Here is a 72,089-nt window from a genome sequence, read left to right as displayed (position 1 = left end):
ATTGATGAACCATGTTTGAATCCCGTACAATAATGATATGAGTGCGTGCGCTGTGTCAAATATGCTGTAGTTGGCTTTCTACGGTCAGTGATAGCCGCGCGACAGTATTTTGAACCAGGGGGCTATGTGTTATGTACCGGCCTTATAGCGCTCATTTCGGTCGTAAAGATAGGCTCTTCTTTTGGTGAGAGACAGGTTGCAAACGTACGAAGACCCAACGTAGTAGTTACGTAGGTCACAGAGTGCAGAGGAAGTTAATAATTATGTGGACAATTAGTCGATATTTTTTTCATATTCACGCCTTTACAGGAATACTTTCTCCAAACACAAAGCGACTGAAGTGTAAAACACGTAAGTAAAAGTATGAAGAAGTTTCTGATTAAGGCGCTCGAATCACTACTCTAATTTATCTTATAAACACTGAATGTTGTCTTCGGAACGGAAAGAATGTCACAATAAACTGTAACTTACGAACACCTGAGTCTTGAATATTGAGTCTCGTGTTTTAAAGGGGAAAGCCAGTCCAAATACACGTTAGTCTGATAAGAAAGAGTAAAGCGTTACGAGTTCATCGGTTAAATTTTGATCAAAATCGGATGAAAAATGAGGAAGTTGTGACATTTTTAAGTTTCACTAATTTTTCAGGAAACAGTTCTTGAACGATCAACATGAATATGCAAGTGGAATGTGAGCATGTCATAACCTCACAACTTGCCATAATGTGTACATACAATATTGAAATTTCATTTCTTTTTTTTTTATTCAAACGCAATTATGCTCGAGACTCAAATCCTGGTATATCCAACTGATCACTATTCTGAAGTTATTCAATCAGGAATAACATCATGTTTCAAACTTCAATGACAGAAGCATTGAATTTTCGTCATTTTTTTTTTCAGGATCAACGGAAAATTGTGTGAGGTTATGACATGTTAGGTCATTCATTTGCATATTCATTTCCACTGTACAAGAACTGTTTTGCAGAAATTAGCAAAACTTCAAAATGTCATAATTTCCTTATATTTCATCCTATATTTCAGTCAAATTTTTACTATTAAACTCGTTAGATTTTACTCTTTTTTATTGATTACCTTATATTTGGACTGAATTTCCCCTTTAACTGTTTAACTTTGGTTTAAAAACAAACACTTGGCAGCCATTCGAACTATCGCACTGCATGCTATCTTCGAGCATTCATGGCAAAGATTTGTTTTCAAATTTTGGTGATTGAGTCTTGAATCTTGAGTCTTGAGTTTTAAATAATAAAATTATTGAAAATGACATGAAATGCTGTTAGGCTTTAAATGAGGCTATGAATTAGGAGCAAAATGGGCAACTACTAGATTCTAAATCTGTTGAATGCAATAAAAATATAATGTTGACCTATCGAACATGTGATATTTCCGAAAAACTCAACGTTTCCTGTTATTTCCCTTTTCCCAGGTAATGAACATTCTCTCCTCTTTTTTATTTTGCCACCTTCTTATGAGAGGTACGAAATAAGTATGAAGACGACTTTGGCTGCGTTTTGTCTCCAAATAAGTTTTCTATAAGATGTGAAATGACAAGAAAAAATCAAACAAAAGGAAACTCACCGGAAACTTATATCCTGCATAATAAAATGAGCAAGGGAAGAAAATGAAAATCCCATTTTCTTTGCTCCCTTCGTGCATGTTCATGAAGAATGACGGAACGTCTGGAGGGGGGGGGGGGGGGAGTGAATAGTGTGACAGCCAAAAATGAGAAACTCTAGGGGCAGCTGGCCTCCTTTAGCCTCCTGAAACCCCGGAGTTTTATGTTTTGGGAATCTTCTATGAAATAAACAATTAGGCCCTATAAACAGAAACTGAAAGATAGCAAGAGAGAGAATCCATATATGAAATGAAATTACAATGTTATGATAATGATAATAACTCAGTATTTATATAGCGCTTATCAATAAAATCCTCTAAGCGCTTTACATGATATATACCTAAACATAAACTACTGCATGTACACTATACGTACCAAATGTTTTAATTATATTGCATTCGGCCTACAATGTATGTTGGAAATTCAAAGGCAAATTTGATACGAAACTGTAAGGAAGAACTGTAATTCAGACTGTCGCTAGTGGGCGCCCCTCTCTACATAGCTTACAACAAACTTTGTTCATACTGACGATCACGTTGCTGTCATGGTTTCGTCCGTGTTTCTTAGCCTACCGCTGATTTCCAAGCATAACACAAAGAGCTTCCGTCATTTTGGGACCTTTAGAGCGAAGAATATTTCCCCAAGGAAAGCATAAGACCAGATAATATATTGATTTCAACAATTCAATTGTCATTCCGTACAAACACATGAAAGAGGGGTAATATGATATTCATTGTCGTGTAGTTTCGAAAAGATCTTGTGTCTAGACTCGAATATTTAATAGATCTCACCATGGCCCTACCACATATTATGGACATACATCGCTCATTGATTAATTCAAACATTCTTTTTTCTATCAAAAGCGTCACAACGACATTTTAAACATGTTTTCCTGCTTTTATCTCATCACGACCGCCGACTGTCAGCCTGGAAAAAAAAAACCGCCACTTTGAGAAATCTAAAAACTACATGCGTATACAATAAAAGATAATAAATCTCTCATTGTGAAATCATCGCTCATCCAATTTCATTTGCGAAATGCACGTACTTTACGAGGGAAAGTAAATATTTTGGTAGGTTGATTGTGATTTGCAATCTAATTCTTCCCGTCTTTCACACATTTTTTCAAAGAAAACTTGGACAGTATATACGGTAGATTACGTGTATGTCTTACCATTAAGCAACGTTAAATGCGTGCATGTCCACAAGTGTCCACTTTCGTATTACTCATTTTGTGATACAAAATTTGACATATTTTGATTTTTGTCACTCCCCGTCATTGGTGTTCATATTATTCAAAGGCAGTTGAGTCTGAAAAGGCACCACAGTCAAAGGTCGAAATGAGGGAATCGGTTCTTTTGTCAGTGACGAAGCACGGTTACACAATCGCCATTGTTTGAACATCTAAATATTATACTCATCAAGATGCACATAATCACGTGGCAGTGGTGATGACGGTATCAAAAAGACCAAGGAGGTTCGAGGAATGGAGTCACAACAGTCTTAAGCCAGGCTGACACTTGCACGATTTTGTGGCACGCATTGGCACGACTCGAATCGTGCCAGCGTGCAAACTAGTCGTAAACTGGCGTGAAGTGTGCGTAAGCCCGTCACGACGGGTTTACGCACACTTCACGCCAGTTTACGACTAGTTTGCGCACTGGCACGGCTCGAGTCGTGCCAATGCGTGCCACAAAATCGTGCAAGTGTCAGCCTGGCTTTATTCCCTTTGATCCCATGCACGAAGCCGTCACTCAAAAATATCTGAAGTATGTGTCAAACTGGATCTGCCGCTCAGATGCGAAGACCATTAACTCGTGTCTCATTGCATAATCACCAGCCACTTTCTAAGGAATTATGTCTTTGTGATGGTAATTACTTTTCGCTATCCCTACTTACAAACGATGGGCGGTAGACAATGGTAAAGGCACGGGGGTGCGCGAATAGAAATTGCTCAAATATTGCTGAAATAGATATCAAAATTAAAAAAAATAATAAATTAGACAATGGTAAAGGCACGGGGGTGCGCGAATAGAAATTGCTCAAATATTGCTGAAATAGATATCAAAATTTTAAAAAAATAAATTAGACAATGGTAAAGGCACGGGGGTGCGCGAATAGAAATTGCTCAAATATTGCTGAAATAGATATCAAAATTACTCGACTGTATGGTGGTATGGTAATTTATTTCCGTAAATATAAAAATCAACATTACAAATCATGTGATACAAAAACTCATAAGTAATACGGCTGGATAGCCTCGCTCAGCGAAGAGGACCATTATGGTCCCGCTGTTTTACAGGAGGGTCCAGTATAGATTAAAGTAATACAGTTTCTTCAATTAAACAGCAAATCAAATTATATGCAATGAGAAGAAAGAAAAAAAAGAAAAAAAAACAAGAAAAAAAAAAGAAAAGGAAAAAGAAAGAAATTGAAAAATATTCATTTCCCATCAATTTATGTATTAGTAATCTGTCATGTACTGAGTTATATCAAACATAAGAAGAGATGTGCTCTTGCAGTGATCGCTTGAAAATATCTATACTGGTTGCCTTTTTTATCGACAAAGGGAGTGAATTGAACTCCCTACTACCTCTGTATGAAACCATTCTCTTACAATAATTTGTTCTTGGAATATTAAGGTGTAAATTGAAATTAGACCGCTAGTCTCGTTTTTATATGCCTATACTTCTGAATCGAAACCAACCGCTATACAAATACGAGCACTGCCTTCTGTATGTCCACAGGTGTTCTGTTGTAAACGCGGTGCGAAGGGAATATCCAAAGGGTTATGATGTCCACAGCTGTCACGCGGTGCGCTTAGTCTTTATCTAGAACAATGTACCGTTATCATATCTAAAGTTCCTATAATAAAAGGGATTATCTATACTGTTTTTATACCACCTTCTCAACAAATACATCAGTTTTAAACAAAAATCACTCTGTTCATTTATAACATTATTAATTATAATGTATTGTAGTGTACCGGTACATTGTTTTTGCATAATCTTTCATTGTTGGATGGAAATAAAGCGACATTGGCGTGGTATTAGCGTTTTCGACGTAGCGTTTTCACCGGAAAATGATAAATAATTGAAAAAGACGCTAAAATTCACGAGAAATTGCTTTTTTGTTGTTGTTGTTTTTAGATAAAGGGATATACACTGTATCATAAGCTTTGGATATTCCCTTCGCCGTCTTGAATATTAGACTAAGCGCTGTGGACATCATAACCCTTGGATATTCCCTTCGCTGCCTTGAATAAAGACTAAGCGCACCGCGTTTACAACAGAACACCTGTGAACATACAGAAGACAGTGCTCTTCTTTGTATAGCGGTTGGTCTCGATTCAGAAGTACAGGGATATAACAGCGAAACCAAATTGGTTTAAAATTCATTTACTATGACTAAGCTACTCATTTGGAAATGCTGTCATAGCTTGATAAGCATATCTATGCCCGACAAACAAAATGACACCAAAAAGGTATTGCCACCTCAGATGGTACCAATATCTGGCCTGGCCCATGGACTATAAGGCCCCGTCACACTACAGCGACTGCCCAACGAATGCCCAACGAATGTCCAATAAATTTGAAAATTTGAAGATATATTCACATCCGTTGGTAATACTAGAATAGTTCGTAACATGCTTGGCGTTCTGTGTATCCATTTGCTATTCGTCGGGATTCGCAGAGATACGCTGGAGCCGATTTTTTTTTTAAAAACATATTGTCCAAAATCTCCAGCGTATCTCTGCGAATCCCTACGAATAGCTAATGAATACAAAGAACGTCAGACATGCAAACTGTCTTCACATTTTCGAATTCGTTGGGCTTTCGCTTGGCATTCGTTGGGCATTCGCTGTATAGTGTGACGGGGCCTTCAGCTTGTGTCTGCAAGAAAGATGGTGGTATTTAAATCTGCGTTAAGTATATTTGTGAGTGACTTCTATGTGAACACCATTGGTATAGGCATTCCTCTCACATCATGCCGTTCAAATTTGTACAGAAGGATTTCATGGTTAACACAGTCGAAAGCTTTACTTTACAGCTCAAACACCCAGTCCTAGTTTCTTTTCATCATGGAATGAATTGAGTAATTCGGTTCCATAGAACAACGCCAATTCAGTTGAATGGTTAGCACGGATGGTTAGCTCGAAAACCGAATTGTTTTTTTTTTTTTTTCGTTGCCACCTTGTTGGTAGTTACGTAGGTGGTCGTATATAGTCTGTCATTGACAATGCGCTTAAGAATTTTCGAAAACGATGGAAGGAGGGAAATACGTCGGTAGTTACTTAACATTGACATCACCATTTTTTCTTAAACGCAGCTATTATTTCTTTACCGACTTTCATCGGCTCTGGAAAAACAGTTGACATAGGCAGATTGCATAATGTTATATGTGTGATACGGCTCGAGATAAATGATATAACGTCTTTCATGACACTTTAGTTACTGCCATCAGTACCTGGCTGGACATCGATCGTTTCATTTTAAGGTGACGTTAAACAATTTCATGTTCATCAGTTGGATACATAATACTGTATATATGATATAAAATCTGAGATTAACATGATGGGGCAAAGTCCTTTAATCTTAAGAATGGAACCCTCCGCCCACACACAGTCATATACCTGTGGAGTCACAAGCGTAGCAATTACTTAGGCGAGTATAGAGTGGTGGACGGATGCGTTGAATGAGACAGCGTATGGCGTCGGCGACAAGTGAAGCTGATGTACTCCAATAAGGTTCTATACGCATGTCTACGGCATCACCTCACTACAACAAGTGTGCAGCATCTACATCCCCATTAAGACGGCGGGAGAACATCGATACCATATGTTACGAGTAACGGATACCTTCAGCAACTGGATTTCTTATGAATAACGGCTGTTCTGGTTTGTTATAGGCACGATGCCCTCAGTGGGGATATGGCGAGGTTGGGTGGCTGTTGTTGGCAGCATTCTGGTGCATTTAACCCTAGGGACGATGTACTCATATGGTGAGTAGACCATCTAATGATCGCATCTCGTTGATGTAGAGAATTGTATGCCCTCCTTTACTGCCACTGACTGCTGCAGACTGCCGATCATAATTATGTTCGCCCAGCTTTGCCATATGCCAAGAATTATGACTTCGCTGTGTAAGCGACCAATATCTATTTAGAGGTCTGTTGATATTAGCAATAAAATGACGCTTTATGGCGAAACATTATATTTTTGAGATTGTACTCTGAATCTCTCCTGTGTATCATGGCTTACCAAATGAAGCACATGTAGATGAACTTTTGTGAGATGATTTTACAGTGTGTAGGAGGTAGATGTACAAATACAAGGTACAAAAATATTTTGGTAAAGAGATTCAAGATGAGATTGGTGAAAGCTGTAAAAAGGAAATTCATGGTCCTCTGTAGGAAATGATGGACTGTACATGTTTTTGTTATCATTGTCACAGTACTGTATATAGTGTACGTTTTATGTATGATACCATAAAAGGATCATGCAAACATGCACTCTCAGGTTTAAGGTTTGCAAAAGATCATAAAATCATTGAACTTCACTCCAGGCAGTATGCTTTACAGTTCACTCTGAGCTGTAGAATTTGTGTTGTGGATATTTACTACAACTTTATAATGTAGAATGAGAGTTTACCCCACAATAAATCAAATAGATAAATAAATCCATAGACAATAAACCCAGAAACATCATGATTATGAGGCTCTGTGTGACATCAATTCGTTTGAGCAGTATAATATAATTGGGATTTATTCGTCATTCTCTATTTAGGACAGTGAAATGGTAATGGAAAATTTATGACATTTGCAGATATATGCCAACATGTATTCCACACTGATAACCCATCTCAGAAGATACACCATACACCTCTAGTGTATACTGTTTCTGAGAACCTTTCTCCGTATAATTCAAATAAAAATTGATTTGTCAAAGTTGTGTGGTCTGACTAACACTCTAATTCTGCTGTACAGGCAAATCAAAGGAAAATGCTATTGCAAATTGGTAGTGTCTAAGACATTCAGCACACATTGTTCGGAATACTCCATGATATGTTTGCAATTAGCCCATTTTCCAGCTCTTGATATTTTACAAAATGTGGGCGTTGAAAAATGTGTCAGTCATTGATACTTGTGCGTATAAGAAGCTCAAGTGACCCTAATCTTTAAGCGTATATATTATCCCCTTTTCTATGAAACTGCTACTCCTTAATCTCTCGTATACCAATCACTTTTAAATCAGTTAGGATGGTCCAATGATAATAGGTTATATATCTTTAAGTTTAAAGCTTACTATTCCAAACTATGCAGAAAAGTAGACATTCATTTAAACTGACTTTTTTTTTTATTTGGATGATCACATATTGTGTGTGCATATATCTTTCAGAATATCTGAACTGTATTTCTATTTTCTGATGTGATGCAAACGTGACTTTCATTTGATCAATTCAAATCACTGAGGTCAAGGCTGATCATTTGATTTGACACCTTATCTGAACACGATTTCATATTCCACAGAAGTAGCAAAATCTTTCTTCGTTTTCTTATTTGATAATCATTCCACTACTCTGTAGGGAATATGGCTCCATATGTTACATCGTTCATCCGTAAATACAGCAAACCAGTCACATTATCATACCAGGTGAGTCAGGAGTGTGCTTTAACGTGCTGGAAAGAACACAGTGTCTCACAGTGTGTTTATACTGTGTCCACATAGACGACTATGTGAAAATGATGGAATTTCACACTGTGGTGGGGTTCTTCACAGGGCATTCACATATTAATGTTCTGTTTCACACTGTGAATTAATGATTCACACTGTGAACTGATGATTCACAATGTATTCACACTGTTAAAATGCTCGAAGTTGAACAGTGTGAAGAGATTTCACACTGTTTAACATTATGTTTCACACTGTGTTTCACAATGTGGGACACTGTGTTCTTTGCAGCAGGGTAGTGACATACATGTATTTTGTAATGAGAATAGCATTAAATCATATTCACATGTTTTACATGTAAGAATTCTTATTAGATTATTGGTTATTATTGATTATTGGTGGTAAATCATTTGTTTTAGATGAATATATTGCAATAAAAAAAATCAAATACTGGAAAATCTTAGCACAAAGGGATGCTGTGCTATAAGTCAAGGAGATATATTCATATATAAAATGTAGATGTATTGCTATTTAAAGGCACTGTGCAGTACTGGTTGAGGTTGGGATTCATGTTTTGAACATTCCTAAGTGAGATAATGAGAAACCTCTTAGGAAATATGAAAGAGCGTGTTATTTTAAGAAGGATTCCACGTTTATTTGATGAAAAATTGGTTTTGAAATGGCTGAGATATCCACAAAAAAGTGATAATAATAAAGGTGACAGGCCACGCCTTTTATTAGGATCTCTTTGTTTCACCTTGTTTTTTGATATCTCAGCCATTTCAAAACCGATTTTCATCAAATAAACTTTTGATACCCCTTAGAATTGCATGCTCTTTGACATCCCATATAGTGGTTTCTGAATTTCTCACAAAACATTACATGCTAAATCCTCACCTCGACCAGAACTGTACACACCCTTTAATTGATGTTCACTTTAATTGTTTTCTGTGCCAGATTGTTACAGAGCTTTAGAGCTATTTTTGCCTTATGTTTTCTGCACCTGTGATTAAATATAGATAGGTCACAACAATTACCTTGTTTACTGCAGCAAGCAGATGTTTTCTATACATGACTAACACTTGAAATTATAGAACCTAAGGACTTTCCCCTCTTTTGTCACCTGTGATTTATCTTCCACATTAAAGAAAATATTGTGATGTGCATTCTGCAGTTTGAGACTAGCCCAGTGTCAAGCTGATAAATCATGGGAATGTGTTTTGTAATATATGACAGATAGGTCATGAGGTTTTCACTGAGATAGATATTCTATACACATTATGCCTGACTAGTATGCAAAATCCTGGTAACTAATCATAGATGATATTTTAATAATTGCATATAGCAGAAAATAGTATCAGGATTTGTAACAAACTCTCTGAATTTCTTAGAGTGAGATGAGGGACAAATCCAAAATTAGATTGTAAATCTCAATCTGACAGATACAAAAGTCAATCTAATTTTCAAGTCTAATTTTGGATTTGTCCCTAATCACAATCTAATAGATTGATTTCCAATCTAAGGGATTCAGAGAGAAGAGTATTATCTTAATATCTGAATAATCATTTTGTCTTCAATTGAAGCTAAATTTTATTTTGGCAATTATGTGAAGAGATGACTACAATCATATTGATTGGAGCTATAAAGGTATAGACTGTTCCTTGCCATAAATTAGACAGCTACATTTCTTGGAGCTGCCCCTCGGCTAACCTCATTGATATCATATTCTCTGCTCATTTTTGTATGATGTGTACTAAAATGTGATTCATCATGTTGAACTGTTCTCATTACCTTTTCACGAGATTTGGATTTCTGTTGCTGTCATACTTAATGATCAATCGACATCACAGTGTCATAAATGAAGACAGGGCTTTTTGTGAATATAGTGTACAGTGCCTAATACCCATTCAGGTTATGTAATAGTCTCTTTAGAAGAAGCACTTATTATACTCTCCCCTATAGGTGCCTTGAGCTATAACATGCACACGCAGCCTTGTAAAATATTTCACCAATATAGCTACACTGACCTCGTCAAAATGAAGCACACTTCTTCTTAATATGACAGTGTAATTAATAAATCCACTATATCTCCTGTAAGGCAAGTATTACATTGTGTTCAGCAAATTTCTATAACAATAAATTCAACCGTTACCGTGCTCCATTGTGATATCATGCACTCTGATGTGCAGGGTGTCTGTCATATTGAGTATGTGAATTGTTTATTCAGCAATGTGAAGCCAATTGTATACCATTCCAGTCATGCAATGTAAACAAGTCTGCTGCTTATAGTGCTTGCTTAAAGGGGCTATACAATGCAATGATATGCATGTTGACTTGTGTTGATCTATGAAACCCTCAATGGTCACTTATGTGGCCGAAAGAAGATCTAAATATGTGTCATATATTTCAAAATGATAATTCTACTATCTTTCTTCAAATAGCTAATGGGATACACCCACCAAAGAAAAAAAGCCTTCCAACCCAAGATTCTGCTCCTGACATCATCATTCAATCATTGTTATTGAGTCTGTGATACCTTTGTAGCATATAATAGGTTGTTCCAGGTTAAAAAAGAGAGAGAGAAAAAAAAATAAAGCATGTCTCAGTTGTTGCCTGATGCATATAGCAACTATAGTGTATAATGTCTGCAAACCAGATTCGAGAATATTGCCAAGTATTTCCGAAAGAAAATAATATGATTCATGTATTAAAACAATTCAAATTTATAGATATTTCTTCTTCGATGGCCAGGAAAAAAGGGATAATCATTTCACCTGTTCTTATAGCCTATAAGAATATTTGAAGTGGATAACCCTTATTCCTGGCCACCAAAGAATTATGTCCATAAATTTGAATGGTTTACATGCATTATATTATTTTCTGTGGACTTCTTTTTACGACCTACTGCAGATAGGTGGATTTTAAGTAGATAAAAATATGTTTGTTAATTGTTAAGTTTTTCCATTTTTACAAAAAAAGTCGGAAAGAAAATAATTTGTGAAGTGCACAATGTTGTATAGTTGTGAAGTGATTCATTGGCAAACTATTCAACCATTCATCAAATACATTCATGGCACACACATGACATATGTCATGTTTTGTGTATGTTAGTGGTGTTGAAACGAAAGTGTATTTCTGTCTGCTTATTTCTAACTTGATTTCCTAAACATGGGGAATTTAAAGGAAAATAAAGCCAAAATATAAGTGTGGATTGAATGAAAGCAGCAATATTAGTAGAATATATTAGTGAAAGTATGAGGAAAATCAGACAATCAATATCATATTGAGATCAAGCGTCACAAAACCAACAAAAGTCGCACGCCTTGATTTTGTACGAGAGGACTAAAATAGGTGAAACGGGTCAACCCAGTCAATCTTGGAAGTTTTTCATATTTTCTTAAAGAGCTATTCTTCTGTTACATAATTCTAAAGTCTTAGATTATAGAGCAAGTAGTGGGAAATTGTGTTTTTAGCAGTTTATCTACAATACTTTCTGGCAGAATAGTGTGGTTGATAGTTATCTCTTAGAGGCCTCTTTTCATTTCTTAAAAAAAAACTCTTACACACTCTTCACTTTCAAATCTAATAACTTTTGACAAAATAGCGCTACTGCTTTGAAAGTTGGGAGTAGTCATGGATATTATGTGTTTATAATGCTTAATTGCAGCCTAATCTGATAATCCCTTTATAGTTGTTGCTCTAGAGTTTTGCCATCCTTTTTTTTTTGGGGGGGGGGGGTAGGGTCCCATTTATTGCACAGAGCACGGCTTGGTAAGATTAAGAGCTTGAATAGACCCTTTATTCTGGAGCCTCTTTTCTCAATGTGCCAGTGCACCTTTTTTTTTCAGTGTCTGCTTTCTTACCATTATTTAGATAGGTTACGAAAATCCGTTTGTGTTGAGATTAACAGCTATACATCATTTTAAAGCTGAGAGTCTACTCACCCAGAATCTGCCCTCAACTAAAATCCATGTCTGGAGATTTTTCTGTTTGTTTGTGTTTTTGTTTTGTGAGGCAGGGTCACAATTGAAAAGTTATGAATTTTTAAAGACTCGGTACCGTCATCGCTGGATAGGGAGAGTACTATACATTTCATGACTGCATTATGGAGAACAGTATATAAGAAAATAATAAAGAAATTCAATATATTTCACTTTCCTAGCATAATGAGAGAGAACTTGCCTTATCTCTTTCAAAGGGAGTAATATTTTCTTTGATTGATTTGATTTGATTTGAATTGATTTGATTTGATTTGATTTGATTTACTTCTGCATTTTCACAAAGTATGTACAACATAACAAACAATTTTCCGATGCTATGCACATTATCCAACACAAAATGAATATAAATATAATCATAATGTACCAATAATAAATATCGTACAGGTGAATTATAGTCATACAAAAATTGAAAAATCATTGATTATTCAATGGAATTGATACATACAAAGTGCAGGAGACTGTCATCTTAAGCTGAAGCTTGAGTTTGATGGCTGCCTCAGGAAAAGCATATGGCTTATTCTTCTTTACAAATCATTTAATACATATCAAATTGTGTAACCGAATAGGGTAGCTACAAAATGCATCGGTGCAACGGTGAGTTAGGGTGCAAGTACATATTATGTGCTGTTTTGTTATCTTCTTTTATGATTGTTGATGCTACATGCATTTGAAATAAAACTATGTCAATAATAAGTCGATGGAATGTGTACTTTTAATGAAAAATTATTTTCTTTTTGATTCTCCTCACATTATCTTTATATTGTTGTCCATGACGTCTTCATGGAGTGTAGTAGTCTTCTTATCCAGAGATGACAGCACTGAAACTTTTAAATTTCATAACTTTTCAGTCGATTGTCCGATTTTTGTGAAACTTTCACTGATGTGTTCTACTTATATAGCTGCGTTCACTAAATCTACATTTACATATGGCTGGCAGCGTGATTTGTGTGGTACATTCCCCCCTCCCCTTCCCTAGGAAACATCATTCATCTTTGGCGTGATGGTTTTTGGCCAAGGTATATCCATGTCTGTTGGTGGCTTCATCGAGTCAAGACTTGGTCCTAGATTCACCACCATGATCGGATGCTTCTTGGTCAGGTGACGTCATGAAAACTTCTTTAATTATTTATGGCATAAACACTTTCATCATCAAAATTAATGACACATACCTTGCTATCAAAAGTTCCTTGAGTGTATTGGTAATGCAAGTATGAACAGAGGCACTGCCATATCTGGTATTGGCTATCATTTTTAATTGAAGGTAATTCGAGATGAAAGCAAGCTTTGATCGACCCCATGAAGTCACGAAATCCACAGAATCCCACTGGAAATTTCCAAGTGATTCGTATGTTTGGCCGTTTATTGTGAATGAGAATATTCGTTCATATACATAAAAGGGGACTGCTTGTTATGACATGAGTGGAAAAATGTTGGATCTTTACACAGATTGTTCTGATCGACCTAGCATTCAAGATATATTTATGGCATGATGTCTTGGAAGAAACTGTAGCTCAATAAATTCAAAAAACCTCTTGACTTGCTTTCACAATTGCAAGGATAGAGCTACTTGCACCTAAATGGTAAGCCATCTTACATGTGTGTAATAATGATGGGATTGAGATGAGTTAAAGGCATTATTCACTATATGCATATGAATAAAAATCCAGCATTAGTTTTCTTCAAAATAGTTCTAAAATGTGAGTTAGGGATAGAAACAATCAATGTAAAAATGTTAATCAGTATAATCAATGTTAAGTATTGCTAAATATGAAGAATAATGGTTTGTTAGATTTTTTTATAGAATAAACCATCCACAGTTATGGCTTATTGAGAAAAATAATCATGATATCTCCTTATAGTTTAGGCCGTATTGTAAAAAAGAAACTCATATGGATGTTTTGTGATACAACTTACACATATGCATCAAATGTGATAACTCTGACATTTTGAAATCACTGCTCCCAATAGTAAACATTGGCTTTATCTATTAATGCATGATTTGCTCACAGCGCTGGTATGATGCTGTCTGCAGTCGCCATCAGGGTTTCTTTCTTCCTTCTTCTGCTGACCTATGGCCTCATCTTTGGGCTGGGCATTGGCATTGCCTATGTGCCTCCCATTGTCTGCTGCATAAGAGTGAGTATCTCTGAACCTCACTTCTTCTCCCTTCATTCATTCATTCATTCATTCATTCATTCATTCATTCTGGCATTCTGGCATTTTTCCATTTCTAACAGAAACGTAGATATTGTACAGAAATTAAGTACATAAATTCCATCACAGTACATGATAAAGGATAGGTTTACAGAATATTTCAAGTATATGGAAATGCTGGAAATGGGGAGGAATGCCAAAAAGCAGTGCTTGTAGGGTGCATTCCCCCCACACGTAATCCTTGATATGATAATTATTGAACAGGTTTAGGGTGACATTGGAAGCAGTACTTAAAAGTTTAATTAATTAATATCACGGTAATCACATGCAGGTAAAGGGACTGTGGAACCATGGAGGGGGGTGCTGCAGCCCCTCCCCCTAATTTGGTCACACACACACACACACACACACACACAAGCAATGATAAAACCAAATCAAGGTTCCATTCTTAAATTCTTCCTGTTTAAGGGGGAGGGAGGGTACTCTTGACCCACTCCATCCAGCCCTCAGCCTCCCACCCACCCCCAAACATGCACTCTGTGTGTGTGTGTGTGGGGGGGGGGGGGTGCTTATATATTCAAGACTGGCATGACTGGGTGCTCCTGACTGCAATTCATTTCAAAGTAGATTGTTTCCATAGCAACTGCCTCATAAATTCAGGATTGCTTGCATATCTTGAGTGGAATCAACACAACAGTAAACAGGAAAAAAAAAACCTTATAGGGTTACAAAAAAAAACCAACTACTTAGTATACAGCAAAACATACCCTATGGGTAGGTTTGCAGTACAATATGTGGGAAGTCCTAAAAAGGACTGTAGAGAGAAGAGAGAATGAAAAGAAAAGTGTCATATTGTACTCTGTTGAGCTGTTTCATATTTTAGATATAATAATGTAGTACTATAATATGCAAATAAACAAGGTTTAATACAGTGGGAAAATTCCACATAAAATGTGTGAGAGCCAGTGCTTTCCACCAGCAAAGTTCAAAATGACAAGGGGGTGATAGAACACTTTGTCATGATTGAGTGAATATATGAGAATGTGTGGGACGATAACACACAATGTGACAATGGCTGCACCTTGCTTGTCACAATTTTCAATAGAACAGGATAATTTGCAGAATAGGCTCCCATTGTACTCCAGTCTTGGTATGTCAATTCACAACTTCTATACACCCATTCTTTCTGTATCTTTATGGCAATTAAACAATGTATTCGGGTATGAAAATGTGTTTTGCCAGTATAACCTTCTTTAAAGAACCATGTTGATAGGATCACAAAAAAGAGTCTTCTTTTTCAACAACCAGCAAAACATTTTTGTAGACAAGAACACTTGACTAGCTGTATGGAGACTAGGGTAATAGTTGTGTACAGGGTTATGATGTGAATAACATGATTAAAGATGAATAAAATTGTTATATATCTTTTATTTTGTTAGACTGCAGCATAACTCAAAATTCATAAATGATTGTTTTCCTTTGCTTTAGTGCAGTAAAATGTAGACTTATGGAAGGGATGGTCTACAATTATATGGAGATCGGTGTTTTGCCCAAGCATCTGAAGTGACTCTTACAGCTGTATGATTGAGGTGTTCCACTCCCCCTCCTTAAATCCTTTGGTACACTTAAAGGGCTAGTAGGCCTGTAGTCTTGGTTGAGATGGGGATTCAGATTTGTGAGATAATTAGAAGTCACTTTAATATGAAATGATAAAGAGCATACAATTCTGAGAGAACTTGAATGATTATTTGCTGAAATTGGGTTTTTAAATGGCTGAGATATACAAAAACAAAGCAGAGCAAAGTTTTTCTAATAAAAGGTAGGTCCCCTCCTTTATTAGGACTTATTTCTTTTTGGATATCACTGCCATTTTTAAAACGATTTTCATGAAAAACAAAATTAGTTCCTCGTAGAATTGTATGTTCTTTAATACAAATGTATTTTATATATAAGTGGTTTCTAATCATTTCACAAGAATTCAAATTCTGAATCCAATCTCAACAAAAACTATACCATCCCTTTAAACTTGACTCTCAGTTTGAACTATTTCCATTACAGAGGCATCATGGTTATAGAAATGTGATTAGAATGAATATTGCAATTATATTAGTAGAATTATTTTAATGAAAATTTATGTAGAGTTATGTAATGTCTTGAACTGATATGAAAATTCTTTGTACACCTCACTGATATAGGAGGAGATAATGGTGTGGTGGTACTTTGCCAATAGTACAACCAGGTATTTCTGCAAGGACTATTGATGGATAGCAGACTCCTAATACTGGCAGAAAATTTACAAAGTGTATACATTTGAATATTTGATATCTGTGTCATAACATTTTTTTCTCACTTACTTTTCTATCTAAAAATGACCCAAACACACCACAGTGATAATAACATGATGATTGGTTGATTATCATCATATCCATGTTTTGTTCCAGTGGCTGCCACACAGAAAAGGTCTTGTCAGCGGACTGGTGGTGGCAGGCTTTGGGGGCGGGGCCTTCATTTTTAACATCGTCCAAACTGCATTCCTCAATCCACACAACCTGAAGGCAAATATTACCGATCCCACAGAACCTACTGATAGGTGAGTTGCATATAATATACTGGTTGAGGTCTCATCAGCTAGTACAAATACATCTTGCACCGCATTAACTTACCACTCACAGGGGTCAAATGCCTGTGAATAGTTGTATAGGGTAACAATACATAACAGCAATAGTAAATTCGCAGATCTGTATACTGTATATAGGTTATCTACATACCAGTGGTAAACTCTAACATCTCTTATTATTTAGAGTTCTTCTGTAAAAGCAAATAGTTGAAGAAGAATGACTCCACAACAATATATGAATTCAGTCCATTAGAAATTGAATATGCACCAGTGAAGTTTGAGAAATACTATGAGACAGTTCATCAAAAGTTACAAATCTATACAGAAGAGGACAGCTTTGGTTCAATTAGTGTGCTGTCAAGTGTCAACACAGCAGAAAGCTACATGTCCTTGTAGACTGAATGAAACAGATCTTGACTTACTTTCTTCAGATAAGGCAGGGAAGTATTAATTAACCCATACCATATGTCTGCAACAATTTAAGTCAAGGGGAATGATTTCTGTCAATGAGCTCTGTATAGGTCATATTACAGATGATGCTGGACTACTTTAAAACCAGAAAGATTCGCAAAATTAAACTGCACGCAAAAGTTCTTATCTACACTATGATGTATTGGATGCCAGTGGCACTCCGCAAAAATTTAACAGCATGACGAAAAAAAAGGTCGGCTCCAAATTTCGTGCCGCAAACATTTCTTGTTTTGAGGTAGCCTGTGTAATGTATTAGATTCATTGAATACATTTATTTTCTCATTTTTTGTTGTTGTTACCTGTGATAGATACTATGGCCAGGCTTCTATTCTGGACAAGGTTCCATTGTCCTTCATACTGCAAGGAGGAATATTTCTAGCCATTCAACTCATCGGATCTCTTCTCATCACTAATCCCCCTCAAGGATGGGTTAGTGTACCTCTTACTTTGTCTAATCTTTTGTCTAATCTCTTGGAATGTTCTGATCGAGGCTGCCAAAAAATCATATTATCTCTTATTTTGCAGTACATGTGTGTATGATGAAATATTTTCTGAGAAAATAGGTAAAATGAAACACACACACACACACACAACACACACACACACACACACACACACACACACACATAGAAGTGGAAAAGCATAATATCTGGTTAAAGGTTGATTCCTGTTCTTTTTTCCCCAGATTTTGCATGAATAGAAAACAAACGAAAAGTTTTGAAATGAAACTGAAATTGAGGGTACAAGGGAGAAACAGGCCCTGGGGTGAAATGATTCAAATTAAAGTTTACACTTACAATATTCATACTCTATGGGTTAGATGGGCATTTCCACGGTTAAAAAGTATGTTCCTGGATGTCAGGATATCTCTGTTCCAATATCCATTAACATTACACCCCCCCCCCCATACAATATGGTCTTTGAGAACACTTGAACAAAAGATAACTTAGCCCCCAGAATGCTTCAAACAAGCCATGTATTAAAATTTATGCAAACAAAAATTTTGTATGCGAACATAGGCCTGAACTGACATCTGTGTACTAACATTATGTAAATAATAACATATGATATAGTAATATGAATAATATATTATTTGACCATCATATTATAATGGTCAAATGATAAATGATCACTGGAAATTTGAAACTTACATCTTCACCAACAGATAGATATTTTATGTCAAGAGTGCAGTGTATGATGATTATTCCACTGGTCTCTACCCTGCTTCCTTTGCATCTTAATTCTCCCTTTCACTACCAGGCTAATGGATCCTTCACTGATGAGAGCAGCTTGTTGGAGTCTGAGGCCACGCCCAAACCCTCTTCCGGAGCAGTGGAGAGTACAGGAGAGGGAACAAGTGACAAAGGCAGTCAGGGGAAACTCTCCCCCAGTAAGACCCTTGCCTTTGGGACTCCAAAACCAGTATCTATGTTGTGACATTTCTTAAAGCCAAATTTAAGTCAGTTTGCCATGGCAACACTGGCACAGCAGGATTGTAACATATGTCTCAATTATGCATTGCAATGGGCTAAAATGCCCTTTACTGTCAATGGTGATGGCAGAATCCTCAAACATTCTGGAGGGAAAAAAGTGATGTATTCTTCCAATAAAGACAGAACTTATGAGGAATGCATCAATTCCCTTCATCATTTCAATAAAATACTGCTTACTTCCCATGCTGAAACAAAATGGCTGTAGCCTAATATGGCCTAATATGTGAACTCTTTGGATCTGTCTCTCTCATAGGCCTATGGTCAGACATTCATTAATGATGACCACTTCCTTGCCATCGTTGGGTCTTTTTCCGCCGTCTTCAACGGTCTTGGTCGTGTGTTCTGGGGATCTCTTGCTGACAAGTTTTCTTACAGGGTGAGTTGATGCTGTATCACCCCTACATGTAATATCAACGCTAAATGTAATATCGACCCTAAATGTAATACACCTTTAATAACCCTAAATGTAATACTTTTTAACCCTAAATGTAACATCGACCCTAAATGTAATACCACTTAACCCTAAATGTAATACACCTTGAATAACCCTAAATGTAATACACCTTAACCCTAAATGTAATAACAACCCTAAATGTAATATCGACCCTAAATGTAATACATCTTAACGCTAAATGTAATATCAACCCTAAATGTAATAAACCTTAACCCTGAATGTAATAACAACCCTAAATGTAATACATTTCAACCCTAAATGTAGTACATCTTAACGCTAAATGTAATAACAACCCTAAATGTAATACATTTTAACGCTAAATGTTATAAAAATCCTAAGTGTAATTCATGTCAACCCTATCAAATGTAACACATTTTAATGCTCAATGTAATTACGACCTTAAATTTAATACACCTCTTTATAGAGAGTGTAACCAACGCAAAATATCGGGCAAAAGGTCAGGGGGTAGGGGATATGACGCAACTTTCTATAGCAGTCACGAGCAGCAATAATTGCTTAAATCTGTTTTTGTCGTTTACCCAGGTAAAAATCACACAGTCTTATTGATTCCTTTCAATCCTGCAAAGTTAATCAGGTCCATGTGACATAGTCTTTAAAAATCTATTACTTTTATTATACGATCACACAAACATTTTGTATTCCAATCTTCATTCAGTGTTCATGATTGTTTACAGTTTTGTTGGAAAAAAAATGGGCCAAAATTCTTTGCAAGAAAATTCTGAATAAGAATAATATTGCAAGAAAAAACAAACAAAAAAATATTTCGTGTACCCTCCCCACGACAAATTGCCCCAGTTTTGTGTCACTAAGTTGTAGTGATTGCCAGGAGTAGTGAACAATGTCATTAGGCTAATATTTCGGACACTGATTTGCTGGCATGTCAATGTGTGACAGATATTTCGTCATTGAAGCACTATATAGATAATGATGGTTCATAAAAATTTAGCGAAATCTTTCTAAATCTTTCTAATTTCTAATTCTCTTATTCTTGTTTCATATAGGCGTATGTGTTTTTTTTTCTTGCAATATTATTCATATTCAGAATTTCCTTGCAAAGAATTTTTGCCCATTTTTATAAACTGTAAACAATCATGAAAACTGAATGAACATTGGAATACAAAATGTTTGTGTGATTGTATGAAAACGGTAATAGATTTAAAGACTATGTCACATGGACGTAATTAACTTTGCAGCAAACAAAGGAATTAATAAGACTGTGTGATTTTTACCTGGGTAAATAACAAAAACAAATCCAAGCAATTATTGCTGCTCTTGACTGCTATACAAAGTTTCGTCATGGCCCCTACCCCCTGACCTTTTGCCCGATATTCTGCATTGTTTACACTCTCTATAATGAGGTGTATTAAATTTAGGGTCGTAATTACATAAAGCGTTAAAATGTATTACAGTTAATAGGGTTGACATGAATTACATTTAGGATTGTTATTACATTTAGCGTTAAGATGTATTACATTTAGAGTCGATATTACATTTAGGGTTGAAATGTATTACATTTAGGGTTGTTATTACATTTAGGGTTAAGGTGTATTACATTTAGGGTTAAGATTTATTACATTTAGGGTCGATATTACATTTAGGGTTAAAAAGTATTACATTTAGGGTTGACATGTATTACATTTAGGGCTGTTATTACATTTAGGGTTGACACGTATTACATTTAGGGTTGTCTCTGTTTATTACATTTAGGGTTAAAATGTATTACATTCAGGGTTGACTCGATTATTACATTTAGCGTTAAAATGTATTACATTTAGGATTGTTATTACATATAGGATTAAGGTGTATTACATTTACGATTAAGATGTATTACATTTAGGGTCGATATTACATTTAGTGTTAATATTACATTTAGGGGTGATACAGATGCTACCTAGACCTGACTTCCTTTCTTGTTTGAATGTATTTTATTCCCTGCAGTCAGAATGGGATTCAGGTACTGATACCTCAAATCAATTTTTCCACATAAAAACTCTGAAATGTTGAATGTTATTTTTAGTTACATTGTGCCAAGGGGACAGCATCTTTGCCTGATTTGTGTAGAATACTTAGAATGCCTACAGTGAAATTATCAGAACTTGTTCAGGAGAATGAGAATCACTTTGCCACCAACTGGTGGCTTGATGCAAGGTGTATACCAGCATTAAATCATATCATCGCTATGGTGATAAAACCTTGTATCTCAAACTGTGATGAAAATCACTTTTTTAAGCCAGTTGTCAGAGTCTGAATCCTAGCTGTCTTACCCCCAAAAATAATGCTACCGTAGCATGTTAAAGATATTGTTTACATTTGGGAGCAGAGATTTAAAAAGTGTCTGAGTTATCACATTTGATGCATATGTTAGGTCAGTTGCATCACAAAGCATCCTACCATATAACGATTTTGCCATAAAGCCTAAAATATACATGGAGATATCACTATTTTTCTGACTAAGCCATAACTGGTAGACAGTTTTGTCTATAAAGAAACAATTTTATCGTTACTGTTGTTCACATTTTGTATATTTTACAATACTTAACATTGATTATACTGAGTAACTTTTTGGTACTGATTGTTTCTATCCCTAACTCACATTTCAAAAATGTTTTGAAGTACTAGAGCTTGGAGTTTGTTTCACCTGCAAATGGTAAACAATGCCTTAAAGGAAAGGTGATTCTAATTGTTATAGTGCTCTAAAACTGGCTGCCATGTTTTTTCCCTCATCTCAATATGACATTTTTGAGATATGAGGTTGTTTCATCCAAACAGCAATATGTTTTCAGCAGTATACCAACTGGTGATGTTATGTATAGGCATCACTTGATAGAGTAAAAAGAAATTTAAAGTATAATAGATCCCCACCTGACAAACCCTGTAGCTATAGGTGATGTCTTGACCAACCCATTGTACAGAAATGATCACTTCACACAGAAATGATCATTGTGCATTAAAACCATGGAGAAACTGACCATGAAGTGATTTTATTTTGCCCTGTGCAGGTGATAATGATGGTGCTATCTGGAACTACTGCTGCACTCTTCACCACATTAATTGCCACCCAGTATGTAGGTCGGGTCATGTTCTTCATCTGGGTCTGTGCCATTTTCTTCGTATTCAGTGGAAATTTCGCTCTCTTCCCAACAGTAACCGCCAGGTTAGCAATCATCAATGTTTAATAACAGTGACAGTGAGCTGGCGCTGAAACCATAAGTGTAACTATGATAGAATGCTAAATGTATGTTCTTTAATTGCCAGACTTTTGATATGTCAGGTATGTGAACTTTACACTATATGCAGTGCTAGTTAACACATTTGTCTAATAACCCTTGTTACAAACCCTATTCGGTTGACCTTTCTTTCAACATGTTCTTTTGTTTTGAAATACCCATGTAATAAACTTTATACTGTTTAGGGCAAGTGCTTCATATTCCTATAGGCTTTCACCCATCTCTATTCATGTCTTTCTACTTAGCATAGACTTTACAGGCTGAACAGGGTCCCTAACATAAAGGGTTAAAATGATGACATCTTTCAGTTTGGAGATACATATATAGTACACATACATACACACTTGCACACATAATTATACACATATATCTACACACATACATAGATGTGTTTAGCCTGTTAGTATTACAGTAAACTCCAGTGTTTCATCAGTTGGACAGATCAGACAAGATCACAAAAAGGACTCTTTTGTGGTATAAAGCGTGTATTTTTTCCCTTTTGTTTGTACATCTTTCTACGTGTAGTATTAGATTTATGATGTTGGCTACCATGTCTGCATGTTCTTGTATTTGTTCACAGGGCCTTTGGAGTCACAAGCTTTGGGCTGAACTACGGACTTGTCTTCACTGCCATGGCACTATCCACCCTCATAGGGGCTTCTCTTGCCTCTGTTCTTCATGATCACATCAGCTGGTTGGGCATGTTTCTCATTGTGGCTGCATTTTCTTTCATTAGTAAGAATTTCCTGTTCTTCTTTACGTCGCTTGAATCTATCAAGATTAAGTCTCTTAAATGTCTTATTTCTTTTATTTCATTCTCTGTTGTGATTGCTTTGAGCTGTGAGCACAGGGCCATTAGCTTTTGTAAGTCAATTCCTTGATCCTGCGTGTATTGAATAAAAAGAGAAGTATTCTAAAAAAAAGTTGCAAACATTTGAATTCTGGCTTTAGTATTTTCAAGTGCCCATTTTTTTTTTATTTCACTGAATACAGCAATACCTGTCAGCGAAAGTAATTGAAGTGCATATCTTTACCTGTAGGTGACCTGAAGAAAGAATGTATCTGAAAAAGAGGGGACAAATTACAAAATTTTCTGAGATTGAAATTTTGGGAGTTCAGCAATATTATGATAATAATAATGATAATGAATAACATTTATATAGCGCTTAATACTGATGTTTCTAAGCGCAATATATCACTTTAGTTAACAATTCTAGTCACATTTATTTGTATCTGTGTGTTCTACTTTTGTTTGGTGTGTTGTTGTTTTATCCAGGTGTTATCTTGACCATCTTCTTTCGAATGACCAACAGAGAGGGAAATGCCATCTAGACGGTCAGATTTCTTCAGCCTATCACACTGGAAGAAAGACATAAACAGGATGTTACTCAAGTCGTGTGCAGGATTGTCTCCCTCTACATGATGTTGAGGATAAAGATTGATTTGGTTGAAATGCAAAATGTTTGTCAATAGCACCTGGTTCATCTCTCTAAATTATCCAAAATTATTGGACTTACAATCTGTGAGCACATCAAAAGAATCGAACATCAAATTTAACAATAGTTAAACATGGAGTCAAGCATGAAAAAGGTCTATTTATGTCCATTCTACACTATTATTTTTTTTTAACCTTAAATATATGTATGCACAATAGTTAAATTCACAAGCACAACAAATTGGCGAGATATAAATCTTGAGATTTGCATCACGATTGAAATATTGCTATATTTTTTCCCTTGTTGACACAAAAATCCCACCAATCATCATGATCAGCATCACAATGCAAATCACAAGAAATCTCTTGCTTATCTATGAATAATCTTAAAGGACAAGTTCACCTTCATAGACATGTGGGTTGAGTGAATGCAGCAATATTAGTAGAACACATCAGTGAGAAAAAATCGGACAATCCGTTCAAAAGTTATGAATTTTTGAAGTTTCTGCTCAGTCACGGCAGGATGAAAAAACTACTATAGCTTGTGATGTCACATGAGTAAAACGATATAAAGAAAGAATAAAGAAAATTCAACATATTTTTCATTTTTCTCCCATATCAAAAGAACACTCGACTTCTCTCTTTCAGAAGGCAGGGGGAATAATATTACCCTTAACATATGTCAGTAGCAAGTCGAAGAAACGTGCACTTTATTCAAAAAGTACAGTTTTGTGAAATTCTCTTTTTATTTTCCTTATATAGTTGTACGCATGTGACATCATACACTGTAGTAGTCTTCTCTTCCAGCAGTGACTGCGCAGACACTTCAAATATTTGTAACTTTTGAAGGGATTGTCCAATTTTCCTCAAACTTTCACTGATGTGTTCTACTGATATTGCTGCATTCTCTCAATCCTTATGTACATGTATATGAAGGTGGACTTGTCCTTCAATAATTCGCTGTGCAGTAACTGTGTGAACGCTGAGCCAAATAATCTCGAAATATTACATCCCATCATTCCAAGTGCATATCACAAGAGCCTGTGCACTACACCACTGTGACACACAAGAATAACGCGCGAAGAGAAGCGCATGCAATGAAGCTCACTGTGTGTGCCAATTAGTGCAATATTTTGGTCTGTATGAACGCTTGCAAAAAATTTCGAGATATAGATCACGATCATTATCCCACTATTTTTGTATGTTTGTTTTGTATGTTTGAATATATATATATATATATATATATATATATATATATATATATATAAATATATTTATATATAAAAGATAAAAAACAAAAACTGGAAAGAAAGTTCATGCTGTATTCACCAATGGTTTATTTCTGCACACAAAATTTTCGAGCAACTCGCTCTTTCTCAAGTGTTGATACTGAGAGAACAATAACAAAAATTAAGCCATAGCAATATTGCAACCATGTTACCAAGGATGCAAGCTTTAATGCATCAATGCTAGGCATCCTAGCACCCAGTGCGCATCCTGGCAACAGTGCAATATTACATCATAATACAATGACAATGAGTATAAAGCATAGTATAAAAAAACTGGGTACGATTGATAAAGAAGTAATTCCTCTGAGGACGCAGCTGCGGTGGTGATGTAAAAGCAGTACATTATTCCTTTCAAAATTCGTTGGTGAATACAGCATGATCTTAGTTCCAGTTTTGTTTTTTATCTTATTATCTTGCCAACATGTGGACAACCTATTCAATATATATATATATATATACATATATATGTATTTGTATATTCAATAGGGGGATTCACACATACATAAATTAGCGAGTTACCAAACTCGAGTTTTGTAACCCGCGATAGCAATTGAGCTTGCGTTTTTTGCACGTGTGGACACATAAACCCACAAATTAGCATTGCAGTGATGTGTGAACAGTCAACCAAATAAACTTGAGTTTTTATATCCCATCATTCAAAGCGAACGTGACAACTGCATTCCTACCATTCTTCCCTGTCATGTAGTTATTGCAAGGGCTACAAGCAAATGTCATTTTTTTATATATATATAATTGCAGGCAATATCAGCATTACTTTACATGTGACACATCAGTAGATACCATAATCAACCATCACTGTACTGGTATCAAATATCAACCCCTCATTAAACCCATTGAGGACAAGTCCCGAGTATACTCAGGCAAGTGTATAGGGGAAATGTGGAAATATTGTAGCAAAACCAGTCTGTCCTCAAACTACTTGTACCAGTGCATGGTTAGCAGTTTAAGGTTTACTCAGTGGTACACCATAAAGCTCAGGTATATATTCACAATAGTACGGTATAATTATATGATGTGTCAAGCCAATTAATGCCTTCTGGCTTGTATAATGTTATCACACCTATGTTTTGTCATATGGCCCATGTGTGCTCACAATCATGCATTGTAGGCTATAGTCTTACATCCTGCATGGTGTGCCTGTAGTGCTCAATAGGTTCAGCATGTAATGTATAGAAACCATGTGTAGGTAGGTATAGTTTGATGTGAGGACTAGGATTAGGGTTAGGGTTATGTTTGTGGGTAGAATTTATGTTTGGCTTAGTGTCCAGATATTTCATGGGCTGTAGCAATTGTCACAGAAGATACCACGGAAACTACAATGTAACTATTTTCCCTCTGGACATGTCAAAAGTTTGGGAAGTGGAATGAACTGATCCTATTAAGTGTTGAATGTCATGACTGTGTTGCAATGGCTGCTTTATGTTTATGTTTTGTTGTAATGCGCTTCAAAGCCTTGAAAACTTGCACATATAGAAATTTATCAATGTTGTGGAAGTCACCATCAAAGGTTAAGCTCAATGTCCCTGTGTGCTTATTGTATGCTGAAGATTAGGAGAATGTGACTTGATCATGTGGTTCAGTGTCTTGTAACAATAGTCTTTCAGAGTGTATTCAATTTATTATTAATGTTACAATGCTTTCTAGGGATTCTGAAGTACAGGTATTCTGTATCTATGTATGATAAGTGTATTCTTCTAATGGGCAGTGTATATCTTAATCTGTAATGATTGATGTAGTCAGCGTGAAGCCACACATGGTTCACATAAAATTTGAGTACGGAGTAGATGGTCAGTACTTATTGTCAGTGACCAGTCCTTTTAGTAACAGGTTGAGACAGCAGTGAAACATTGAGACATCTAGTGAATTTACCATATCTCAGTAAAATACCACATCCAATGGCTGACCGTAATTTGCTTTGTCAGTCAAAACATGTTTATGCTTTAATTTCACAATTTTTATGCAACAAATACAGTATAAATGAGTCTTAGCATCACCATATTTGGACATTCCCCTTACAGAAAAAAACAACATATCTCATGTATACAACTCTTGTATGGTATTTCTACCTTCTAACATGTAGCCCTACTACAAATTCATAATGAAACATCATAAATGCAGGGAATAATCACATGTTTAAAGTTGTAACATTTAATGTCTTGTTATGATGTAACATGCTGACAAATGTCATTTTTACACACAAAATGGTGTGAATAACTTTCCCTTATTTTTTTTTTTTCGGGATTTCCTATGTCCATTAAATCATGAAACAAGAGCTGATTTTTTTTTTCCAATATGGAAGTCGTACCAATTTCTTGACAGTATGGAAAAAAATTCTTTTGTAGTTTCCTGTCAATCACATGACCTTAATTGCTTTTTCCTGGTGCTAAAATGTAAGACGGAACTTTGACCGATTTTCAAGTAACTTGAGGTTCATAATTCATGTCTGATTTTTTGTGCATTATAATGCTGCTGATCAAGTAGTCTACTGCCTGGACTGTCTTCATCCTGCTTTCCACACAGTAGTCAATGAGAGCATACCAATATTTCGTTGTTGATGGCGTTGTAAGAATTCGAGCCTTTTTGTCGGAAGGCAGCAGTTGAAGAAGAAAAAGAAAAAGAGTCCCGAATCGGGACTACCGATCAAGTTGCTTTTGACCCATCCAAATGTGATGAAGGCCAATGATTTTGTATGTCGCCTCCTTATGGGAACTGACTTCATCATACAAATTTATATGGAAGATTCAAACACTTCAGAGGCATCATCACATCTCAATGTGTAGCTCACTACAAGTAATATAAGATAAATGATTACAGTAGTGCTGTTCACTACTGAACCTCAGGTTTAGAGCAGATTAAAAGTGTCAGAATACACTAAGTACAGATATACACCCAACATTCTTCAGTACCTAAGATTGCTGTAAACTTTTACTGTACACTTCAGTAGCATTGTGTCACAGTTTAACCATGCAAACATTCTTTCACTCAGAATATAAAGGCAAGTACACATCATGCTTGCCATTTAGCTTCATAGCAGTTGTGGCTTGCCTGATGTGGCTTTACGTGATGTATATATGATTGTACAAAGAATGAAATCAGGCACAGAACACTCTATTTTCAATGCAGTAGAAAGTAATACATATCTGTATATGTACATGGGTAGTAATTTACATGTATATGTCTGTACATGTACATGTAGAGTAATCTTATGTCTGTACATGTAGTAAGTTAGTATATCTGTAATACAGCAAGAAATATATTGAGTGAGTGGGGGATTATGCCTACATCTCAATCAATCAATTTTCCTAGAAGTGCTATTTTCTATGAAGTACTGAAGTGAATTTTGTGAAGTGGCTTAATGTTGGACCTTGTCAATGTATATCTTGCAAAATGGGCTTTATTTGAGAAGAAATATATTTGAGCAGCATACAATGCTCACAACAGTAACAGTTTTTTAATCTCTTTCTGCTTTGACATGCATTACTTCCAATATGTACTATTACATGTAATGCCATTCTATTCATTTGCAAACAAACTCCCAAGTATATAATAGAGCATCTGTTTTCAGAAATAGGGTGTCTGAAACACACTGTTTCAGACATATTACCATCTTGAGTATTGTGCCATTACCAATGGGCTTCGAAATTCATAATACATTCCTTCAACTTTTCTTTTCATTCAACTTTTTTTTTTCCTCAAGAAAACCCATCATGGACAGAAAAAACAAAGACAGAGAAGCACATATTATGTTTTGGAAGATTTAATAAATTTATTCCTTGTTGCATATCATGATAAAAGTAACATCTGAGTGCATGAGGCTATGTAATATTAGAAGAATCATATACAACCAGTAGAAATGGGAATAAACTTTAATATCAAACATACCATAGATCAGAAGTGTAAAGCCAATAATGTACATTACTAAGTAGTGAGGAAATAGATTTTCATACACAAACAGCATAACATGTCACTTGCAGCCCTTTGTTACCATCTGACTTGGAGTCAACATGATAAATTCTTTTACAAACTCACTATTATCCCTTTTTTAAACCAAACCATGCGTCATCCCACTTATACAGATTCCCTAGCACAACTCACTTTCATCCTAGCATTAACTCATTGTCTACCTTTACTCTCAACAGAGGTATACTTTAATAGTCTCTCATTATAATCCATGACAGAGAGTTGTGAATCTGTATCGCCAATGTAAAATTTCATTAACAAATAACTGGTTAATGTCCCTCCTGCAAGTCATAAGAACTGAAGTTGATGCAATTTAATAGCCACCCGACACTCAGTTACCATGGGCATGCATAACCTCACACTCTCACTTTCACAACGTAACAAATCTCTTCAGATTTTCAGAAATCGTTGCCTGGATGAAAACAAAATGTAGAAAGACAAGCATCCAGACATACAGGGAACCAGCAGAGAAAATGAGAAGTTAAAGTGCCCAACTCTGACTCAGCCCATCATCTTTTTTCAATTCTTTTTTCCCCACACACATAAAAAGAAAAAAGAAAAAGAATCCAGCAAAAAACAGCCAAAGTATCCCACTGACCTGGAAACAAAGCTTTGAATATAACTTCTTTTTCTCTCTCTCTTTCCTTTTGGAGATGAAAATTACAAATAATATCATTCACATCAAAATCATCCCAGCATTTTAACTGAAGTGACGATGACTTTTAAGGGGAAGACAATTTTAGTGGCTGAATTGAGGAAAGAAAACATCATTTCTTCCATATTTCACATCAATTGAAACTAACAAGATATCTGTAACTTTCTTATCTTCTACCCAGCCAGTTCAGTGACACTAACTTGATTCTGTTTGTTAGATTTTCCCTCTATCACCAAAATTTGAAATAACCATAGAGTGGAGCGCCACTTTAAAATTCATATCCTTGATTCATTTCCACTGACTGGGAAGGAGTAGTGTAAACCAGTTCCCGCTGTCTCCCTCACACTGATTGGACACTTTGTGCACCTCATCTCTCCTAGGCAACCATCTTAAACTGTTAGGCATTGTGGGTAGTCTAGAAGGGAAAGAGGGATCTACCGATTGCAGGTATTGATGTAACAGAGACTAAAACTATAAAGGTACTACAGTATGTAAATGGGAAGAGAACAATTTCCAAGGGGCTATCATATATATAAATACATGTACTTCTTCTCTTTCCTTCATCGCAACACAGTGAATGGGACACATTGGGAGCAGTCAAGTTGTGTTAACTTTTCCAGAACCATATATAACATTGGAAGAAAGAAAAAGACAAAAGTAACATTTCACAAGGCAAATTACTCATGATGTATCTGTGATTAGACATAACAGATGATTTTTAGAATGAGCAAAGAAAATAAAAAATAAAAAAATAGGCTGTAATTTCTGAAGTGTTTAACATTGCCCCTGAGATTAGAACTTCAACCTCAATCATTTCATCCTTTGGCAAAAAGTGACAAATCATGACAGATGACCAAAATTATTCTCATTCACAGCAATATATCCCTTGACTCCATGATACTTTGAGCTAATACTATGGCAAGATCGTGCAGAAGTATTGGTACCAGGGCAATCTGTAAACCTCACTGAACATAAAAGTCCATACAGCCCCCAAACAGGAAGATTTACACCTTAAACAATTCCACAGCTGACTCTGGAAATGACTGATACCATTTGTGCGTATCAACTTTATCTTTAGTAACTTGACACACAATTGTGGCAGCCACAATACTCAAAACAACTGGATCACTCAATACTAAACTGTATTTTTTGGAAAACTCAAATCATGAGGTCTCTCTCTCTCCCAAATGAAATTCATAGTAAGATTGATCAGAGCAAAATTCATATTTACGTAGATTTCTACTTTCTTATCAACTAAAGACAAAATCCTGGCTGTCCATAAACCTGACTATTTCTTTCCAATACTCTTCATCATCTTTCTGCTATACCACTTACTACGCTGGAATGTATTCTTCTTTTCTCTGATTGAAATCATATTGATAATGGAGGAAAGAACAGTTCACTGTCAAAGAACTAGACAACATACACAGTAGCATCTTTCATATCACATCTTCCATTCTCCCTCCTCATTGGTCAACTGGGGACTGCTGTATGCTACTATTGTATCACCAGCACTGGACCGCTGTAAGGAACAAAGCATATATACATGTATCATTTCACCCACTGTCATTATTTGGATAGACAGAAGTAAATTTCCAAACGTGAAAGTATCTTTATACGTAGATGCTGACCTTGAAAGACAAATGTCTGTAAAGCCGTTCATACACATCCGAAATCTAAAGGGGAATTCCAGATGATTTTCATAATTTCATGTTATGTAGCACATAAATCGATAGTGCCACATATAGATTTGTGGAATTTATTGTGGTCCTTGAGCAGAGAAATCATTATCTGAAAAGACCAAAAACATACAGATATTACAGTGGACAAGGATGATGACATATTAAATTATGTATAGGCTCACATATTCCAGTAATGTAGCATTGTAATTCCACTATGAATACCGCTTGCTTAACAACTTCACCTGTGTAGAAATAATGCGTGCTTTCTTCTTTTGTTCTGCTTCCATGAGCACCAAATCATGCATTCTTTTGTGAAGCTGCTACATCGTCATCCTTGTTCACTGTGATTTGTTATGAATTTGAAATTATTCTTATCCCTTATTCCAATCACTATAAATTCTGTAACTCTGTACCCAGTATAACCAATTTACAGATGTCAAAATGCAAAAGTTTGGAAATCACCCGGAGTTCTCCTTTAATGGTTTTTGAAATGAGAAATACAACACAAAAAGCTGTTAATTCTTGCGTCCTTTTCCAGATAACTGCATTCACACTAAATGTGTAATTATGTTATCAAAACCATGAAAGCTTACTTTTGTTATTGTGGAGCAATATTTAAATAACTACATAATCCTTACCATAATAAAAATACATTGCTCAAACATACACTGCTCATTTCAGGGCCCTTTCTAGGGAATGTATGTCACTTATTGCCATGTGTTAGATGTTTGTCAAAGGGTCCATTTCAATTTTTTTTTTTCTGTTGAAAAGACCCAACACACATAAATAATATGAAAGTTCACTAAAGGTAGCATGCAAGTCACAGATTTTTATCTTGTTTTGTTTGTTCGTTTTTAAATACAGGAACCCAGTAACAGCAGCAGAATGTTTACAGTTAATTCTTGGAAAATCACAGCATTGATTTCATCAAGGTACCATCTTTCTTGGAAAACATATACATCAATTTCCAGAATCACTGAACATGTCATCTCTTTGGCATATTTCTCGATCTCAGACAAACAAAACCCAAGGATGTTGGTCTCTCACACACAATCACATTCCATCATCAAGATATGGGACACTGCCTCTTGCAATACTTCATTTCAATAAATGAAAATGTAACACATTCTTGTAAAGCATATAACGAGGGTAACACATCATTGCCAATCAGACACTCGTGGCTAAACGTGATGTACTCCTCCATATCCATACCAGTGTTTTATCTCTAGCACTATTTGGAAGTTTAGGATCTAAAAATCACAATATCAGGGCTAACACAAATATATTCAAACCCAAGCAACAAATGACAGGATACACAAGTATTTCTTTCCTTAACCTCATTGAATTCGCACAGTCTCTTGAAAGTGAGCCATACCAACATCTGAACAGAAGACTGCACCTTGTATGTGGCATTACGTACATGCTACATGGGAGAATGTCTCTAGTATGCATTCTAGCTTCCAATCCAGGAAGTTGGTGACAAGTTGAAGTTCTTCGTTGATGAAGACTTTGCTGCAGGAGGAATGAAGCATTTTGAGAAACTTCCTTACAGGATGACATCTCAATCCCCTGTTAAACCATTTTAACCCAATGAAGACTAGACCCGAGTTTACTTGAGCAGGTGTCCATGCAAAATGTGTGTTATAGCAAAATCAGCTTGTCCTCCACGGGTTAATGGGCAATGACCATCAGTGAAGTACAATATATGTCATACATACCAGTGATCTGATGGTTTCATCAATAGTCTTACTTCTCTTATGGGCATGATTCACACTTCGCTGAACAAGGGACTTAAAACCTGTGCCACTTTTATAGTACCAATCAATGTCATCTAATTCAACTTATGTGATAAGAGAAATAAAGCTTACACAGAAGCCATTTTTTGTTTCTTTTTCCTGCATGTTTACCCCTAGTGGTCATCATACCAGGCAACCAATGTGTGACACATGGTATCAGGCACACACAACATGCATCACATCCAGTGCATCGTAAGTTTGATGACGGCTGGTAGCTCACTGAATATCGAATGATGATATTCAGTGTTGTGAGTTGTCATTCTCACTATACTTACACCTTCTTTCTATGTCACAAGCTGGCAGAGTGATGATCATAGCTCTTTCCTTACAATAGCTGTAAAGTGAAAACAACTATGACAATTGAGCTGTTTAAAAACCTAGAGAGATCTACGTTATACATTTATTTCCCTCTCCAAATCTATCATTTAAAAAAAACTATAAAATTTAATGCTATGACAACTGTCCACTTTTTAAATTTTGTAATACATTGTGCACTACTTTAATTCATGAAAATGAGTACTAATTTAGAATCTCAGAGTCTCTTGTTAAGACCTTGCCTCAATCAACTTTTTTTTTTTTCTATCAGATGACCTACACTTTAAAAAGTCCCAAATGGTTTTGTGCAGCTGTGTTGCTCATTCTATCACACCTCATGAAGAAAACCAAATACTGAGTTCAGGTCTAATGTGTGATATTCAGAGTATCTTGTGGTCTAATGTGCAGTGAATGACCGATATACAACGAGATCCGAGTGCCAAAGTGAACATTTTGCAACATAATAAACGAAAGCGATAATACTTCATTCATCGCAAGCTTTATAGTGATTGTGGTAGGAAATTCCCAATAAGAGGCAAATATCTATTTTTCATTTATCCATCACTACTCCTTCATACATCAAGATGATCTACAAATCGTATAAATAAGGCTTTCATTTCCCTTTCTATAATCATTTCTGAACTAGTCTAAACATGCTAATCCTTTCATCGATCTTTCCTTTTTTCTTGTATTTTGTCCATATTTTTTTTGTCTTTTTCTTTAAGCACCAGTCCTGCCGGTTTATTTGCAAATATACATATCATAGTAACTTTAACAAAAATAGATCTACAATTGGAACTAAACCTCTGGTTACATGTATGTACAAACCATGTGACATTGACTATAACTACAACTACCACAGAAAATATCATTTCAGAGCTCAGCTCTTCATATTTGTTCAGTTTTTCTCTAACACTTGCCATGTACTAGCTTCTTCAGTGACTACCACCAATTCTTCATGTGTGCAAATTATGACAGCACAAACTTTGTCAAAACACATAGTGACATAATCAATTTTTGAGTAGCAAATTTTGACAAATATGTGAGAATTTGTGTACAAACTGACAGATGCTAGATCTAGCTTTTACCTGTCACAAGAGCTCAAAATATCTGACTGTCTGCCACAAATACACCAAAAGGTATTGAAAAGTGATAATTAACATATTTTGTTGGTTTTATGTTCTGGAGGGTGTCCTTGGTGTGAGCCTTCTTGGATAATTTTTCCTTCTCTTTCCTCCAGACACATTGACACTCTGGCATATGGCATTTACAGAACATTTGCTGCTTTAGTCTGAACGGCTCTCACTGCCTTTACCTGGCAAAGAGTAAACTTGTGTGCAAACTTCTGGATAGACAAATAAATACTTCTGTTGTACTTTGGAGCTAATGGCAATAAAGACATTGCATTGGTTACTACAGACGTTCCCCCCTCTCTCTGTAATGCACTTGTCAATTGGAGTCACAACTCCTAAGTACCAGGGGATGACCGGGATTTGTATCCACGGTGTCTGGGGATTTTGCCATTTGTTTTTTGGCCTGGGTTGGTCAGGAATATACCAGGGTTTGTTAAAGGATATTGACTTATTTTGCCTGGGTGAATCGGTCATATACTGGGGCTTGTTGGGGGAAATTTATTTACCGTAAAAGTGGAAATTTTCGTGGTGTTGACATCTTTCTGCTCTGTTTAAACTCGGAAAATCATGACACAGAAAAACACTATCAAATTTCTTCCCTTTCCTTTAAATACATCATTTACCTTCTAAATTTCGGCAGATGATAGATGAAACATAAGACTACAAAATTATGTCAAAAACAGAAAGTCAGTGGTTTTGACCGATTTTGATGATCGGACTTAAACTTGATTTTCTTGGCTCAACCATCAGTGACTTTTGCAAACTTTTGACGTGGTGGGTCACACATAGTACTTCCCTTCAACCTTCCACTTGAGTGACAGAAATCTTGCACTCTCAAATGCTTTTCAACAAAAATGAACTGCATTCTTTGCCACAACACTTTTGGATGAAATGCTAAGCTGGCTAAAAGCTCAGTGTGCAAAGTGATTTAAATCAAAATTAGATATGAGCATCTTCACGCAGATGGAAGAAAATCATTCTGATGTAGTTTTTAGTAGGTTTGCTGCTCGCAGCCACATACAGAAATACAAATATTGACAACAGAATTTTGGCAAAGTCAAGATACGCAGTTTTTGTTTATTTAGCGTTTCTAAATCCAAAAGTAATGCTACAGATACAAAGAGAAATCTCACTGACAATATAGTACAATCTTGCCATACACTTTGATCACAGATACCATCATGGCATTAAGTCCTTTGCAATAAATGATGATGCATGATAATATACCATAAAATATAGTCTATACACCAATGTGTGGGTTATTTTTTTTTTTTTATGGCGAACCGAAGCCTTACCAGGAAAAAAGAGAAAGCACCCAAGGCAAAACAAAAGATGATGATCAATGATATTTATGAAATATGTCAGCATTTCTACACTCCACAGAAAAAATAGAATAAATAATGTTTACTGTCATTTCCTGTGTACTCGATGGTCAAGTGATTTCACAAGTTGGCAAACTGGTGTTGGTGACAATCTGGATCTAGTGTCTTGGGGAGAAGGACAGGACAATTGATTCTGATTTGACATCTTCATCAGAAGTAGGTCACAGGGACCTGAAGCAACACACTATCTTAACATTGTCTTGTATGTTTCATTGGTCTAAAGTAACAAGTTTACATTTTCACATGGAATGAATGACTTCTTCATGGAAGCTAGCAATGCTAAGTGAGAATCCCAGGAAAACAGGAAATATTAGAACAACTTTCCTCACTGAAGGAAAGTGTGCCGTGTCATCTTTCTGACATTTGATCCTGATGCTGGGGGGTCAGTTTTGTAGTGTTTGACAGTGCTTTCATTGTACAGCCTTGTGAAGATACTACACTATTCTCTTACTTCTATTAAAGCATATTAAGGTGTCTGTGGTATGAGAGTTATTCTAGCAGATTATAACAATTCACCTCTTCAAACCATCAACTCAGAGTGTGTGTGGAAATGACAAACATATGTACCGTTACTTCATAGTCACTGGATGAAGGCCTAAGCATGTTAAGAACAAGGCTAGATTCGAAAGCTGAAAGGGACAAGGAGCTCTCTATCCAGATTTAGCTAAGTCCTACAGGGCTCCAACCACCTACAGGAGGGGTGGGCTGGCTACTTGATACGGGTTACAACTGGTAAGGCAAGGAGGCTTTCATGAGTGGAGAAGAGGTGTGGGTCCACTACCTGCGGCTGGGGGGATGCCTTACACCTTTGTGGTAGAACACCTGGTACTCGGGGTCTTCGCTAAACATCTCGTTCAGCTGGGAGAAGGTGGGGCGGTTGACCGGCTTGTATGACCAGCACTTCTGCATGATTTCATAGACGTTCCCTGGGCAGCCCTCTGGCCGTAGCAGACGATGACCATTCTCTATCTGTTTGATGACCTGGTGTAGGATCAGACATGACAAACACTATCAGCGTTACAATCATCATCACTACGTACATGCACGAATATGGGTCTAGGGCAATTACCTCCCTGGGCAATTAACCCCGGACCCTTCCCCTGACCCTAACCCTAATCCTGAACCTAATCCTAACCCTAACTCAAACTCTCACCCTAAACTTAACCCTAACCCTAACCCTAATCTTTACTTTAACCTTATCACTAATCGGCATTTAGCCGCGGGGTAATTGCCCTCGGGGGTAATTGCCCTGATAAGATGGATACATGTACACTGGTATGTGACACTACCATAGAACATTTAGGATGACAATCATCCATGTAATAACTCAATTCTGATTTCATTCATTGAAACTTGCTGCCCAAGGTATGTTTACACGATTGCTATTATCAATTCTTTATTTTCAAAAGATTCTACTTCAGGGTCTCATTTTACAAAAGGTGCTGTAAAATAGAAACTCAAGCAAGAAAAACAACTACTTGCAGCAACACCCAATCTGTAAGCAGGATTCTTGTCATTACCATAACAATGAAAACTACAGCAAGAGTTGCTTCAGTATCATAGCAACTTCTGATAAAATGGGGCCCAGGGGGGTGTTTCATAAAGCTGTTCGTAAAGTTACGAACAACTTACGAGCGACTGGTGATCAGGTGCGACGTGCTATACTTACTAGAATTTCAATAATTCACCACAAGAACTGATCACCAGTCGCTTGTAAGTCGTTCGTAACTTTACGAACAACTTTATGAAACAGGGCCCAGGTGTATCTTGAGAATGAATGTAATTCACAGCCTCACATCAATCTTAAAGCTTACTTGGTGGTGGTAAATAATCTTTCATCATATAAATTAGCTAGGGGAATGAAGTAAGCACCAACTCCTAATCAAAAAATGAAAAAAGAAAAAAGAATGACATGGAAGAAAGCAAGGTTTCAAAAAACAATTTATACCAGTAATTGCCTACTACAGAGTGCTTTCTATAACACAGCACATACATGCTGCATTTTAAGAAAAGTGTTTATGAAAAGGAGTAAATATTTTGCAAACAGTGACAAGGGTCATAGCTTTCAATCATCTTGTGTCTCCATGCTATGCACAGCTTTAAAACGAAGCCTTGAACAGGAGAAAATTTCCAGAATTATAAATCTCTACTCACATCACAATGATTGGCTGTCGGCCAGGTTACATTTTATAGTCTGTTCTTGTGATCAGGAATTCTATTCATAGAATAAATCTGAGATTCCTTCATGCCCACTGAAGGAACTTAAACATTAGTCTCCAATATAGAGGCTAAGTGTGAAAAATGGACAACTGCCAAGTGCGTAGGGAACATCCATTTGTTATTATATGCTATAGAAACCCAACTATTATTATCATCATCATTATTATGATCATCTGAATGTTACGTTGTACTTAATGTTTGTTTGATTTTTGTTGCTGTTGTTGTTTTTTACGTATAATCTCTTTATTTCTTCTTTGTGTGTTCCTAAATCAACGCTGCACGCTGGCACTGGTCCGACGGTCCCTGACCAGTAACTTTTTCAGGATGGACCAGTAAAAGATGAAGAAACTGGGCACCTACTGGTCCGAAAGACAGGTCGGACCAGTAGAAAAGATATGTTAGTGTGCAGCCCTGCCTTAATAATATAATTCAATGTGTTGGCGGCGAGGAAGTAGTCACTAAACAGACCAACTGGTCTTACCTCAGCTCCTGTCTTCTCCCCGTAGGGCTGGGCTCCTCTCGTGTTCATCTCCCAGAGGGTCACTCCAAAGCTCCAGACGTCGGAGGCATGGGAGAAGGTGCCATAGTAGATGGACTCTGGGGCGTACCTACAAACAGTCATCACAGACAAACACGTCAGTAGGTTCTTTACGTCTCCATTCACATCCCCACACCTACAGCTCTTTTTTTCGTTATCAATGCACTTTAGAGCTTTACACATGTTATGAAATTCTATCATCATTCTCAATATTACAGCTATAAACTGGTTTCTGGTTACTCAATAACATTTATCCATTAAAGATGTTGGACATTGAGACTTCCAGTGGTGTTTTCCACACTGAAGTCTTACTCAACACACATTGGCATTTGATCTGCTAAATATCTGAGATGACACACAATGAATGCACACACAACAACAACAACAACAGTCATATGATAAACCCTACTACCCTATTGTGAATTTGCTGTTATACTAATACAAGCATGAACTGGTCATACAGAGTGATACTAGTTACAATGTCATGAAGTGAAATTAGTTGAGAAAGATTCAATTGAGTGACTTTATGAATCATAGTGAAAAAAAAAGAGAAAAAAAAATTAATTCACAGGTTCAAACATGCTGCCATGTACAGCTATTGGTCAGAAGCACTCCAAGGGTTTACTAATTTCTTTTGCTTCAACATTTCAAGAAAAAATTCTCTAAAATAAATTTGCTTTCTCTTCCCGCTCTTTGTGCCACCACACAAGATCAGAAGAGTTGCAGAACACTGCATACAGTGAAGGGAAAAATTGACAAGAGACACCTAGTGCCTACCATTTGACCGGCCAGCGACCACCTGTGGTTGACCGGTAATAGTCGTTGTTGGCTCCCGTCGCTCGAGACAGACCAAAGTCACTGATTTTTGCCTTTGGATGAGAGGAGGAGAAAGAAAAATAATTCATGAAGAGAGACATACAATTAACAACATAAGGCATGCACATCATGTTCTGTGAGCTTAGCGAAGGCTAAGCTATACAAAGTGTTGGTGAGAATAAATTCTAATTTGACACATCTAAAGCATTGTGCATGTCAACTTGATATACAATGTAATTCCTATAAAAACACTCTAATATATTAAAGTGAAATACCTATTAATTCTAATATTGAGGCAATATGTGAGCATCTGAAATTTAATCAAAGTGTTCTGATTACTTGTAGCCAAAGTATTAAAAAACAAGGAAGTATTCTACACAGATGCACATAACTGAATGCAGCTTCAGAACATGATTGTCTACTTGCTGTTTTCCTTTAGGAACCATTAGTTATGTTTTACACATAATCAATTACCTACAACCACATCTGCAGGGATTCACTCAAAATATATCTTGCTTTCAAAAAACAAAAAAAAATCTACCTGTCCTTGGTGAACTTTGCATCTGTATTCCTTCTCAGGCCACACCCACATATCCCTGGTGACCATTCTCACACCACACACATCTTTCCCTTGTAACCTTTGAATCTCTGTTCTTTCTCAGACCACACCCACATCTCTATAGTGACATTCTGGGGGGCATTTCATGAAGGAACTTGTCGGATAAAATGTCCGACAAATCAATTATACCCGACAAGTTCAGAGGAATCAGCCAATCAGACTAAAGAATTTCTCAAAACTTGTCGGATAAAAGAGACTTGTCAGATACTTTATCCGACAAGTTCCTTCATGAAATGCCCCCCAAATCTCTGGCCCATTTTAGAAGACCACACCCACATCTCCTTGGTGACCTTTGAATCTCTGTTCCCCCCTCATACCACACCAACATCTCCTTGGTGACCTTTGAATCTCTGTCCTCTCTCAGACCACACCCACATCTCTTTAGTGACATTTGAATCTCTGCCCCCTCAGACCAAAGGGACCACACCCACATCTCCTTGGTGACCTTTGAATCTATGTCCCCTCTCAGAAAGCACCCACATCTCTTTGGCAACATTCAAATCTCTGCCCCCCTCTGAGACCACACCAACATCTCCTTGGTGACTTTTGAATTTCTGTCCCTTCTCAGACCACACCCACATATCCTTGGTATTAAACCTTTGAATCTCTGCCCCTTCCTTGAACCACACATACCTGTCCCTTGCTCTCTAGGAGGATGTTCCTAGCAGCAAGGTCTCTGTGGACAAACTTCTTGCTCTCTAGATACATCATACCAGAGGCAATCTGTGCTGCCCATAGCTTCAGGTCACAGTCTGTCACCGAGTCATTCTGGAGGTAGTCCAGCATGGCCCCCATGGCTACCAACTCCTGCACCTGTTTCAAGGAGATAGGAGGGGGTGATGAAGGGAAGTTTTCTCTTTGTTCTGTCTTCTATTTCTTTCTGTTTTCTCTTTGTTGAACTTTAATACCGCCTTTATATTTACTGATCATCCTTAAAAAGAAAACCTTGCAGAGCCAGTAGTACTGTTTGCATACTATGTAGAGATTTTTTTTTTTTGCTATGATAAAATTCACAAAATGTGCCTGATCAAAGGTGTGGTTAAAGGAACAGAAAAGAGAATTCCTCTTTTGAAAATTCAAGAGAGACAAGAAAATCTCCAAAAAACAAAACACATATACGTACACACACACAAAAAAAAAACCTTAAAGATTTACTTAAAGATAACCATTTAGTCTCCTTTGCTTAGACCTGAAAAGTCATTCATTTATATATCAACAACTGCTTGATAACCCTCATGATGTACTAATATTACACTATGATTTATAGTCACATATTAAAAACATACCAAAACAAATCAAGATCTGACAGAACATATTCATAAAACAGACAGAACAGATTCATAAAACCAAAAAGAAGTATATGAGAACAAAGACGCATAAATGTACTGAACACTGTGCTTGCAGTGTTTAAAGTGTATGAAGAAAAGAACACAATAATTCTTCTAACATAAGAGCCAATGTTATGACTTTCTTACAGGCTAAACATTATGCTTCATCCTACACTCTGTGGCCATACAAATGCAGACCAGAAGAACAAGACAATGAAACACAATCAAATCAAACAATGAAAACAATGAGTCAGACCTTAGGAAATATGAGAAGCTTGAAACAAAGAAAGCACTTTACGAGGTTGGAGGGAGAGAGAGGGATACGAGAGAGAAAGATGAAGACTCGAGAGAAAGAAAGAGAGAGGGACAGACAGAGAATATCAGAGAGACATAGGAAGAGGGTAATGCAGCGAGTAGGGGGTGAGACAAGAGGGGATTACTTGCTGGGTAGCATGCACCTATCAGAGCTGTGTGAGGTTCACTCTGTGGGACTAAGCACCCCATGAAGACTTCCTGTCACAATTGTCTGCCCCAGCAGGATAGATCCACCTTCACTCATCTAGCCTAATCCACCAACAATCCAGGGAAAGGCAGCCATCTTGCTCCCTTCTACGTAAAAATCAAGCCCTCACAGCTTGAACCCTCTATGTGCTGTGCTTTACTCAAATGACACGTCAGATGGTACAAGTGTACACTTAATTTGCTGATTGGCAAGATAGGCAATCACTGCGGAGTGGCAGGACTCCTATCTTCGCTGACAAAGAGCTTACTGCTGTAACAACCCTTCACCTTGGTGACTCAAACACCCAAGTGTTCTACTAACAAACCCTACTGATGGATCGGATCTTCAATATCTGCTAAGAGACTGATTTCTGCTGACATAACAATGCACAAAGACAGGACAATGATGTTTTAGATAAGAACAGGACAGGCAAGGTTACTGAAAGGAAAGGAAAAGAAATACACAAGATAGAAAGCTATGCTTTACATGTAGCTTCTGGAAAAAATAAAAACAACAACTCGCAACTCATATGACATAAACACCACAATCTCTGCATCAATGGTGAAAATGTAAACATGATCGATAACTATGACCTTATAACAAGATTTCTTTTTCTTTTCTTCTTTTTGTGGATGGGGTGATGGGGGAATGTGAGAAAGGAAGTTGATCATATTTTTAATCTGCACAAGAACAGAACAACACTGCAAACACTACATGACCTTGGCCTCTCTCAGGAACTCCTTCTGACCAGTCTGGAGGTGATCTGCATGGAGGGTCTTCAACGCTACCTCAATGATCCTGTTGCCCTCTTTTAGTCTTCCCTTGAGTACGGAGCCAAATTCTCCCTGACCGATCTCATTCCCTGCAGCACAACAAACCGTTTTACTTACACTGTACTTCTCTCATTTCATTAATTTTCCCCAAACAATATGGATGTAGGTACAGGAGTACGGATGCAAGAAGTAACACTCTACAAGTAACTGGAACTGCAGCTTACATTATTGTTTTCATCTTCTAGAATATTGTACAAAGCAAAGTGGTAATTTTGTTAAACAACATTATGTCACATACTGGAAGGAGTGTGATCCCATGTTGCTATGGCCATTCACTGGCCATACCCTCAGAAGACCACACCTACATCAGACCACACCCTAAGAAGATCACACCTATATCAGACCACACCCTCAGAAGACCACATCTACATCAGACCACACCCTAAGAAGACAACACCTATATCAGACCCCACCCTCAGAAGACCACACCTATGTCAGACCACACCCATATCATCAGGTCACACCTTCAGAAGACCACACCACCACTACCAGACTTTTTTTTTTCAGCCAATGAAATGCTGAAGTGGGAGCGCAGGTAAAGACCTTTTTTTTTCTTTTGCGCTTGTCAGCTGAAGAAACCAGAAGTGGAATCAGAAAGTTTGCGCTACGACCTTTTTTTTTTTTTTGGGGGGGGGGGGGGGGGGGGGGCTTGTTACCTTTTGAAACCTGGAAGTGGCACAGGGCCCCCCCCCCCCCCCCCACTTTTCAAAACACAGCACTGGCCATACAAAGAGTGTGTGACTCACCTCTTTCAATCAGGCTGGCATCAATGCACTGCACCTCGTCGGAGCCTCCTCCTGGTGCTTCATGGATCGCTCGCTGGAGCTCCTTTCTCTGTCTCTCCATCTCCTTCTTCCGTGTCCGGTCTGAATTCCTCACCTTAAACAGGTCTGCCAGGGTCTTTTTGTTGGACGGCCGACTGCCGGGAAGATCCTTGTTCAATAGAACAGAAAAATGGATCACATCTCTTGAACGTCTTATCTCTGTAAAACATTTTATGACACAATAAGGTGCATGCAAGTATTGGAGACATACTAAATGTACGGTCAAGTGTGCAGCTCATATAAATATGAACTGTTCAGGTATTATTTTCACCCAAACTACTACCACAATATATTTCTTTTTCACATAAAAAACCAACAAATTATCTTACTTAGACCAATATCTGAATTTTAAAGGTAATGAAGGTTGCTGTTTTTTTTATGTAAGTTTCTTTTAACCCTAACCAGGCCAGGCTTTTTTGGGTGTTCTGTGGCCGGGGAGGGGTTGATTCAACCCCCCCCCCCCCCCCCCGAGATCTCGGTCATCGATCGCGCAATCGCCATGAAATTTGGCACATGCATTGCCTGTGGCGTATTCTACCACGCTATACAAAAAGAAATGGAAACTTTCATCATAATAATCAATTATGCTAATATATGTGTAAAATCACATATTTTGCTCTAAATCAGAAATTAAAGCTCCTAGAATCCTAATTTTTGGTGAAAACATTCTTTGTAGCATTCCTAACAATGTACTTGAAAAAAAATTTGGTATCAAATTCAATTTCTTATGTATTTTATTGTTCTATGAATTTCTTATGTATTTCTCTGTTTTTTCGACTTTTGTTTTATCATTTTTTTTCCGCAAAATTTATGACAGAACCTATTTCAAGCATAATTATGCTAAAATTGATCAGTTTCAGCCTATGAAAGTGAAAATAATCATATCTTTATGAATAAGAAGAGAAAACTCCATTTGCATAGACTTTATACACAAAATCACGTTTTTGAGCCATTTTTGGCCTGACACATATGTATAAAATGTCATGCAGCGTCGTAACGGTATGCGCGATTTTCGCGAAAATGGTGTCAAAAGATGCGCGAGACTTGAAAGTAAAAAGTCAGCGAACGGCGTGGTCAAAAAATCTCGCGCGGCGGAGTAGTCGCGAAAAATGTCGAGGGGGGGTTGATTCAACCCCCCCCCCCCCCCCCCCGGCCTTTTTAGGGTTAAGAGGACACAATATGATAAACGGCAGTGGTTTTTAAAAGACAAAGTCCTGGAAGTTAAATTTTCTAAACTACTGACTTTTCTGACTTTGCTTTATTGGAGTTTTAAGAAACTAAATACAATTAGGAAATGAACAATATGGAACCCAGTAGGAACCAGTAATCATGTTCATACAAATATGAAGTGAAATGAAATATCTGAGAGCTGTGATGACTGGTTGCTATGACAATCACTTACTGGTGGAGGAGAGACAGGAACACCGCCATCCTGTCCAGTGGGCTGGCTGGAGGCTCAGGGCTCTCCCACCTGTTTCCTTGGCCTTTATGATGGGAGGTCAGATCTGCAGGCCGAGTGCGGGACTGGGTCTGACCCTTGGAGGCCCACCGTCATTGCCGGCTAGGGGGGTGTATCGGATGAAGAAGTTGGGTGGGCAAGCCGTCGTCATAACGAGAGTAGTGGTCGATGAGCTGCTCCAGGTTGTCAAAGTACGGTCCATCATCAATGTGGTAGCTCTCCATCTACGAAGACAGAGACACACAAGTACAGAAACTAATGAGTCAGTTATCATTGAACCCACTGCAATGCTCTGAAGTTTGACATCATGACACCAATACTGAAACTAAATCCATATATTCAATTCTCACCACTTTGGAGTCACAGTATACAATGTCGCTTCAGAAACATACCGGGAAGATATCATACCACTTCCTTGGTTTTACATTTCACATTAGTTGTTGTAGCATGTTCATCTGGCAATCTGCTAATATTATGTACATGTTATAGTACCACTGGGTTAAGTCCAAAATTTTCTTGTAAAAAGTAAAAGCAGTATTTGGGGAGGAATATACAAACCTGTAACACAACAGTATAGGATATGTGGAGATTATTTCTTTTTTTGAAAGGTGATTAAAGAGAAAAGTTGTTTCTTTTTCTCGCTTTGTTCTCTACTGTTAGTCTGTCATGTCTAGACTTGATGTATTACGTTTCCCTCACCTTGTTGTTGATCTCAAAGTTGTAGACAGTGCTGTTGGCTGCCATAGAGAGCACCATAGTGTCTGGCTTGTTAGCACTGCTCCTCAGCAGAAAATGACCGTCCTTGGCCCCGTGTCTCTGGATGATCTCCAGTGCCCTCTTGCGGTCCATGGAGCCATGGTACCAGTTCTGGCTCTGAATGTTTTGTGCTATCTTTGGTCTCCAAGACTCTGCAGAAAGGCAAAGGAAGTCATATCAAAACCAGGTCATGACATACAGTATATCAATACCAGCAGTAAAACTTCAATCTATCTGCACCATGTGGGTCTAGGGCAATAAACCCCAAGGCAATTACCCCCTTTCCTTTTCCTGACCCTAGCCCTAATCCTAATCCTGAACCTAATCCTAACCCCATCCCAAACTCTAACCCTGATCTTTACTCTTATCACTAACCAGTTTTTAACTGGCGGGGGGGGGGGGGGGGGGGGGGGGGGGGGGGGGGGGGGGGGGGAGGTAATTACCCTGATACGGCACCACATGTGTAAGAGTAAAATATGAATATATGCATTGCACATCACAAGCATTAACACTGCCAAATATGAAGAGAGTCTGGCCAACTCGGTTTTTGGCTTGTGAGCTTTGAAGCCTGCAACTGGTCATTAGCTGGTCTCGTGACCTACATGGAGTCATGTCGCTGGCCAAGCTGCGTGTATATGCAGCGCCCACTGTTAACCACGCTCGACTGGCTTGTTTGGTTATGACGTCGGAGTGTACACACTAATCATCTAATGTATAATACACTGCGCAACGACATGGCGTTCAATCTATGTAGCAGTTGGCCAGACTCTCTTTATGGACGGAGCTGATGCTACCGTATGTGCAGCACATTGCCTTCTACTGTTCACTTCAGATAGGATTATGCATTCTTGTGTTGGGGTTAAACTAGACAAACTATGCTATTTACAAGTGTTGCACATTTAAACAACAGTAATGGAGGCTTCACACATAAACATGCAATGTGCCATGGTTGCAAGAATAGCTCATTCCTCATGACAACGTTAAAAAAGAAAAATGGAACGCTGCTTACGTAGAAACTTGACAACTTGCGAGTGTTCGTATCTTCGGGCAAGATCCAGCGGCGTGTCATTGTCAGAACTGCGAGGGTGGCACGGGGCACCATTATAAACCAACTCTCTGACACACCCTATGTGCCCCTTCATGGCTGCCTCATGGAGTGGTACCCACCCTGTCCGAGGGTGTCTTAGGGTGGGATCTGCCCCTCGTAGCATCAAGAACTTACAGGCTCCTGGCTGGTTGCAGCTGCAGGCAGTCTGTAGAGGGTAAACAACAAAAATACATATTATATTCTTGAGGATGGGAGAGAGAAAGATGCACTGAAGTCTTGTAAATGAGATCTACGTTCGTGGTATACTGATACCATTCCTGCTGTTAGATTTCTACATGTAACAGATGGTAACAGAGTACAGTGTAAAAGAGTTAGTATCTTATTAAAGCTAACAGCAAATTTAGAGCCTCTTTATTGTGTGACCAAGGAGGCTCAAGAGATGGAGGTATACAACAGTCTTTTAAAATATTCCCTTTGATGCCATGTTTGATGCTGCCATCCAAAAATATCTTAAGTATACTGGTGCAAAACTGGATCTGTCCAACAGATAGGAAGACAATGAATTCATTTCTCATTGCATGCTGACCAGCCAATTTTCAAGTGGACATCTAATCTGGAAAATCAAAGAATCTTACATTATATCTGAGTAACATCTACAAATACCTTTAAATGAACTGCAGTTAAATCATATTTATTTGTTATCATGCTACAATCCATACCACAAAGTTAGAATTGTGCAACTGAAAAAAAAAATAGCATATAATACTTTCTCTTGATAGCATAAGAATAAACCACGAGTTTAGAAAACAATAAGCAGGAGATCAAAACAGGAGATGGGAGAAGGGCCCCGAGAACTTTATCTAATATTTGCCCTGATTTAAACAGATTTGTAGTTAAATCAAAATTCTGGCTATAAACCCCCCCCCCCCCCCCCCCCCCCCCAAATACTACCCCTCATATTCAGTATTCATACTGATTATACATGTACAGTAACGGTTCCGGCAATGAATAGTAATTGATGTCAGCACTTAAAGGGACATTCCAGATGATTTTCATAATTTCACATCATGTAGTACATAAATCGACAACCCCATGTGTAGATTTGTGGAATTTAGTGTGGTTCTTGAGCAGAGAAACAATACTTTGAAAAACCTTAAACAAATTACACTGAACAAGGATGATGACATAGGAGGTTCACATATTTCAGAAATGTAGCAGTGTAATTCCATTACAATACCGCATGCTTGCGAGTTCACCGGTGTATATCTATGTATGCCTTCTTCTTTTGTTCTGCTTCCTTAGCCCCAACTCATGCATTCTTATAGTGACTCTGCCATGTCATCATCCTTGTTCATTTCAATTAGTCATAAATTTGGAAAATATTCTTATTCTTCATCCCAATTATCATAAATTTTGAAACTCTGTCCCCAGTATAACTAATTTATAGTTGTTCAAATGTAAAAATCTGAAAATCATGCGGAGATCTCCTTTAAAGTCCTACACAGGTGCATTGTTGTACAGGCAAAGAAAGCCAAGTGAACATGCCATGACTATCACTATTACACTTGTAAAAGAGGAAATTTTTGCAGTGTGGAAATTTTCATATATTTGGCACGACATGAAACAAACAGGGGAATAAAAGCCCACAGATTTTTTTTTTTTTTTTTTTTTTTTGCTTGTCATACACTACATACTTTGACTCCGCATAATTAAGAAAACACCAAATTCATCTTACCCGCCTTAGTGAAAAAATATTTACTGGTGCTAAAATTTCTACTTTACAGTATCAAAGATTTTATCAAAGTGGTTAAGAAAAGAGAGTGAACATTCACTCTTCCAATTCCATGTGATGCTTCACATGTTCCCTGTGGAGCACCATGTGCCCATAAGCACTTCGTGGATAAAGAGTGCTGTGTGCATAATATGCGTGAATGTTTGTGTGGGCGTGTTTTATATACATGGTATTTTATATGCAGCTTATATAAGGCATGATCGTTGATTTGGAAGTACTTACGATCAAGTGTGAAAAGATTTGTAATGCTGTCTTTATCACCCACGTGTGCTTATCATCATTTTGTTTGTCTGGGAATAGGAAAGTGATGTTGAAATTTTGCTTCTAAATCAGTATAACGTGGGAAAAAAGATAGCTATTAATAGATTGGGATGGGGTTTTCCCTCTGAGGTAACCAGATTATGAGTAAGTCATTTTGAGTTTTGCATGTTTTATGAAGAGGAAATAAATTAGGAAAAATCAGGCCTCTATTTTGCCTCCACGATGAGTGATATTTGGCTTATCTGACATCGAGTTAATGCCAGGTTAAGTGTACCACTAACATATTACAGTGAACACAAAATTTCAAGTAATCCCTTGATTTTGGTGTTCCTGTGAAAATGTTGGGGGAAGCTTAAGATACTGTTTACAATTGGGAGTGGTGATTTAAAAAAGCCTATAAGGAGATATCACTGTTTTTCTCACTAAACCATAACTGTAGACAGTTTGGTCTGGAGACAATTCAATTATAACTATTATTCACATTTTGTATTATACATCTAACAATAATTAACATCTAATATACTGATTAACTTTTTTACACTAGCTGTTTCTATCCCTATCTCATATTCTAGAGCTACTGTAAAATACAATATTTTTGCGGCATGAAATTTTTGTGAATTGGAGCCGACGGCTTTTCGCGCGGCATGAAATTTTCGCGAGTTGCCTCTAGCATACAATGTATAGTGTAGACAAGAACTTTTGCGTGCCATTTTATTTTCACGAATCTTGGCTCTCACGAAATTTGCGAAATTAAAATGCATGCAAACATTCCTCGTTTTACAGTATTTTAAAGCACCGAAGCTGGGTTTTTGTTTCACCTGCAAATAGTAAACAATGCCTTTAACATGAAGTCCATTGTCATAGATAAGGCTGAGTACCAGGAACTTTTACAGTATCTGTTTACAATGTACATCTTACGAACATTGAAAGCATGTGTTGATGCTGTGGTAGTAAACATTCTTTCTTAAAGTGAAAGTTAAACTGCTTTGTAAACCTTAGGCTTCCACACAAATAGAAATAGAAACAGAAATCACCAAACATTAATGGCTCTTGTGCTTCTTGCTTTAATGATCAAGAAATTATAGCCCTTGTTTGAGGGACATCCGCCTGAAATCTGAAAGAGCTTAAATCTTCACGTATAGATATTCTTCGCAAATTGCTACGTGTCGGACACTTTTGCTTGTTGTTCATTTCATGGCTGAGAGGGTCTGTATTACTTGTCACTTTGCCTTTCAAAAAATGAATATAAATTAGTATATTAACAAGCAACAGTATTAGTAGGCCTAATCAATGTTTTTACTCAGTGATACCATGTACCAGTATGTACAACCTGTACAACTGTAAGTATAAATTAATGTGTCTGCAATGATTTCAAAGTACTGTATTAGCGTGATATTATGCCCCAGATATTGTTCCATCATGGCTCATGCAGCATGCTAGACCTAAAAAACATGTGTGGTACAGTAACTACATTGTAGTTGCATGTGCTTCACCGATGGCATGGATTGATTTTGTGAATTATGATATTTTTGAGTATTGTTGTTTTCGCACATTTTGATATTTGCATTGGATGTCACTTTTGTGGTCTGATGGCAATCAGTGAGATTCGTGAAAACAAAGCCATCTCAAAAATTTCAGCTGGCACAGTATTCCATTTCTCTCTGGAAGGAAGTAAACTTCTCCATATTTGTATGCCATGACAAACCACCCTGAAGAGAGTGGACTTAAAAGAACTTTGGGTGATAAATCTGAGAGTACATCCAATCATGGTATCTGATACCAAAACAAACACAGAGTGACTTTTTTTTTTTATTGTCATGATTTTACAGCCAGCATCAAAGCATTTTCTTTGTTGTTGGTGTTATTGAAGATTGAACCATACTTCCTCTGCACAGTGACATTCAAAACCATTAACTGGGTTACCTTTTCATGCCTTAAATCAACACTTCTCAACCTTTTTTAACCTGAGGCCCACTTTGGCTCTTGCAATCTTTTATCTATTCTTTTAAACCTCAGCTAGATCAAATATGAATCTTTGTCAATTTGTATTTGGCAAACATTTCAAATTTGTACCAAATCAGATTTTACTCCATCTCCAAACAGCTCTACCTGTATCTTTTTACTGTTTAACACAGAAAAGGGTACACACCAAAGTTGCTATAAAATTCTTCCACAGTCTACACTGTAACTGCAACAAAAATACTAGTCACATTAATACTGACGTGTGAACAAATGTGGATATAGTAATTTTATATTTTATATGCCTGAAAATGTTTTCATTAACTGAATCTTACAGTAGTTCTAAAAACTCTCAGTTTTGAACAAGTTTTGAAAATATTCTGCAGATGAAATTGTGAAGGCAAGATAACTGTCAAAGAATTTATCTGCTTTACAAGCCACAAAAAGAAAACAAAAATACAAATTAGTAACTTTCAGGATATGTAAGAATAAATTTTCTTATTGTCAGAAACAGTTTTGTGATTTCTTACAAGCATAAGTCCTGTTAACCATTTGATTTCATTTTAATGGCGTTCCTACGAGTTTTATGAATATTTCTCACTTGCTAGTAATGCTACTGCAGATTAGCAGACACTGATCACTCCTGTCATTTAAGTGCCTCTATTGTTTTGGTGGCTTTTACAACACACAGCATTTCTGAAAAGATGTCAAGAACAATTGAAGGCTCCTTCCCTACTTCAAATTGTACGCTACAGAATGAGCTTTCTTTCAAGTACTCACACATCCATGAGATCAAAACTGTCCATGGATGCTTTTTTTAGCAACTCTTTGCGTTCATGAAAAAATACAATCATTGGCAAAAGGATGTACGATTTTCGTGCTCAGCAAAATCACACACACGGAGAAAATAACAAGACCGTGTGTTGGTAATTTCTCCATCACTCATACAACTGTTTACAACACTGTCTACCATGCGTGAACCATAACATCTCCTGCATCTCTTCACAACAGCTCAAGGGCAGAATCCTTCCAGAAGATGGCAGTGTTTCTTAGCTTTGATATTTTTCTTACCATATTCACATTGGCCACATACAGTGTGTAACACAGTCACACTAACTCCAGAGGTGGAACATTACCAGTATGTGACTTGCGAGGCGTGGCTGTCAGTACAAATTTCATGAATACACCACATGAATCAAGTCTCTATATATTTGTAGGTGCTGAGAAGGATTCACTGAGGAGCTGGTACAACATTGCTGCCCCTGTGAACAGATCTCCCATTAAATTCAAACAAATATATGGAAACTGACCAAAACGTCTGAATGAAGGCAGTTAAATATTTAAAGTTTAAGATCAAGTCAATGGGCAGATGCTGTCAACCAGAATAATGTAGTGGAGTCTTTATTACAGATCATGCTTGTTGTTTCCATGTTTCAATTTTAGGATTGCAAACAATATGTATAAAAGAGAACATCTTTTGTTTTATTGTATCACTGTATTGCCAAACAAACAATTTTTGTTTTTAAAACTGGTCAAACTTTTAAATTCAACAGTTGTAAACATGAAATGTGTTCATTATGTACATAATCTTATAGAACTTCATCAGACGGGCTTCAGAGTATTTCAAACAAGATCTTTATCTCACAACATTCCGGATTAGTGCCGAAGTGAACATAATGCTAGTACAGTGTAGCTCTTTTGCTGCACAAACAGGTGGAACAGAAACTTCCGTTATAAAGTGAATGAAGTTGGCAGGGTTGGAATGGGATGTTAGCTCTGGTCACCATTTCCTCCCCTGCAAGCTAAAGGCTTATTGTTCAAGGAACCAATAACAAAAAATATCCAGTACGACATACTTGGTATATAATCCTACTTGTAGCTGTCCATTGTACAAGACATAGGAGATACATCTGTACATGTACAGTGGCATTGGTGTTGTTTACAATAATTGCCACAAGTTGCTACAAAAGTGAAAGCTAGAAGGAAGATTTCCTTCCTCTTGCCACACTTTCTTCCTGTAGTCCATTTTAATATGAACTGAATGGGTGTAATGCTCTGCATCAAAGGGGAATTTACCTCTAACATGTAGATTCATTGAATGCAGTTCTAAATGTTAGCAGAACACAATGGTAAAGTTGAAGGTAAGTCAAACAGTCCATTTGAAACTTTAAAACTTCATCAGAACTTTAGTTGATTCTACTTGTATGCATACACAGTGTAGGTCTATGCAAGTATCCCTGAATGGGATTAAGCAGTGTAGGCCCTACCCCTGATTTACCACGGAAGAGCATGCTTCATTTTAGGTCACAGGGTTCTATACCAAACATCATGCACCTACACTGTACATTTTCATGCACACAGCACGGTATCCACAATTCGGCTAGATCTGACACAGTATTAGACTATGAAAGTCACACAACATCCTTCGCAGAAACCCAAATTTTCCACAAAATGCTTTCAGAGAAAACCATGTATAAAAACTCTTTTTGCTACTGATCCTTAGAAATGGAAAGACTTCTTAAAATTTGTGCAACTTGATTCCTATCCTTGGTACATGTATGCAGCCAGTGCTGCGGCAAATTCTGCTGTCCTCATATAGGCTTAAAGGTGTTTATTAGCACATTTTAAACCTTCTTTAATAGAAAGGTGATTGAAGTTGAAGACACCTTGTTAAAAATTTGCCAAAATTAACCTTTTTTTTTCTGTGAGTGTACAAAAATTGTAGATCATGTAATCTGTGAATGGCAATGAAGCACAATGTAACAAGTTATGGATACTGTTTAAAATAGACGGCAAATAAGAGCAGAACTACAAAAAGTATGTACCGTATGTGACTTTTAGTGTATAGGTACATTCTACATCTCATACATGGTATCACTATTATACCGCCATACTGCTACGGGTGTATTCCTGCCATGAAGGGCTGACAACACACAATGACAATTCACACATTGATTGATTGATTGACTGATTGACTGATTGATTGGTTGATTGATTGATTGATTTCTAATCTTTTGCATTAGTTTGTATTAACTTCAGAAAAAGAATTATCCCCGAATTTCCCATTCAATGAATGACAGTGAATGGAGCAGTGTCCATGCATCATACTACATGTACATCATGTATATTCAGCCCGCACTTGTAATTCCAATGCAGTTTGAAATGTTGATGAAACAACTGTAATGCATACTATGTACTTCTGTGCATGATATAATGTATGGCATACATTGTACACTTTAATAATATCCTGTACCTGAGAGCCTTTCATACAGTCAACACTAAAGTGAAATGTGATATGCAAATGGTGAAGTGATGGTAGGGGCCTCTCTTTGTCTTTTCTTTTTCTGTTAAAACTTTATTTTAAAGGGAATAGCCTTGCCCTCTTTGAGAGTTGTGAGTTTCATAAAAACTAAACAGGGGATGAGTCATCAGTGTGAAACTCAGGAAACGGTGTACAGTGTACATGTACATTGTATGAATTGCTATCATTCGTCTCATTTGAGATGGACAGGTGATTAAAACAAGGAAGCATGTAGCTGTAATATCAGATTACATGGTACAGTGAGGCACTGTAGAATGCACTAGAAAGTAGAAAGGAGGGGAAGTGAGGAGTTGAATTGCGTGTGGCATGGGATAGTGCTCACCGTACAGATGAACATTGGGCAGTTTGCAAAGCAATGTCGCAGCCAGATCTTCCTCATCTTTCTGGAAATTCCTTGTCTTTCTAATTTACTCTCACAGACAGTGGTGTAAATTTACCTACAAGGAATATTTGTCCCCAATAAAATAGATGTACTACACGTAGGGTGTATTGAAAGTTTACGATGGATATCTCCCGACAAAATTTGTATGGTTTTGCCGATAATATTGTACATACACATGTATCTGGAGAAAATCTGCTTCACTGAAGCTGTACACAGGTTGCTCTCTTCCAGAAACTCCCCTAAATATTACCAAATAAGAGTCTAAAGACCACAGATCCATTTTGAGATATCAGAAACAGTAATAGTTGATTGAGGATATGACTTTGAAAAATTGAAGCATTGGTACAGTACAGTATAGGCAGTACAGCTTGCTTATTCTTGATTCTTCCACATTAGATTTTTTAAAAAAAATTAAAACAAAACCACATGCAACGTGACAGTCCTGAATAGGTCATAACTACATATCCTGCTTGATTATACCACAACAAAGATACACAACTTCCCCTTTGGGAAGGTTTGAAGATACCCAAAGTTCTACATCAATAATGAAATGTACTATTCTCTCCATCAACCCATAATGTTCTTTAATAAATGAATTGAAACATAATGTAGTTCTCAGTGCCAAGAGCCTGTTGCTGATAATATCATACATATCCTGATCTATCGATTTATGCAGAACAGTCATGGTTCAGGTATCACACAGCTGTATAAAGTCACCCATAATATAAATCTCAAAATCTATCTTTTGTAAAATAGAATATTACCTGTGATTGCCATCTTATTGTAAACCTTGGAGATGGTAAGATACATTCCAGGTTTAAAGAGCACTGCCAGGCTAGGACTTCATGTTTGCTGTATCACAGATACACCACGCTCATTTCAAATATGTTATATCACAACTATTTTCATCTCATAAATTCCCATCAGCTCCATACAAGGACAATGTTTGCACAAACTTTTGCCAGGTTGACACTCTGTACCGATATCATACAAACTTGACACAATCGTGCGACATAAATCGGTATAAATGCTGGTCCTTTTCATGCATACATGTAGTCAAAACCACTGCGCATGCATGTGTGGGATACTGTAAAAGTCAAATTTTCGCAGTCTGGTTTAAATTTTTGTGCATTTTGCACGACTAGAAAATAGCGTGAAAATGAAAGCACATAAACACTTTTTTTTTTGCTTGTTATGTGTTCCACAGAATTAAAATTTCATTAATCATTTTATCTTGCTGACTGCAAAAAATTAATTGGGCAGAAATATCCACTTTTACAGTTATAGGTAGTCTATACCCACAGTGTGTGTGTGTGTATGATACATACTATGTACATTATGTGTTGTGGTCAATACTTTGCAGCGCTAGATATAACTATTGTGCTGCTCAAATTTTTTCCTGTGCTGATGACAGCACATAACTCGTAATACCCATTCAAACAACCCTTCATCAGTCCTGTTTTTTTACAAAATGTAAAATCTACACGTAGGATTAAAGTAACAAGGTCCACGATTGGTACAACATATACATGTAGTTTTCACAGAAACTTACAAACTGTATACGCCGAATATTTCGCGAGGTCTTTATTTTTGTGAATTTCGCGAGGTAGCTGCTATTCGCGAAATTAAAAACACACAAAAATATTTACTCTAATGCCGATATGAATGTGACGTACGCGTACATTTCTCCGTTCAGTACAGGACTCCATGATCACGAATTTAACCACTCGTGAAATTGTCGGGAAATCCCGATTCGCGAAAATTTAGACTCACAAAATATATGGCGTATACAGTAATCTAAATTGGAATTTAAAATTTAGGATTGGAACTGAGCTCATCACCAAATTAATGTCATATAGGAGCAGTCCCATGCATTGTATTTGATATGTGTTTGTCAGAGCAGATACCAAATGTTCAGTCATTTCAACAAAACAAAAACTCAGGGATATATGGTTTGAAAACTGCTGCGAAATGTGACAAAAGAAATGTGTTGTGATGGAGTCAGAGCAGGTGGAAAACTGCCTATGATCCAAAGTATCCTCTGGAGACTTTGTCAACCAGTGGATCTTAAACTTGTAATAGTCTGTCTGCCTGGTACAATCACAGGTTGACAACATTTCATAACAAATGGAGCAAACTTACATAGAGTGGAGTGACTCCGTTACTGTCCTTGCTGTTGATATTTGCGTTCTTGTCCAGAAGCAATCCCATGATGAATTCTTCTCCCGATGCCGCTGCATCATGAAGCGCCGTCCGCCCCTCCTGGTTACGAGCATCCAGGGAACAACAGAGATTGTCGGCGAGGATCATGGATACACCATCAGCCCAGGCCTCTTGTGTGGCTCTGTCAGATGACAAACATGGACCGGATCAAATGTCAAAGAGCCATTCTAGGGAATTTAATGTGATTTTCATACTATATTGATAGTGCCACGTTCTAGGTTTGTGGAATTTAATGTGGTCCTTCAGCAGACACACAATACTCCATGCAAAACATGAAACATTTTTTTTTTTTTTGACAAGGATAATGACACAGAGGCTCACATATTCTAGTAATGCAGCAATGTTTCACCTGTGTAGAAATTATATATCGTTTCTTCTTTGGTTCTGCTTCCATGTGCACCTAGTCATGCATTCTTACGTGAAGCTATAACATCATCCTTGTTCACTGTGATTTGTTGAAAACATTTTTATTCCTTATCCCAATCACCACAAATTCTTTTAACTCTAACAAGCATCACTTTATAGATGTTCCAATGCAAAGTTCTGAAAATAATCTATAGGTCTCCTTAAGTGCTCTGCCTTTATACTTCCATTTATTGAATACAAGGCTTGTTTTCACTGATTTGAATAACATACAATAACTTCTAAAATTCTTTTTGTAAGAGTAAGACAATCTGTCATCAAGACTCAACACTACATTATAACTCTTTACTTTGGTGGCCTGCTTGGGCCAACAAAATCATCAAATTTCATTTCTTGCTGGCCCGCAAAAAATAAATGAATAAATAATTAATCAATTAACTAATTAATTAATAAAGACGACAAAAGAGATGAAAAGCATTTGAAATATGAAAATAAACTAATTTGATTGAGCATTAAAATAGTAACAATAAAACATGATAAATGCAGGTACAGCAGGTATGATAAAGTGCTTCAAATATGAAGTAATCTTTACAAAGAAGTAAGAAAGAAAAACATCAAAAAATTAGATTAATTTGTTAAACATTGAAATAATCACAAACCATGATAATTATGTAAATATTGGCAGGTATGATAACAATCTTCAAATACCACGTACAATGACTAAGTTTACTGAGTCTAACAAATTCAAATTTGAAATGAGACACGAATATGATTTTTCATGAAATGTATTTGTGAAATGAATATATTTAATATACAGTGTAAGGGTACATCTATATCATTTAATAGATCACAGGTTTGTTTGTTTGTTTTTGTTTTAGTTGCGGTTTTTTTAAGAAATGATACAATGTTTTGGTGTTTTGGTGGTCCAATCAGGACACCAAAACTGTTCCATCTTTTCCTACACTGAGCTTTTCATGTTTCCATGTTACTATTATGATTGATAAAAAGACATAGCAGGGAAACATGCAAGTTCTTTACTTAGTCTAGGGGAAGGTGCATTCCAATGTCTTTTGTTAATCCTATTTGTACCAAGAACAAATCTCATGAAAATTTTTCATGTGAGAAAAATGAAAATTTGTGACTTTTTGTATACACACATGGAACGGAGAGCTGATCAACATACAGTGTATGTGTACACGGTGTACATACCGTATGGAGTTGCCAATTTGCCTTACTCTCTAATCTTTATAAGTTCATAAGTTTTTGTTTAAATTGCATACACCTACAGTATGTGTATGTGTGTGTGTGTCTGATTCTTCCCCAAATTTGCACTGATCTACACACGTACAGTACATCTCTGATCATTTTTGTTTTCATACAAACCAACATACAGTATATCAGGATAGATGCCTACAAGTATCTCACTCTAGGGGGAATTCATGACAGTCAATTTTCTGTGACTCCTGCTAAAAGCAGAAGCCAGTCACTTCCAATAATTTCAGGCTGTTATTCCCATAACTCACAACTCATCCATCACTTATAAACCACCTGCCACGATGATCCATTCATTCATTTGACTCTATTTTTAGGCCAGGTGCTGCATACAACTGTAGGTGATACAATCATTGTGGAAACCATTGAGAATCCTGGGAAAACCGATGGACAGTCACGCCTCTACACACCCTCTACAGTAGTCTCCTTCCCAGACTCTTGTACAGCAATGTCTGACTGTCAAGATTATTACGTATTTCCTTAGCCTGCCTCCTCGTGTGCCCTTTCAAAGTACACATGCTGTGGTACCAGGATTAATTGCACTGAGCCCTTCATGTTTATGGCACAACACGTTGTGGGTAAATTCACTCTTCACACCAGTGCTGGATGCTAGTATGCATCCTGTTTAATACAGTTCCTGAGATCTTCAGCAGGATACACTACAGCATATGTAGTTTTGCTTCCACAAAATGGCAGCAGTGGATACACTATTAATACCTTTAGGAGGCAAAGCACACTGTAATAATGCTCCATAAAATATCACAAAACACTAGTTTTGTGAGTGATCAGGTGTCATTGTGGGCAGCACATGGTCCATACTTGCCAACATCTTCATTTGAGAAAGTTGTAGAATCCATGCTGCCTACATGTATGTGAGCAGCGCTAGCTTGAAATCTCTCAAAAGTGGTAGTCTACCCCCCCAAAAGCAGTAGAGTTGGCAAGTATGCACAGTCCCTGTTGCAGCCTTTCAGTAAATGTTGGAATTGGCCTCGGTAAAAGTTGCCAGTCACACAGCAATGGAGTAAAGATGGCCATTTAGGTACTTCACCCACCTAATACATTCTAATACATGATTCTAATCAAGATGCTACAGAACATGCCACCTTAACACCTCAACAAGGAAACAAGAATGCACTTCCTTTTAGCCTTTTTCACGGATCTCCTTCCTTTAAAAAAAAATTCATTAAAAATCTGCATCGTCAGACTAACAATACATGTACATTGATGTCTCAATCTCATGACTCAATGATTCTTTTGCTTCTCCTTTTGACAATTTCTGGGCCATCCTTACAATGTTTAGTGAAGAATTTGCTGGCATTCCAACATTCTCGCCAGCAACCTATGGTGGTTCTATATCAGGTATACATGTAGGGACAGTTTGCCCTCTCTAGCAACCTGTGGTGGTCCTATTATTACAGACACTTTAATAGCCTTCTCTAGCACCCTCTGGTAGTGCAGCTATTAGGCTGCGTTCACATAGAAGTATTCTGTATTCGGTATTCGATATTCACTATTCGCTATTCCCTATTTGCTATTCGGGCACCGAGTACACCATCACCCGCACCGTCAACTCACCATCCCATGCAGTGAGGATTTCTTCCCCCTACATCCCAGCAAATCTTATTAACAATTTCTAAACTGCATCAGAATGTCAGTCGACATGCTTATTTTTGCTAAAGGGCAAATCCAGACCAAAACTGTCATTATTTCATAAACAAGAGACGGTATACGCTGCAAGAAAATCGAACAAGCTTGATTCCCACTTTGCTATACTATTCGCAGCTATTCAGTGCTTTCGAATAGTGCCCTCCTATGTGAACCGGTGTGAGGAAATCCTATCGTTCGATTCAAGCTATTCGTGTGCCCTCGAAAACCAGCCCCGAATACCCGAATAGTACACTTCTATGTGAACGCAGCCTTAGGGATAAAAAGAGTTTGAGCTAGCAACTTGTGGTAGTCCTAATGAGAGTTCAAGACAGTTTGCCCTACCTACAAATGTACAACTGTAGCAACCTGTGGTGGTCTTATTAAGGGCTTTTTACACTTGCGTTTCTTAACCCCGGACTTTCTCTGACCCAGGACTATCGTTAGTCCCGTACCAATTTTTTCAGCTTTTTACACTCGCCAATTAGTCCCGTACTATCTCTTGTCCGGGGCTAAGGAGAAAACTGACCTTTTTACACTCGTATTTCTTAGCCCCGGACTTTCCAAACCACATGAATATTCATGATTACGCTGTGTACTGTACACGTACACGCGCGCACCGGCAGCACTTGATTACCTCGTTTCTGATTGGTCAGTGAGGGTCGGACTTCGTCTCCGTCGCTTAGCCCAGGATTATTTTTTCGTTCTGTTTACACTCACTTGCTTGGCACCGCAATTGCGGTGCTAGCACCGCAATTGCGGTGCTAACCCCTGCTATTTTGCAGGGCCAGATAGTACCGTACTATCGGTGGGGCTAGCCCACTTTGGCAAAAACGAGTGTAAACAGAAAGTGGGCTAAGGATAGTCCCGTACCAACGGTGGGGCTAAGGCCCCCCCTTAGCCCCACCGTTGGTCCGGGGCTAAGCAAAAATTTACAAGTGTAAAAAGCCCTTTAGAGTTACAGACAGTTTGCCATCTCTAGCAACATGTGGTGGTTGTCCTATTAAGGTTACAGACAATATGCCCTCTCTAGCAAACTGAGACAATGCACATAATCTCTAAAATCAGAAGGCACAGAGTTACTGTAGACATCTGAATAGCATGTGCCAAATTGTAATATCCGATGAAATTTTTGAAAGAGTAATCCCCCCCCCCCCCTCCAAATTGTACACGTGTAGAAGACTGCATTGCGCTTCAATATTCATTTGCTATGTACTTTTCAAACTTCATTATTTTTTGCTCGAAAGCTATCATACATTCAGGGGTTACAAGTTTTTAATTCTAGAAAATCAAGCATCCATTGTCACTGCTCAAGATACCCTTTAAATGATGAATGACAAGATTACAAATTCTAATTAATGTTTGTTAGTTTTTCAACCATTTTTATTTTTCCTTCAGAGATTTTCATCTCTTTGTTTTGCAATCAAGTAAAAAAGACTTTCCCTTCTCTCTTAGGGAAGAATGGGAGGGGGATGGGAAGAGGGAAAACACTTCCATAAATTCCACACGTCATCCAAACAAGACTATACTGGAAGGCACGATGGCAAGGCGTACAAACTTCATGTCATTGTTGTGTACAAGAAGCCACACAAGGAGATGACACTTTTGAAGGCAAAACAGAAATAATATCCTTCAATAAAAACTGTATAAAAAGAGGTGAAATGATGACAAAGCATTCAAAGCACTATAAAGGATCTGGATGTGATCACTTTAAGACCAGTGTAGAATCTGCACACAAAGGTGGCTTTTTGTAAATACATACTGGGGGCTCCTGGAGAATGTGTGGAATTAGAAAATCCATGGTTCTTTGCTGAGGGGTGTGTGAGGTTTCATACATATCTCCTGGCGTGAAAGTGTAGCTTGTGCTTCGAAGTACAGTTGTGTATGACTGGGTGAGGACAAACGACACATGTCGTGCGCATCAGAGGATACATGTACATGTGATAATCTCACATACACAATCACAGCCTGTTCCATTTTTGGATCTCTCAAGATAAAGGAAATTCTCAATTCTCTTTCTCCCTGCATTCTAAAAATAGACTCCAATGTTACTAAATTAAGAATCTTTGATTGCTCATTCTGCAGTGACAGTGATACAATTTATATCTTGTAGAAATGCTGTACATTTTTCAAACTACTTTGGGTAAATGCAAATGGAGTATGACAAAATTGCGAAGGTACACTTTAATATTTGTATGATAAAATATGTTCAGTGATTATCTCTACATGTGTGCCTACAAGTGTACATTGTACATCTGGTGAATCTTATGTTTCGTGCTAACCACTACCATTCTTTGCTACTTTTTTTTCCACTTCCCAACAATTTTCTCTATAGTAATTCCAAAAGTAAAAATTGATGCACAAGACAATAAATTTTTGACCACAGAGAATGATTACTCACATTTGTACACTGTGTACAGGTATGTGTGTGTTTCTGGTGATAAAAATTAACAGGTGTTTTTGACAGGATGTAAAAAAAACATATGAGAGTTTAATGTAAGTTCTGCAACTACTACCATTACCACCATCTTATTATCATTATTATTATTATCATCATCATTATCATCATTATCAATGTCATTATTATTATGATTATTATTATTATTATCATTTTATTCATTATCATCATTACTATTACCATTATTATCATTATTATCATTTTATTCATTATCATCAGTACTATTACCATTATTATCATTATTATTAGTAGTAGTATTAGTATTATTATTATCATCATTATTATTATCATTATTATTATTAGTAGTAGTAAATTAGTATTATTATTATCATTATTACTATTATCATTATTATTATTATCATTATTATTATTATTATCATTATTATTATCATTTCTGTAAACAGATATAGGATTATTTGGCGAGGTCATTCAAGTAAGTGCTTAACATGTTTGCAGGCCAGCATACATGTACATCATGATTGCCAGCCCCATACAGGTAGTCTGTGTCAGATATTGTATGGTATCAATGACATTATTGTGTGGTCTTTCTTACTCCTTGTCAATTTTATAATAGATTTATTTGGAATATTTATAATCATACTGGAAAGTTTTTTCATGTGTGTGTGTGCAAATCATGCTCAGGATGGGCAGCTGTGGAAAGCTGCTGGGATGGGGGGGGGGGGGGGAGGGGAGGGGGAGTGACTGGGCTAGTTAAGTTTGTTCTTTATGCAATATGTTTCTATTGTGTTTGCTGTACAATTACGTTTTCATTTCAATTTTTATTAATTAAATAAATGAGATGCTCAGTGTTCTTATGATCAACTATTGATTTCTACATTGTACTTCTACCACCTGAAAATATAATAGTGCACAGGAAGGAATTTTAGTTGCTGTTGTATCGTCTCAAAAATAATGTGAATACTTTCTCAATTTGCACAGAAAGAACAGTTTTTACTCACTGAATGCAAATGAAATAAATACTGAATGGGGAAAAATCAAGCAAGGTCATATCATTGTCAAAAGATACAGTTACAACTTCCAAGGGGAATGAAAGTCAAGTATTCTGTATGTGAATTGAATGAATGCAGCGATATGAGTAGAACATTCAGTGAAACTTTGAGGAAAATCAGACAATTCATTAAAAAGCTACGATTTTTTCAAGCTTCAGTATCACCATCACTGGATGAGAAGACTACATACAGTATATACCTGTATTTTGTGACATCTCATGGAAACCATATAAAGATAATATAAACCAAAGAATTCAACAATTTCATTTGATATGATACGAAAATAATGTATTCCCTTGATTTGTAGATCGATATATACATTGTACATGTGTGTTATGGGTAATGTTATTCCCCGTGCTCACTGAAAGAGGTACGTTGTACATGTAAAGACAAGCGCTTGTTTATGATGCTATACATTGTAAATAAAAGGGAAAATTCTGTACCTGTATGTTGAATTTTCTCTGTATTTTCTTTTTATAGTTTTTTGTAATATACAATAGTATGTCACATTCTCAAAATGTTATAGTCTTTTCATCCAGCAATGGGAACACCACAAACTGTAACAAAATATTTTAAAATATAGAAATGAAAAAATATCGAAATAAAATTCAAAACTTTTCAAAGGATTGTCTGATTTTCCTCAAACTTTCATTGACGCATTTTCCTATTACAGTTGTACATTGCTGCATCCACTCAATCCAATACAACCGTACATGTACAATGTATAATTTGGGTTTCATTCCCCTATTGTATTAGAGACTGAAAGGAAGCCATGTTTGGAGATTAACTGTCATTATTTTCATGGCTCTACTGCTTTTACAACGCTGCCTGCCATTACTGAACTGACTTCCTCTTTCTGTTATTGAAATACAGTACGTGTACCATCTTGTGAAAATTCATGGATCAGATGTATAACATGTCCATTCGGCATGATGGGAGATTGTAAACCTCTTTTCAGCATAATGCACAGTGCCTGTGGTCTTAGCATGTTCGGCATTAGCCAAGAGTCCATTGGTTAACTGTATCAAATGTTGCTATCAAAACTAGAGACTAACCACAATGAGCAACAAATAGAACTTTAATATACAGAGCCCTGTTAAGACAGTAAGTTTAAAAATTTCATACCATAGTGTAAACGATCCATAAAGAACTGAAGTGTCTAGTTGCTATTGAAACAATTGCAATCATTCATACCAAAGTTACAAGTTTCATATAATGAAAACTTACAGTTTCTTGCAATGGCTTTGCATACATGCTTCAGATTCAGTCTATTTAAACTCAGACGTTTCCGGGTTGACTCATTCATCTACTGACATACTTTAATTGTTGAAATTTGCAGACAAGAATAAACACGGTGTAGATCACAATACATGATACAGCTGTACATCCATATCCATGTAAACACACACATTATTTCTTCTTGTTATGGCTATCTAGAGTTTAACAATCAGTCCTACTTTGTATGACATCATTGTACTGATGACTTTGACTAAAAACTGACTGATGGATAAACTTTCCTTTCTTGACATTCATCTTTTGGGTAGGGTTTCCTCTGGTTGCTGAAGTGGATTGGGCTTGCATTAGTTTGAAGGTTATCATCAATACTGTTTGGAACTTACAAATTGGCATGGAATAAAAAAGTGTTGATAAAAGAATTTATTGACAGGAATTAAATCTGATCATACATGTACACAGTATGCATATATCGCACCAAACTTTCAATGATAACTGCTATTTTTGTACAATACAAATTTAAGAGTTATGATTATAAGCTGCAGAATATCTGGTGTTGATTGCCTTTAAAAAAAAAGGCAGATGACAGATTTAATGTGCTTGTATACATCATACTGTAGTATTTTCCAAATGATACCTCATACCTCACAAGTTTCTTGCAATAAGGTCACTGTGAACATGCCTGACCAAAGACACTTGCAGTAGTTTTCTTGTGGAAGGCAAGGTTCAACCTTCTTTCAACTTTCAATTTTAGTTTGAGCAGCATACATGGGTAGAGCTGAGAAGGAACTGTGGAGCACAAAGATAGTGACTCAAACCCTTTCACTTTTGGTGGACGATCTTCCGCTTTGATGCCATTTTTGCAAAATCTCCAAATCTCCCACCCCAATTTGAGTTTCTCCTGCCCTACAATTGTATTTGTGTGTCTCCATCTTCTGTATTTACAAATGTAGCTTTCTTCCACAGTTGTTAATATACATGTATACAAGGGTCCTCTATGTTAAAAAAAAAAAAGAAAAAAAAAATCATTCTCAGATAGCATAATATTCTACAGCTTCCACAGGGCTCTTCAGCAAGCCCTGGACCCCGGTTGCAAGGGATGTCGCACTCTGCACTAGCCATTTCGCGTAATCAGAGTCTCCAGTTTGCTACACAGGGGTTCATGTGGGAGATGCTTGAGGGTTGGAGTCTTTGTTTAGAAGTTTCATTGATGCTGAAATTGGGGCCAAATAATACCATTTGGGCAACAGGCATGATTCTGACTAAAGAAAACCAAAGCTCAAATACACATTGTAGTGTAAATGTAGATTGAGTGATAGCATAACACATTCAGTAGGCCCTAAAACTTTGAGGAAAATCAGACAATTGTTCAAAAGTTACAAATTTTCAAAGTTTTAGTGTCATCACTGCTGGATAAAAAGACTTTGTCTGTTTAACTTCATGATGTCATCATGGACAACAACATAGAAATAATATAAGAATAATTCCATAAAATTTCATTTTTCATGAACAGTACACATTCCACTGACTTGTTACTGACATACAAATGTCAAGGGTAATATTCTCCCTGCTTCCTGAAAGAGGTGGTTATGTATCAAAAGTTGAGTGCTTATTCATGGAGCTAGAAAAGTGAAGATACATGTATGTTGATTTTTCTTCATATTTTCTTTACATTGTTTTACATTGTTGTCCATAATGACGTTATGAAGCACTTGTAGTCTCATTATCCAGCGATGATGGCACCAAAACCTTTCAAAATTCTTTGAATAGATGGTCCGATTTTCCTCAAACTTTTACTGATGTATTCTACTATTAAATATTGCTGCTTTCACCCAATCAACAATCATACTTTGGCTTTGGTTCCCTTCAAGTTACATTATGTAAATGAAGTTGTTCTACATGTAGTGCACATTTTCCTAAGGCTAATGGTCATGTTCAATGCTTATACATACTGTAAATGTATTGTAGTGGGTAACTGTAAAAACAAACGAACAAACAAACAATATTCACCAAGTTCTTGTCCAGAAAAGAGAGTCTGGTAACCTATACCAGGGAGTCTTGCTGTAACAAGCTGCCTGGGACTACTGACATTTTCCTGGGTACATTTGTATCTCATTATACCAGAGAGGACAGGTCTGCAAAGTTTATATTCTTCGACCACGCTATAACAAGGTTCCACTGTACTTGAGCACTGTGGCACAGTGGATAGGTCTTTGAATAACTCTAACAGGAGAATTTGGGTTCCAGTCCTGCCTGGTGCAAACATGCTACAGACGATATTTGAGTCATCAAAGACCTCTTCACTCTGTCATTAAGAGTTTAAATGCCAATGCTATATCACAGACAGGTGAATGGTTCTTAAAAGTTGTGCTATCATCCCATCCAGAGGCAGATGTAGAGAGATGAAAGATCAGAAAGCAGGTAAGTATAATACTATAAGATTTTGCAGCACGTCTTCGGGGGCATGGAATGGGACCATGCCCATGGGGTAGGGTGTGGGAGGGGTATGTGTCCCCTCTGATGGTTAGGACCTTTAACATTTTCAAGCTTTAAATCATACTGATAAGGTGCATACTAAATACAGTTTATGAACTATTTTGGCTTATTCTGTATTTTTTTTTTAATATAAAGCATTCTCTCAAAATGTGACTTCTTGGTGGTTGGAAATTAATTTTTTCATGTCCATGTGTTTTTCTTTTGGGAGGCTTCTTTTTTTGGGGGTGAGGCACGAGACAATACTTGTCAGGTATGTCAGCATGAGACAGACCCCTGCCCTACCCATACATGCCAGGGGCCCCCAAGGCTGTGAGGTTGAGTCTCATTCCGAAGGCGATAGACTTAATGGCAAGTCTGAATGTACACTGTGTTACTTAGTGCGTGTGTACCAGTATATTACAGTAACATTGGATTAAACAATCACACATCATGGCTCAATAAATTTATTTTGTCTTGCCTTCACCTTCAGATAGCCGTAACAGCTTTCTTATCACATTCTCATCCTATCTTTGCACACCCACCTGTGACCTCAAACTCACCTATGAAGTGGAGTGGAACGTCCAAATCGGCGTGAGCTCGCAGGTGGGGTTGTTCCTTTGCAGAATGCAGTCAGTTTTGTGGGAAGTCCATTAGCTCCCGTTCTGTAATAGTTTATGAGCTGGTCTAGGCCCTGGAACAGTGGACCATTGTCTATTTGGAAGTAGAAATCGCCTAGGCACTGTATCTGAAAGTGTTGTGGCAGGTTGTTGTGCATAATCGAGATTACGTAGTCACCCATTCGACTCGTACTCTCTCGCACTAAAAACAATCCCTCCTGACCACCTTGATCCCGTAAGATATGTACGGCTGTGTCCCTCGTAATTCGTCTATGAAACCATAACAGGTCCTTCTCCTCCTCTTTTGCCGTAGCAACGTCATTTATGAGGAATTCTGACACGGAAACTCCATGTTTAGATAATATTTTTCTGAGTGGCGTGGCGTCTTTACGTACCGTAGTAACTTCCGGGTACAAATCGCCGTACTCGTCTTCGGGGGTGAACAGGCCTTGCACCGTGCCCCGGGGGCGCGATGTGCGACTGAATCCACCGCCGATCGTGTCCATTTTCCCCTAATCGACTGCGATATCTCACCGATGAAACAAATTTGGTGAAATAAAAAGCACTCTGGGTCCCGTTTACACACTCTGAGCTTCCTACGATTCACGCCATGTCGGTGAATTCGGTCTTGTGGACGTTTTCTCTGACTACAATATTCGCCTGCCCTTTCACGTGAAGCAAAATTTATTTCCGCGTTGATGATTGTGTTTGGCTAATCAATAGAGTGGATTCACACTCTGGAATGATGTACTCGCTGCAAATGCAGAGCGCGTGTGTATCGAGCGTAGCACTTCGTTGAGGGTTGAGTACCGAGTGCTCGGCTCCTATGGTAGCTTTTAAAAGTTGACAAGAGCTCGAAACTGACGTTTAACATCCATAAACAGCAGCATTTTGGAGTTCTCGCTATAGATAGAAACAGAAGCTGAATGAGTAAAAACTTGGGTTTTTTTTTTTTATTTTGCTTACGTTATAATTTAACGAAAGCCTTGGGCTCTGTTAAAAAAAAAAATGAGTACCAGTAGTTTGTTTGTTTTTTTTTTCATTTTAAAGGCGAAAAGGGGTATTTTGGATTTAAGGTTTAGCCCCTACCATTCATGAAAAGTTGTTCCAAAACTTACTAACACAGGCACATGTATATGTCTCTTAATTGACAATAAAATTCTCTTTCAGCAACAAAATACTTTGATATTTAAAGTAGGCCTACTTCTCTCCTCTCCCTGCATTCCCTCCGAATACCCAATCAGTAAAAAACGAAAAACAAAAAACAAAACAAAAACAAAACAAAAACAAAACAAAACAAAAACGCTGTGGTTTCCCAGTGTGGTGACGGCGAATATTAAAAGAGATGTAAATCCTCAAGGTGAATGAACTGCAGTAGAATTAACATAATCTGGCTGTTTATTCCACAGTAGTGTTGTGAACTTGTTGTAGGGTATAGTTGGAAATAATAATTATGGTCTTATTTAGGAACCTATCCAGTGTTTTCACTGATTTTCCTAGTATTATCAGGTAATGTAGCCTACCAGGATTGATACAAACATCCTGTCCAGGGATTCGAAGGCAAATGCTTGTAGTCATGATCAGTATCCACTAAACCACAATTTCAATATACCCATGCAAATCTGTGAGTGATAGCATGATTTTTGAAGGGATGTTTATTGAAGCACTTGTTCATGTATTGATAGTGTTTTACACTGTCGTCAGTTGAACTAACTGCCCAATGCAGAATTCGATCTACATGCGTAACTGAGTCCGTCATCTTTTCCAACTCTTTCTGAGACTTTCCTCTGGTGACTTCGGATTTCATACCCATTTTCATATTAAAATGTGTTTTTGAAATCTCTACCCAACCACGAGTGGGTGGCCAGATCAACTAGACAATATTGCCTGGTGTGAAAAAAAAAAGAAATGTTGATATTTGTTGGTGAGACTCAAGAAACGAATCTTAAAAGACGTGAGAGAAATTGGACAAGTGAAATACAAAAAGTTCAAGTGTCATAATTTATGCACTAAAAGCAATATTAGAGCCTACCTGCACATTAATGTGTCACTATCAAAATGCTTGAACATATTTTTTTTTCTTCACTTCATCATCCTCCGTCTAATTTCTTATTTCCAATTAACCAGCCGACAAAGCATGATGCGCCTATCGGGCCCTGTTATTGTTAACAATATAATATTTTTTTTTTTAAATTTCAATTTCAATTCATTTTCACATTACTCAAGAAAACGTCCTTAAAAAATTATACAATATAAAAATACAACTTTGGTGAAACCTTTATCTGAATGCACAACTTTTTTTTGATAATATACAAGTATTATTGTCTGCATGTACTGGACAAAAGGAGAAATATACGGGGCCTACATAATTCAGTATTAGAACCGAAATAAACGAATCCAGCATCACTAGTGAATCTCTCAAAGAAATTTTCAAAAATTTTTAAAACAAGGAAATCTGTTCAAAAGTGGCAGAATTATTTTGAAAGGTTAGGTTCACGTAGTTTTGCTGCCCTCTCTCGATGGAAGCTTTACAATAATAAAAATATCGTTATCTCGAGTATAATCATGGAAAGATATGAACACGTTTCTTCTTATTAAAAAAAGAATAAAAGCACAAATGCCTTTGATATGTGACTGAGATACTTTCAAGGAAATATCACTTTCAAGACCATTTGGAGGCGCAAGGCTATGTGCTCTTTCAATAGCATGGAAAAAGTTTTTTTTTTAAATGAAAAGATAAAACATCATTTTATTATCAGGGACTACGGTGTTAATGGAAGGCTTTTATCTTCTTTTTGTAAATGAAAGGCATGCAATGGACGAGATACAGTATCCGATAAACTGATAATAGTGATATCCAAACAAATCTTGCCAATTTCGCTCAACAGTTTTCTGATCTGGTCTTGATATGAAATTGTGTGAGTATATATAATCTTATACAAATAGGACTATACAATACAGCGTTCTGATCCTAGAGTTGAGATAGTTTAAAAATAACCTTTCATGAAATAAATGAGATTAAATCTCCTCAGTTCACAAGTTGCACTCTTGTAAATTAGAAGTTGTGTGCCTTTGTCATTTTGCACCATGGCATAGGAATCAGTTGAAGTTGAAGAAAAGGCAATGATGTTTTTGTTGTTATCTCGACGTATACTTCAAAATGGTCTATAGTCTGTTCGCTACAAACAATCAACTGTCATGAATGGAATCGCGCCCCCAGCGGCAAAGTCTAGATCCGAGATACGCAGTCTCACGTCAAACAGATAATACTTCCATGTTTTCGATACAAAGAAAAATGAGTCCTTGAATTCACTGGAAAATCAATGTGTGTGAAGTGTTTTTTTAATGTTGTTTTCGTTATTAAAGTGCACGAAACTTCGGTTGTATTTTTAAACATAGGTTTTAACTGAAATGCAAATCGGATGAGATTGATAACCCTTTTGATACTCAACGGCTTTTTATAGAGGTCGCTTTAGAGAGGTGAAGTAAATCTAGTGTGATTTTGGCTTATATCAAAATAAATGATCGATATACTTAATATCGGTCTATAATTTGTCATAATGTAATCACGTAACAAATCAAAATTATTATACTGCGAGCAGTAAGTGACTTCACGTCAGGTGATATGATTAAAGAATTTGGCTACCTCCAAAGCTAGAACAATATTTTCCATATTATGTAGACATTGTTAATTTATGGTATAACATTTATTGTCTTGTCTTGTATT

General features: G+C 37.0%; 1 protein-coding gene and 1 pseudogene across 1 annotated transcript; one reads left to right on the top strand and one right to left on the bottom strand.

The window, feature by feature from the left end:
• The first annotated feature begins 6,499 nt into the window (after positions 1-6,499).
• Positions 6,500-24,118, top strand: LOC139711887 (apicoplast pyruvate carrier 1-like). Its single transcript, XM_071623735.1, has 11 exons — positions 6,500-6,633; positions 8,217-8,284; positions 13,280-13,401; positions 14,313-14,439; positions 16,899-17,047; positions 17,854-17,974; positions 18,806-18,967; positions 19,292-19,414; positions 22,513-22,667; positions 23,321-23,475; positions 24,017-24,118. Exons 1-11 carry the CDS (start codon positions 6,546-6,548, stop codon positions 24,070-24,072), a joined length of 1,326 nt encoding a protein of 441 aa, XP_071479836.1. The 5' UTR covers positions 6,500-6,545; the 3' UTR covers positions 24,073-24,118.
• An 11,858-nt stretch (positions 24,119-35,976) lies between these two features.
• Positions 35,977-69,091, bottom strand: LOC139711886 (tyrosine-protein kinase HTK16-like; annotated as a pseudogene).
• Between the last annotated feature and the right edge of the window lie 2,998 nt (positions 69,092-72,089).

The sequence above is a fragment of the Diadema antillarum genome, unplaced genomic scaffold, assembly GCF_040938485.1.
Source record: "Diadema antillarum isolate AM-2024a unplaced genomic scaffold, OU_Dant_1.0 seq00001725_RagTag, whole genome shotgun sequence".
NCBI classification, from domain to species: domain Eukaryota; kingdom Metazoa; phylum Echinodermata; class Echinoidea; order Diadematoida; family Diadematidae; genus Diadema; species Diadema antillarum.
The sequence above is the reverse complement of the archived record's forward strand: the minus strand, read 5'-3'. Positions and strand labels throughout refer to the sequence as shown.

Excerpts from the sequence above, each read along its gene's own strand:
- LOC139711887 (XM_071623735.1), top strand. The coding sequence starts at position 6,546 with ATGCCCTCAGTGGGGATATGGCGAGGTTGGGTGGCTGTTGTTGGCAGC. Across the intron at positions 17,048-17,853 it reads CCCACAGAACCTACTGATAG|ATACTATGGCCAGGCTTCTA; the intron begins GTGAGTTGCATA and ends TACCTGTGATAG. Across the intron at positions 19,415-22,512 it reads CTGACAAGTTTTCTTACAGG|GTGATAATGATGGTGCTATC; the intron begins GTGAGTTGATGC and ends TGCCCTGTGCAG.